Genomic DNA, 72,089 nt, shown 5'->3' with positions numbered 1-72,089 from the left:
CATAGGAGCATTAAGTCCCATTTAACCTTAACCCCTAAAATGGACCTAGATTAAATGTAATTTAAGAGTCTACCATTCCAAAACCTAAAGCAGTCGATGCAAAAGTGAGAAAAATAAACTTTCCAAAGCCTAATCTTCTGAAACCCCCTAAAATTTTAAAATGGACCTAGGGTTAGGGACGAGATCAACCTTGCCCTAGGTTAGGGTCAAGGTTTTGCTTGACCTAGGTCAGGGTCAAAGTCGACCTTGACCTAAAAGGTTATCCTTGACCCAAAAAGTCAAAGTCCTTAGTTTCATAGAGAAAGTTGTTAGAAATAGGTTGGAAATAGAGAGAGAAGTAGAACATGGGGGAAAACAACTAGATCCATGCAAAGACCTACTCAAGGCACTTGACATGACCCCAAACCACTTACTAGGAGGGATAAACACTCTTAACATGGAAGTGCTTCCATTTTAAGATGATACAATGTGTATGGAATTGTCCCCATTGCTGCAACCACCATAGGATCTCCATCAAGTACTTGTGCATGGTGGTTTCCATTTATCTCCAATGATATATTCTTGGAGTATAACTTTTATGATATCCATTGATTATTCTCTAGCTCTCTACTTCAAGGATTAGTCTTCTAATTCTGGTGGCAATCTTTATATGTTAAATTGGGAGAATATTGGGAAGTCATTATATTTATCTCAATATTCAATATGCCTATTATTTTTTATAGAGGTCTCATTGTTGTATTCCATATCGTCAACTTATTTTTTGGTCACATGGGTATATTTAGTTGTGATCCATGCCCCCTATATTAGTGGTGGCCATATTCCTACAATATTATTTTCAATTTGTAGTGTGAATGATAGTTGTACTGGTCAAATATTATTTGGATTGTGGCATTCTCCATATCTGTAGTGCATTGATAAATGTTATGTTTGGGCTTGATGCTTTTTTGAAGATTGATAATTATAGTAAGCTTTGTATTAATTTCTTGGAGACTACCCTCATTTTGATTTTGGTTAACATTTGACATTGTTGTTAGGCTCCAATCATATTTGTGCATGAATTACCTTTATAAAAAGTGTATAAATTAGTTTCACGATTGAACTTTTGTAGACTTGTTCATATTTAGTATACCATTGGGTATATTTGTATTTGAATTATTTCTACCTATAGGCAACACTTCCATAGGCTTAAGACCCTAGTTCCCTAATAGTTACCTTGTGACAGTAAGAAGCATGAAATAAAGCCTACCCCTAGAGTTAGTGAAGTAATAAAACAAGAAAATAAATTTTTGTAGAATCATGATTGAACATAAGAATATTGTTTCTTATGGTCAGGTGCTATATGAATTAAATGAATTAGGAATTTAGATTACAATACCTGGTGTAGAACCCGTGGTACTGTGACTTAATTGAAAGTAATTAAAATGCAACAGTAGATGTTTTTGCAAGCCAAAAAGTGATCCATTCATTTTGAAAATAGAGTCTATACAAGGTTGATGGATGCCAAGGGTCACCATTATCCCTTGGAAATTAAAATGAAAAGTCCACAAGATAATTAATTACAAAATAAACTCTAACAACTATGAAAACTACAAAAATCTATATTAAAAATTACGTCTATTTGTAGAAGTCATAACTTTCTACTCGTAGCTCAAAATTATGAACTGTAAGAATTTTTAGAAAGATATTCTAGAGTTCTACATTTAGTAGCCAAATTTTTAAGCATGGCTACAAGTTCATGGCATCGTCGAAGCCCATAAATTCTCCAAAGGCCTCCAAAAATGCAAGCCAAGTACAAATGCAATGCTAAAATGCAATGAAATCTCTCTGCAAATGGAGAAAGAGGGAAAACCTCATGGGAAAAACCCTCCTCCAGAAAGAGAGATATGTAAAATAAAGAAGAGAAGGATCATGTGACCCCCCTAGTGAAAAATCCCTCACCTCCAAGAGATCTCGCAAATGAATATACTTGACTTCCGTGAAGGGCTTGGTGAAGATGTCGAGTACTTGCTGCTCAATAGGACAATACTGTAACGCGATGACCTACTCATGAACCAACTCTCTAATGTAATGCATATGAACCTCAGAATGTTTGGTGCGCTGATGTTGCACTAGATGTTTTGAGATCTCAATAGCACTTTGGTTATCACAATGGATGACTATGGGTCTGGGTAGATCAAAACCAAACTCCTTTAGAATTTGTTGTATCCAAATAGCTTCTATCATCATAGTCACAACTCCTCAATACTCAACCTCAGTCGATGAAAGAACAATGGTGTTTTTCTTTTTACTCTGCCAACAAATGGGGCCAAAACTAAGATGAAACATATATCCTGAAGTAGACTTGTGAGAATCAAGGTCCCTTGCATAGTCTAAGTCTATATAACCCACTAACTGAAGTTCAGTACCAGCTGCATAGTGTATCCCATGTGTATGTGTACCCTAGATATAGTGCAGGATTTGTTTGGTTGCCTTCCAATAAAGTTCATGTGGCTCTTGCATGAAGTGAGAAACCATGCCAACTTCAAATGAGATGTCAGGGCATGTATGTGTCAAGTGGATAAGGCTTCCAACCAACTATCTATACAAAGTTGCATCAACAAGTGGAGTGGAACACTTTGTTTCTAACTTAAGACCTAAAAGAAAGGGAGCAGGTGTAGCCTTGCAATCACTCATGCGAAACTGGGCAAGTAGATCAAGAGCATACTTGGGTTGTGATAAGGTGATCCCTAGTGAAGACTGATGTATCTTGATACCAAGGAAATAGTATAGTAGACCCAAGTCTGTCATCGAAAACCTGTCCTGCAAAGTAGCCTTGACACTATCAATAATGGATGTTGTGCTCCCTATCAACATAAAGCACAAGAAGCAAATGTGAATCATCTCTCTAAAGAATGTAGACATTCAGATTGGAATGACATTTGGTGAACCCTTTAGAGAGAAGGAAAGAATCCATCTTGGCATGCCAAGCTCTTGGAGCTTATTTAAGTCCATAGACAGACTTCTTCAATTTGCAAACCAAGGTAGCATCCTATATGAATCCCTATGGCTACTCCTTATATATCGCCTCATGAAGATCCCCACTCAAGAATGTACTTTTCACATCCATCTGATGAACAACCCAACATTGAGTTGCTGCTATAGCTGGTGTCAAATGAATGGAATTCATTTTTGCCACTAGTGCAAAGATCTCAGTGTAATTAATGCCAGGTACTTGAGAAAAACCTTTTGCAACAAGTTGAGCCTTATGTTTATCAACACTTGCATCCACTATGAATTTGGTCTGATAGATCCACTTACACCAAACCAATTTTCTTCTCTAAGGAAGAGAGACTAAGTCCCATGTAGTGTTTCTCATAAGAAAATTATATTCTTCCTCCATTGCTCTATCCCATTCTAGAATACCTAATGCTTCTTTAAATGATTATAGATCGGAAGCAACTACAATATAAACATGTGGGAGTGAGTTGTGTTGCGATCTTGTCCTCCTATTATCTGAAGGATTCCCTGCCAATGGTCCTACCGCATCCAATGTCTGCTTAGCCCATCTAGGTATATTGGAAGAAGATGTAGTAGGAGTATCCTCAATCTCAACTGGCTAATGCCACTATGTTGGTCGGGGACAAACATCTTCCAAGTCACTGGTTTCACTATCACCCTCTTCAATGAAGGAGGAAGAAGGAGAAGTTGAAGAAGCAAAGCTTGGATAGCTTTCTTCAAAATGTACACTCCTCTTGTAGATATATCATGTGTCTCTGGATCCATTAACTTGTAGGCTTTATGTGAGTCTGCATATCCAACAAAGATGCAAGGTTTGCTTTGAGCTTCTAATGCACTGTGTTTCTGTGGAGGTATTCGTGCCCATGCTGGACAACCAAAGACTTTGAAGTGCTTAACCATAGGTTTCCTACCAGTCCATGCTTCAAAAGGAGTTATACCATCCAAAGCTTTGTGAGGACTCCTATTCGGAATATAGTTAGCACAATTCATTGCTTCAGCCCAAAAGACTTGATCAAGAGACTTGTTTACTAGCATGCAAGCGGTCATCTCTTTGAGAGTTCTATTTTTCCTTTCAGAAACACCATTTTGTTGTGGCATATATGGTAGTGAATGCTGAAGTTCAATTGCCTCTTGAGTGGAAAAGTCTATTAGTCTTGTGTTTACATACTCCCGCCATTATACGTTTGAAGAACTTTTATGGCTTTCCTTGACTACTTTTCCACTTGAGCCTTGAACCTGAGAATTTTTTCAAACACTTCACTCTTATGAGTCATGAAGAAAACCCAAGTAAAGTGAGAGTAGTCATCTATGAAGGTGAGTGCATAGCGAGACTTGCCAAATGATGGCATTGGAAATGAGCCCGCTACATCATTATGAACTAATTCAAGAACACATTGTGCTCTCCAAGAATTCCCCTTTTTGAACATTTTTTTTGGATGTTTTCCAAGTGAGCAACCTAAACAAACACCTTCTGAAAATTGTACTTGAGGTAGACCATTGACCATTTTCTTGCTACTAAGCTGCTGAAGATATCTATAGTTGAGATGTCCAAATCTCTCATGCCACAGTTTGCTTTCTGCATTTGAATGTGATAACAAGGCTTGTGCGTTTGATTTTGGCACAAAGGAGGAGAAAGTGTAAAGCCTTGAATCGTGATTGGTTTCACCTATTGCGATCATAGAGTCATCCTTGATGCTTTTCACTAGCACTGAATCTAGAAGAAATTCAACTTTATTTCCACCTCCATAGTGAGTCATTTGGTAGACTGAAAGAAGGTTGGAGGTAAGATTAGGAACATATAGAACATCCTTGAACGCTCCATTGTTCATCTCAACTTCACCTTTACCTTCAAATTCCACCTTAGTATCATCACCTACAAAGATGTGGGGTACCTTTGAATGTGTCATGGAAGAAAAATCTCTCTTTGACACACCCATATGATGTGTGGCACTTGAATCAATGATCCATTCGCCTTGACTACTAGTGTTTGTGAGTAAAGCATGCCCTTTACCTTTAGAATCTAAGGATGGAGATCCTTTCTCTTTATAAGCATTAGGCAATGGAACATTATGTTTCTTCATGATGTTCTTTAACTCATCAATCTATTTATGATAACATTGATGTTCATCATGACCCATCTTCTTACAATTGGCACACTTTTTCTTCTCCTAATTAGTGTCCCCCTTCTTGTTTGTGTTTGAGGAAGACATGCCTTGTTGTTGATTTGATGTTGGTGTTGATTTTTATGTATCCTCTTGTTTGTTATTCTTCCACTTCTTTTTGCCCTTTCCTTTGTTTGAACTTTGACCAGTTGAATTTTGAGAACCCTCATTATTAGCCACCAATGCCTTAGACTTTGAAGACTTGAGAGTCCCCATTGTTTGCAACTTAGTTTGTTCATCCTCTAACAACTGAGCATAATCGTCAAAAGTGATTTTCTTATAGGCAACAACTAATGTAGTCTTTGTGGTGTTGAAAGAAGAGACAAATGTGGAGTACTTGGATGACAACTTATTATGTATGAGATAGATCAACCTATTATATTTAATAGGACTACCATAATCATCAAGCTTTCTTCTTAATTCATTCACCTTAATGATAAAAATCTTGTATTGAATCAAAGGTCTTAGGATCTACGGAGACAAGCTCATCTTCAATTTTGTAAATATCCTCCTCAAACACTTTACCATATAGGTTTTTGAGGGCATCCCAAACTTCCTTGGATGTATCATACTTCATGGTCTAATAGAGGATCTTGTCTTCAATCCCCATCCTAATATTACTTAAGGGCTTCCTATTCTGCCAGAACCTAAGCATCGATATCACTTTTGGATACTTGATCACCTATTAGTTTAGGAAGGGAACCATCTACATATTGAGAAACTTTATCATGTATCAATTTATATCATATTTTAATAGACCATGTGGAATAGCTATGTGGTGTTAATTTTGGAATGTTAAGATTTTCCATGATGCAAGAAATGAAAGATAATAGTAGGAAAAGAGGAACACAACACCAAGAGACACCCCCTCTTTTCACTTAATCAAGAAATCCCCCCAAATGAAAGATTTTGACACTTAATACTTAGTGTGATTACAATAGCCACTTGCCAATTTTGGCCTTAGTGGACTTCTGATTTACTATTTACAACCTCCTTTTGGAGTCCAAATCTAGAACTAAGAAATGTACAACAATTTTGAAGCAATAGAATGCAAAGAAAGGACCTAATTTTGAAAGTGGTATTTTTGTCCACACAAGCCTATAATCTGATTGCAGATCTAGAAAGTAGACAAAAAATTATTCACTTTTAAAAAAAAGGAACCTGATTTGTAGTCTAGATGACCCCATACGGAGCAATTGAACTTGCAAAATGTAGGATTAGATAGGTACAGTCACCAAAAAATGCAATTTCTGACAAATCAATGCACCAAATCCAGAAAATAATAGCACTACAATTTTTTTTAGGAAATTCTACCCAAAATCAAAAAAATTGCACCTGATTTGGATCCTAGATGATTGAGATATGGCCTCCCAAAGTCAGATTGTTAAATCAAAACTAAATCTGGAGAGGGGTCTGATCAACAAACTACAAGGTTAAATTTGACATCCAAACGACTGTCACAACAATTCAATTTGGCCCGTAGATGATGATAAAATGACTGTCAAATTTAAGATAGTGAAATGCTTACATCAACAAAAAATACCTCCCTTGGTGATGTGGCAGTGATGTCAATGATGACATCAACAATTGTACAAATGTACAGAAAGTGACGTGACATATAACTTTGCCATGTGGCTATTGATGTGTATGCTAACTTGGTGGGTGACAGGGCCTACAAATTGGCAATGAGCTAGTCTCTATGTGTCCTTATGTGGCCTGCGAATGTTGCATGGCATGTTGGCTTATGTGGTTAGGCCACATAGAGGAGTGCAAGGTCTTTGCGGTCATTGTCGACGTGGATGGGCACTCAGGCGTCACGTGGAGATGAAGGACGACTGGTAGTCAGGAACCATTATGTATATCATCATAGCTTTTGTGAGCTTAAGTGCATTCCCCTATGTTGCACTTAAGGGGGGGTGTTAGTGTAAATAATTATTATTTACACTTTACTTAAGTTTACTTAAGATAAATGCATTATTTTATTATTTATTAGGTTAGACACCTAGGAGTTTGAGTACTCGTATGAGTTGTCATGTTGACAGCACAGGAGTAAGCAACTCTAATGTAACACATGGTGTCGACAACATAATTTTATGTGACACACCTTTGTAGGCTTATCCTCTCATCATCGCACTAACTCCTATGCTTAATGGAGGATAATCCACTCTTGGTGGACATGTGCTTAGTTGTGAGGCTTATCATGTTGCTAACTCCTAGACATTCTAGAAGCATTCTAGAGGCCTTTATATTCAGGCACCTCTAGTGTACTATACAATCAATTTGAATATCATATTATTATTCTGATCAACTCTATTGGTTTATTTTGTGCTAGTTATTGTGCTTCTTGTTCTTGGGTGATTTTTTCCTAAGGCAAATTCTTACACATAGAAAATAGCGAAAAAATAAATTTTGGTATTTTCCCATTTTTCCTTATGAAAATAGCCTCAACATCTTCCTGGACTATGTTTTGATCAATGATTATGGCACTGGCTAATCTCCACACAAAATGCATCAAAGACAAGAAAAAATCAAACTTATTTATTTTTCTAGATTCACAAAAACACAAAAAACAAATTCCAAACTTTTTGTTGTTTTCTACCACAAAATACGTAGATCATGCTGAAAAAAATGTTAATTTTTTTGTGAAAATCCATTGTGTTTTCCATTTTTTGAAATTTTCTCAATGACGCATTTATATAGAAGATAGTCATGCCATATGAATATTGGTGGTTTATGGATTTATCTATTCATATCAAGGCACGTGTTTCTAGAGTGGCATTGAAGGAACAATTCATTATCATCATCTCCCATTGACAACTTGTTTTAGTGTGGTCACTATTTCATTTAGCACTTGCAACCCACACCGTGTCATTGGATCTACTAGTGTTTATTTTTATCCTAGTTTATTATTCATTTTGATCAATATTTAGAGGTGTTATGCCTAAGGTTGTGCAATATGGTGAAATTTATTGTTGAATTCTTATAAATAAAGCTGAGAGAATGTGTATTTTGTTTGGAGATAACCATGTACAAACTTTAGTGGCTGACTTTTGTGTCACAAGGTTGCTATGGTGATATTGATGATAGTTGGTAGAAATTTGTCCCTTTTATGACCATATTTCAATATTTCCAAACAAGTCAGAGTTAATCGTAAAGCCTTAGATAGTTACATTCCAATCATGGTCAAATTATCATTATAGACATTGTATGATGTCAAAATGTACTCTTGTAAGTGAAATTATAATTTTGAAAAAAATAATAATTATTGCTTTAGTTAAGCTTGGAATGTATGATTGGTAGTACATAACACTTCTTGTATGAGGCTCATATTGATAGGGAAGCAATCCATAATTGACTTCAAATCCAAATATGCTAAATAAGTAGCAAATTATAACTGGATGTTGGAGGCATAAAATTTTGGAGGACAATCAGTGACCTCTCATCACTCACTAGCGAAAAGGTCACAAATTACATTAGTGATAAGATAACTCATTCCAAAATTGGCTTCTATATAACCACAACAATAATCTCACATTACTTGTGTGTAGAGTTGCACTTATCTAAAATGGTAGTCATACACACAATAATGAAAACTTGGTTTTGTTTCTTTTTATAATGTGGTTGGATGTGTATGTTCCCAATCATAATGCTTGATTGTTTGTGAATGAATGTGTTTGTCCCCATTTATGGGATGGTGAATTGTTTAGAAGTCTTTTCCCCTAATTGCAAGAGGTGGTGATTCTGATTGGATGTGTTTGTCCCCAATCATAATATTGTGAGCAGAAGTATTCAAGTCTCTATCCAAATTTGTTGTAAGACCTTGGATGAATGTCTTAGTCCTCATGGTTTCACGAGTAAATGTGTGTATGCTTACTCATTCCTCATGTTATTTTGTGAGCTACTGTCTGTGATAATTAAGTATTATGATGTAATTTAAACCCATGTTCACACTAAGCGAGGGTGTTGGGAATTAGTGTTTGTATAGGTTGTTATTGTCATGAGAGTTGCACCTAGAATATAGAGTATGAGATCTAGCAACCCTATGAAACATAGAAAGACCTTCAAGTAGGTGGGTGTACCGATCTTGAAACCCAATCTATGGATTGTGGGACAACTTCCCTATTGAAACATATAAAAAACTATTTTTGCTAGGAAAAAGTAAAGGAAGGATATGCGTAATTAAACCTATATCTAATGGGTGATTTACCAAGATGTTTATTTCAAAACTCCCATAACAACATAAACATTCACAATGACTTCTAAATAGTTATCTATGTTCACAACTTATATTTACTAACTCAATTAATATAATATAAGCTACAATTTCTTAGAAAAGGAGAAGATTTCCGTAATCTAAAACCTTGTAACCCAATTAATACAATATGGAATTCAAATATTAATAACAACATATTAAAAGATTGAAAACCTAGATATAACTGATTAGAGGAATTGTCAAAACCACATAAATCAAATATAACCCACAAACCCATTACAAGAAACATACTAAATATGAGAAGGACCAATCTGGACTATATCAATATCAAAGGAATATGCTGCTACAAAAGGTCTAAAAAATATGAGCTACAATTAATATGCAGATTTTGCAATGTGAAAATAAGCAAGAAGAAAGAACTGAGAAAATAAATACTCCTAAGGCATGAACCTTATAAGAAGGTTAGCCTAAAAACAATTGAAAGTGAACTCCATTGGACTGCCACACAAACTACATAAATAGAACTCAAAATCTATAAGCAACCCAAAACCATACATAAAAAGATGCACAATTGGAAGAGTTTTCATGTGAATATGCTCAAAACCATCCTTATGCATGTACACATCATCTGAAAAGTCAAATTGAAGCCCAACTACACTTAAACAGCCAAAAACAACTACTAGATTAGCCACACCACATGTTGAAACAAAATCCTCTCTTTTGCTGAAAAAAGAACTCATGCAAACTTAAAAGCCTCCTTCAACACAAAATGAACTCCAAGATCTAAAATTCCACCACCCATGCATGCAAGGTGACCTCAACTCCTCGTTTGCATAAAATAATTAACAATTAATTATTTCATGGTTTTGAAAGTTAATGGTTATTATTCACAATATGAAACCATGCAAGCTATATCCTTTTTTTAATTTAATTTCATAATAAATATTATTATTTAATAAATATTAGATATATTATTTATAGAATGAGAATATTTAATAATAAAATTAACATAAATCAATTTTTAATTTATTCATGAGTAACACACACATTATGACAAGAAGTCCCATTATTTTGAAGCCACATAAATCATTGCTTATTTTTATAATCTCATTTTGACCTTTGATAAAATGTTTCATGTTGTTTGTTCGTAATATGCCTCTAAAATTTTATTATATCAATGAAGTTCTATGCGCTTAGAAGTTTAAGCTCTTCTCATTTGAGCAAACTTAATTAATTAATTTAGTCAAAGCTATGAACAAGGTAATATGTTTTCCAACTCTAATTATCTATTGTTTTGAATTTTACATACCACAACCATTGATTCTTATGCTGCAAAATACAAAAGGGACAAGCAATATAAACTTGTTCTGATTATGACAAATATATAGAATAGGTCAACCTTATTAGTTATCCACTACTAAACAAAAAGAACATGACGACCCCTTGAAAGTAAACAAGATAAAATAAGTAAAAAGTGAAGCACACTCAATAGGAGAGATTGTTATATAAATGAGGCTACTATCGTGCATTTAAAAACAACAAGATGACTTGGAAAAGAAGGTAGCCAAAGAGTTCACGAAGGTCTAAAAATAACAAATTTGAAGTGAATTGGTGGTAAATGTAGTATCATGAAAATATTTTTCTGCATTCATAAGAACCACTTATAACTCATTTGAAATGAACAAGATAGGTGTGGCTATTTCAAAATGTTTTATTACACAATATATAATCACAAACAAAAAGCCAACAAATAGAAAACAAATTAGATAATATTAAGCACTAGACCTACAAAAATGGCAGTGGTTATAAATTCAAAATTCGTATATGTATAATATAATCATGGAAAAGATAAAATTTGATGTCGTAAAAAAAACAAATAGTATAAAACAATTAAAATAAATGCCCATCGTTTTTAAACCCTATTAATTCAATTTTTAACATATGATATTAGAATATTCATGGATGCTCCAATGTAAATTGGAATCTTGGACAAGCAAAATAGATGAGAAGTGAGAAAGAAAACAAGGACTTAAAATATATATGAACCTATAAGACTAGTTCAAAGTAGAATTACAAGAACCCTGCAATTTCAAATTTTGATTTTAATGTCAAATGATTCAAAAAAGCAAATTTTTTTCCACTACTATTCTTACACATTTGCAAGCCAGAGAACAAATGGAAAATCCCATGCAAAGATATATATAAATTGAGAATTAGATTAGATTTCTTAATGATTAAAAAAGCAAAAGATTTTTTTTTTCACTACTATTCTTATAGATTTGCAAGCCAGAGAAAAAATGGAAAATTCCTTGCAAAAATATATAAATTGAGAATCAGATTAGATTTGTTAGAAGATAACAAAAAAAAAAAAAACAAGCCCACTAAAAACATTTCAATGTTCGTTCAAGACATTAATAGAGTTTGGAACAAGTTCTTGTAGACATTTCGATGAATGAGCAATAACATATACAATATATCAAACACATTGGTAGAAATCATGGTCTTAAACAATACTTTTTTGAAAGGATAACCATGCAAACAAAACTAGAAGATGATACAATCACCAACTTATACATATACACGATACAACCACACTCTTTTAAATATGTTCACCTTAAATGACTGACAAAGACAACTATACCATAAATTGGAGAAAACATAAATGAAGTGGGAAACCAAAACATGCAAGAAAAGTGCCCCGTATAGAAAATACACGATTTTGTTGGTTTTTTTTTGAAAATTCTAGAAACCCTAACTTTGTGAACTATAACCCCTTGTATATCTACAAGGAAGTCTTTGGAGTTAGTGGCTATGGAACCACATTTTTTTCATAAGACAAGTTGCCAAAAAGAAGCCATGCACTAATTTTTTATATGTTGAAGCCCACAATTTAAAAAAGAAAATGTGTCAAATTTTAGGAAACCTCGACATGCAAGTACGAATGATGTAGACACAGAGAGAAAAGAAACCACCAATTTGTTTTTTCAAAATGTCATTCAAGGAACACTAACAAAAAGATTGTAGGATTGAAAGAAGTGACCATGATTTTGCCTTTGCAAAAATTTTCAAAATTAAAAACTCTCAATTTTATCTAAAAGTTGAGCAAAAATTTTACCTATAAAAAAATCATCATATTTTCAAGACAGTAAAACCCATGATTTTGTGTTTAAGCAAGATGGAAATCCATACTTTTTATTTTTATATAAAAATCAACTGAAACTTAAAAACCTACGATTTAACAAAAAATTCTAAAGTAATTTCAAACTAGAGACCTCTTTTGTTTAACAAATAAATGGTTAAACTCTTATGTTGAAGAGTAATTGGAAAAAAATTGGCAATTACATTTAATAAATCTATAATTATGGAGAAAAACCTTAAGCATAAATGATAATAATATTAGAAAATCTAAATGATCAAGCAAATGACAGACTATAATAGCAAATCTCTAAAGGCTATGGCTAATAAGGTGGGCTATCTTCTGAAAAAGTTTGAGCATGACAAAGGTTAGGATTCCCCTTCAGTGGTAGAGAACCAAGGTCCTAGTAAACACACTCCAGCTCAAACTAAGAAGAATGAGGAAGTGAACAAGATGGAAGAGGTGAAGGCCACTGCAGAGAATATACATATTTTGGCAGACCAGGCTACTGACCTGACAAAGACTATTTAGCTGGTCGGGTGCTGGTCTTTTGTTGTCTTTTGGTTGTCCTTCACAACTTGGTTTTTAGTTGGCTTACTATTTGCTCTTCTTGGAGGCTTTTCTTTTGTTGATATGTGTTTTTATTCTTTGTTGTTAGCTTTTTGCTTATCCTTTTAGACTTCTATTTTTTGTATAAGGTTTTGAGTCCTTTAAAACCTATTTTTACTTAATCAAAACATTATAAAATCTAAATTACTAAGAAGAAGTTAATCATAATTGGGATTCATATTAAAAATTCTCAACTATTGAGAAAATCTTATTCAAAATTGGCAGTTATGTAGAAACTTACAAAGCTTGACCGATCCAAAAACACATTCAACACTAGTGTGCCAATTGTTTTTTACATAAGTCTGTTTGAAAATGCTTAATGTCTCTGAAAATAGCAAGAATGTGCAAAAGCAAAAATCACTTGACAAACTTATAGACAATATATAATTTTATTGACTTTTTTCAAATAAATTTTAATTTTCACATTACCTTTTTTAGTTGAAAGCAAATAAAATTGTAAATAAATAATATTATTTAAATATTTAAAATATATTAAAATGATCAAAATTTAAGAAATACAAATAGACTTAAAGATCCTTGGTCTACTAGTAAAGTTAAAAGGTTCACAAAGAGCCTATTAGAGATCCAGTCTTATTGAGTGCAAGACCCCCAACATCTAAAAGAGATGAAGTCGAGATTGTGTCTCAGATGAATTTGGGTAGAATGGATACCCCTCAAATTTGGTTCTCAACCAAAATGACTAAAAAATGCCTAATGTCTCTAAAACTAGCTAGAATGTGCAAAAGCAAAAAATACTTGACAAACTTATAAACAATATATAATTTTATTGACTTTTTTTCAAATAAATTTTAATTTTCTTATTACCTTTTTTAGTTGATAGCAAATACAATTGTAAATAAATAATATTATTTAAATATTTAAAATATATTAAAATTATGAAACATTAAGAAATACGAATAGGTCAAAGGATCTTTGATGTATTGGTGAAGTTAGAAGGTTCAGAGCCATTAGAAATCAAGTCATTCTTGGTGCAAGACCGCAATATCTTAAAAAATGCAGCCTAGATGAATACCCCTCAATTTTTGATTTTTAACCAAATATACAAAATATGAACCTTCAACCAAAAAATAAAAATATAAATAGATTTACAAAATTATGAAATGTCATTTGATCCGTTCAATTTTTTTTTTTAATCGAAAGAAAGCAAATTTACAAAGAATAACAATTTTTTTCCGTTCATATCTGATCCGTTCAATTTTTTTCATCCATCTAATAGAATTATGCAGATTGCATTCTCGTAACCCAGCATTATCTTTATGCTGATTTCATTCTTATTCCCGAACAACAATTCTTATCTTCATTTCGCTGCCTTCAGATATGTTGTAAGAGGACTCGAGTTTATGAAAAAATTCGCTACGTCCGCTAGCTTTTCATACGGCTAAGATGAGGGCAGAGGTTCCATTCCCGCGCTCTGCTCTTAGCCTTCGCCGAACTCCATCCATCTGCGCAGCAAGAAGGTTTCCTCGGATTGCCGTCGGAGCTGATGCATCTCAGACTCTCCCAGAGTCCTCGAGAATTCATGCAAACACTAATGGCATTAATTCATCCGAAATTCTGCGCATTAGAAAGTCTCTTATGTCAAGAGAACAAACGGCCGTTGAAATCACACAAGAATATTTAACTCGCATTCAAGAGACTGAACCTGATGTTAAGAGTTTTCTTCACATATCCGACAGAGTTTTGATGGAGGCGTCACAGATTGACGAGAAACTAGCAAGAAATGAGGAGTTGGGAATGCTGGCGGGCGTTCCGGTTGCAGTCAAGGACAATCTGTGTACAAATGACATGCCGTCGACTGCAGGGTCTAGGATATTAGAGGATTACCGTCCTCCATTTGATGCCACGGCAGTCACGAAATTGCGTCAAAATGGCGCGCTTCTCATTGGCAAAACAAATATGGACGAGTTCGGTATGGGGAGCACTACTGAAGGTTCGGCATACCAGGTGCATTTAGTTTTCAATTTTCTTCTGGAACATCACTTTTTAATAAAAGAAATATTCGAAGGTTCTGCATACCAGTTCATTTGGTTTTCATTTTTCTTCTGGCTTATCATTTTTTAATAAAAGAATTATTCAAGTGTTTCGGATAACAGGTGCATTTATTTTTACATCTTCTTCTTTTATTGATATTTCTTCTGGGTATTTTTTTTGTTTGGCTTTTGAACTATGTTCCCCCAAGTTTCGGGTATGGGGACGGCGGGGGACGGCAGGACGGGTTTCCGGGACAGTAAATTTTTTTGATGATTTTGGGGATGGGAGGGGGGACAGAGACGGCTATATATATAGGAAAATTTTAAAATATAGTATATACATTGGAATTTGTAAATATACATGTCATTCATATGAAACTAAGCACAAAGCATGTCATTTAAACATTATAGAACCATAACATACAACATTTGAATGCCATCTATGAAATAATATCCGATTTTAGTATTTTACTATTTAGTATTTTAGTATCCAATTCTCAAAATGCATATCAATACAATATCAGAGAACACTGAACAATGAATATTAAGTTATTAACCATTGTCAATATCATAAGACTCATAATGATAAGCATGATAAATCATAAATCTGAAAATCAAAATCAAAATATGCCCAAAGCTATAGGCTGCCATAAAGTAATAAGTATCATATAATCAATGTATCATAATCATGTTCATGTTCAACATAAAAACCAAAACATAGAAAATGAAGCAGATTGTTGCTCCTATTCTGCCTCTACTAATCCATGGCATCAAAATCAGAATCCTCCTCACTGTCATCCTCCACAGGAAGCGTAGTCTCATCTAATGGAACCCCAACCAGTCCTGGTGCTATGTCATCCTCATCTATCTGGGCCACATCCTCAGGTTCAACATCCCATCGCAAAGCTGGTGTCTGCCTATACTCTGGAGTCTGGCGATCGGCAAGTCAAAGAGCATGATGCACTGTCACTAGCTTCTCCGCTCTTTTAGAGGTAAGTCTATTCCTCTTGATAGAGTGGATATATGAATATGTGAACTAGTTCCTCTCTGCAGCTGAAGAACTAGCAACCTGTGAAAGGAGGCAACCGGCAAGTATCTTTAACTCAGGTGTATCTCTCCCATGCCAAGTCCACCATCCAATAGGATCCCTCTGTGCCAAAACAACTCTATCCAACCTTGCTTGTGGCTTACCCAAGTTTGGGCCACGAAAGTTGGTGAAGTCAAGGAATTGTGCACGAAGAGTAGAGGCATCTTGAGCTGAATACATCTTATCAATTGCTTTTGTGAAGCCATCCAAAACCTCAGGATCATCACATGGGAGCCCCTTCCACCCAACTGTGCATACCATTTGAGATTTAGAGCAAATGCTGCCATATGAAGCGGGGTATTCATTATGTTCCGCCTCCGCATCACAATAGGCCTAATATGCTCCTCATAAAAGCCCAATGTAGGATCCTTTGCCGCAACAATTCTCTTCATCTTACCCAACATGCTGTCAAATAGTCTCATAGATCTCTCCTAAACTAGGAGCATCAGTATCAACATATCTAATGACATCAACAATGGGTGCTATGACAGAGCAAATGTATCTGCAAGATCAAAATGCCAAAAAAAAAAAAAAATCAGAATTAAAATTTTAAGATTATTAGTAGGAAAATCAGCAAGCAAAAGACTAATAGTAAATTTAAAAACCAACAACTTACTTCATTGTGGACCACCAACTCTCATCAAGAATCCTTTGCCTCACTGCTTTTCCTTCAGTGGACTTAGAATGAGACCATCATCCCCACTCTAGATTCACCACCATCAATTGAAGGGCCTCATACACCTCAATCATCCTCTCCATCAAGATGAAATATGTGCAATACCTATAGCAATAATTAAAAATTAAAAATTTAAACTTAAACATTAATAATTAAAATTTAAAACAAAAAACATCACATGTAAGTAAACTTATAAATAATTTTTAAAAATAACTTAAAGTTAAAACAAACTAAAAGTAAACTATAATTATAATTGACATACCTTGTCTCGGCTGGTTTGAGGAACTCCTTCTTAGAGAAGGACCTAAATAGAGCAAGTGAAGTGTAGTGGTTGCAAATAAACATTTGCACTTCTCTAGCTTCTAGCACCGCTTGCTTCACCCATTCAATCTTCCCTATGTCCTTCAATGCATTGTTGAAGGAATGAACACAACAAGAGGTCCAAAATATGTGCCTATAAGCACCCTCTATCATCAAACCTGCTGATTTGCACACAGGTGCAGAATCTGTGATAACCTGTACAACATTAGAGGGCCCAATCTCCTCTATGGCATCTCGCAAAATGGTGAACTGAAAATCTGCATCCTTCTTCTTTCCTGAGCAATCTATGGCTCTCAAAAAATAAGAGCCAGCAGGGGATGTGACAATGATATTGATGAGTGGCTGATGTCTAATATCGGTCCACCCATCCATCACAATAGAGCAGCCTGTCCTAACCCAAGTGCGTCTCATATCCTCAAATAATAAAGCAACCTTTGAGTACTCTTCATCTAGGATAGTGGTTCGTAGCTTATGCTCACCGGGGGGCACAAATGAGGAATTCATGCTCATAATATCTTTCACCATTTGTTTATAATAAGTGGAACGGGCTGCATTATATGGGATACCATTAGCAATAAAGAATCTACCAATGGATGCCTCACACTTCTCCTTTGCCTGTGCATTAAACATACTTTCCACTGAGCCCTTCTCACTACTACTTATCTTTCTCTTCCCTCTAGACTCACTAGGGCTGCCACTAGTACCAATGGCGGATGAAATATGCCTAGATGATTGTGAGGGAATGGATGGTGATGTCACTGTCAAATTTTGCCCCTCCATTTCAGCCTCTAAGTGCAATATTTAACATTCTAATTTTTGTTCATCGGTTAGGTTAGGACAAGCTTTGACTCCTTGGCATGTAACACCTAAAAAATGTGACTTCACTCTTGTATAGCTGCCCCTAAAATCATCAAGACAAACATGACAATCCCACACCCTAATCCCTCCCGAATTCTTTTTATCTTTTGGCCTAGGTGTGACATATTGGAGAAGAGGTTTTTTCCTATTGAAAGGACCCTTTGCAAAATTCTTCATAATGTCGGAAGGGCATTTAAACAAATCAGCTTTAGGATTGGGTTTTCGCCTAGTGTCACTACTAACAACATCAATCTCTACATTTTCTTCTTCACTACTACTACTTGTACTCCCACTGCTGCTCATTGTGTTTAAATATGCAATTGAATAGATATATGAGCTGAAACAATGAAAAAAAAAAAAAAAATTAGACTTTGCAAGCTACAAATTTATTAAAAAAATGATAGATGAAAGCACAAAGAGTTTTATACTTACTTGGTGGACAAAATAGAAGATCACCCTTGGTCAAGCTCTTGGAAGCAAAACTATTACCTCATCTACTTGCAAAATGAAAACTTCAGCCGGCTGCAACATAAAATGAAAACCAAAGAATGGTTAAAACAATTTAAATGTGTTGAGTTATATACATTTTAGGGTTTTTGGAGGAGTGGGGCCCACTAGCCGACCAAAAAAGACACAACAAATGTTTTTTTTTTAATGTTTTGAGCTTGCAAAAAAGGGGGACGGCCGGCCGTACCCAGTACGGTCAGGGGATGGCTAGAAGTCCCCTTTCCGTATCGGGGACGGCTGGCTGTCCCCCTTTTGTCCCCCCCACGTCCCCAAGTTTCGGGGACATCCCCTGCAAAAAAAGGGAATTTGGGGACGGCTGGGGGACGTCTCATACCCGTCCCCCCGTCCCCGAAACGGGGAGTTTTAGGCCGGGTACGTGTCCTTGGGGAACATAGCTTTTGAATAATTATAATAAGAGCACCTAAATACATTGGTGTTCTAGTTTTATCTTAGCCAACGTCTCAGGTTAGTCCATCTTTTGTAAGGACTGCCCTTGCAAAACCAATGCCACATCAGCCATCTCCATAAATTTCGGAAAAATCAATGAGAGTCGAAGTCTTTTGAATATTGACTAGTCAGCATTAGTTGATTAACTATCATCAAGTTTAATTAAATTGATACATATACATATATATACTCAAATTAAAAAGAACTGTGAATTTGTTACTAGATTACCAAATACCAGACACCAGGTGGTCTAACCATGACAACCAAGTTGAAAAGAGCTCCAGAACCTGTCTAAGAACACAAGGGCGAGAATATTGTAGGAGTGCTTTTTCACCCTACCACGAAGCTGTCAAGTTCCCCGAAATCTTTCCTGACATGAAAGATACCCAGCCCGGCAACGAGATAGTCTAAACAAGTAAAACTTAGAAGAGTAATGGAATCGTGCAACACATAGTCTACATTTAATTATATAGGAAAATTTATAAAGCTCGATAGGTGTCTTCTCATAATCCCATTAGGAAGGCATATCACACCTTGTAAGGAAAACTCTTTCCAAAAATAAAGGACTTCACCTCTAAATATTTCCATATCAACACTTAACTTATCTCTATGTTCAATATCACCAGATATCTAATCCAATGTAGGCAATGCTCTTAATCCAATTATTTATTTCACATGAAACAAGTCAACTAACTAAACATAGAATTACTAGAATGATGAACATTGGAATCCACAAGTTTTAATTGTCAGATAGTTCAATTGATCATAGCAATATTGTTCTTGTAGCAAGGTTTAGTTACTTAAGATATCAAAAGCTCCATAATTTACTTTTCTTAATATATTTATGTATAAAGCCCATTTTGTACTTAGAGCTCTGGAAGGAGCAACTCAGCTCTTTAAGTTTTCATGTTCAATCATGCTACACAAGACAAAACTAGTACAGCAACCCTTAATTAAACTCCCATCAAGTAATTGTGGATCACATTATTACTGCAGTTTATATAAAATAGATTGCCTAATCCTATCACTACTGCAGGTATAATAGATTGAGTTTAAATAAGATTGGCAAAAACAACATTTTCATGTAATTCTCAACAACACAATTACATCAAGTCTTAGGAAGTTTTCTTGCAATAAGGTCCTGGTTCAAAAGTTATAGCGCAATATCAGCATATCACAATACTACTGAAAGGAATTATACAAAATTACACTTCCGATTTCTATGTTATAGATCAGCCCAACTAAACACAAGTCCAGGATTTATCATCTATAAGTAAGATTCAGCCATGGTTTAGTTGCTGAATCTATATATTCAGAAAATAACCATTATGGTTGCCTTAAGCTTAATATATTTATCTGTGTTACATAGCTTGACACGCTGGTAACAGACAAGATAACTTGCAACACCTTAAGGAAAAATAGGGGGTACCAAGAGAATTCAAAATCATAAAGTGGTTTTGAGGTACAGTGAAGTAACATTTTATTCTAAGAAGAGTGAATAGTACAAAACTCTGTGTCCAAATCTCCTATCTCATAACAATTTAATGCCATCCAGTTTATGGTAACAATGTTATAGTAATAGCAATGTACTTTTAGAACCCATTTTATAATTATATCTACAGTGAAATGTCAGTGTGGGTTCTCCACAGGTAAAGACAAAAATCATTTTTAAGATACATCATCAATAGGATTCATTATCTGCCATGACGTTTTAATGTTTACCAAGTGGCAACAAAAAGGTTTGAATGTTAAATAACTTGTGACAACTGTTCAACATAAAAAACAACATAAAGCCTCCAAAGTTAAAACGAAAAGTATCACCATACCATTTTAAAGAACAGCAATTTAATATGAACTGAACGAAATAAGGGTAACAGCGTTGATGTATATAGTAGTTATAGTTCCAGCATAACGTTTCAAGATTAACAGCATTAAGGTTTTCAACAGTACGGCAATAAGATTTCCAATGTAGCAGCATTAACGTTTTTAAGCAGGAACATAGTAGTGACATTCATTGAAAGGTAACTATCTTGTCTTCCTAAGCCTTGACAGTCTCAACACCTTGTTTAAAGCAACGCCAACAATGGAGGCAGACACACCATGTTCAAAAGCATCATCATGTACTGTGACAGTGTAAGGGTTTAAAAACAATGCAAGAATGGTAGTAACATTCCAAGTTAATATTGTTATTTTTAAAAATATTTCCCATTGATCCGTACCCGAGCCCTAGCAAAAATTGGGGTTTCTTCTAAATTTCAAGCCAGACGTTAAATATGTGCAGATTTCCAAAAATGATTTAGGAGAACAGGGCATATAAGTTAAGAAATTGCATTCACTAAGCAATTCTTTCTCAAGAAATTCACAAGCAAATGCAGATATAGACAGAGGAAGACATTAACTAGAAAGAACCTGAAATCTGAGGACTCCTGATTGCCGTCGTTTCCTCCTACTGTCCTCTTTCGTTGAATGCCGCCCTTGTCACTGTGTTTCCCCAACTGCCAATCCCCTCACTTTCACCTTCTTCCCGTTGTCCTTCCTTTGCTCGGCTATGTATATGTGTGTTTCATATTCCCAAACCCTATTTTAATACCACTCTTCCAACAATACGTATGGAACTGACCTATTCTGTTTTGTTAACGGTTCTTTATGGTTAATTTTAGGTGTTATTAACATTATCTTAATTTTTTAATTTAGGAAGTCGATTCATTCTCCCTCCACGTGGAGTGGGGTACTAATTTATTCAGGTAAGGGGAGAGTGGGTTGTGACATCTTCCTTGGAGGGAAGCTTGCATAGCGAGCCCCGAGGATTGAACCCAAGTTTTTAGTCAGTTCAGTCTGCGTCTAGCCTGACAGAACTTAAGAAATTGAGTTCTATTTTATCGGTATATTCTAATTAATTTTTTCTCGATGCTGCATTCCACCTTTCCACGAATAGTAGAGATGTGACTTCACTCAAGTGCATTCCTTTTGACTTGGGGGGGGCAAAGTTCTCGTGAGGCTATGGGTGGCCTTCGATGAATTGTGGTTTTTACCTATAACCATCGATCACATTAGAATGCACCTAATACATTGACACTATAACATGGCAGCTGGAGTAATAGTAGTTAAACTTAAGCAGTATTTTGAATCCCATTGATTTCTATGGTAAATATTTACTCAGTTGGCCTCCATATTGGGGTTGCCGTTGCATTGAAGTCACCTCCACTGAAGGGTTCTTGATCCTTCAGTTGCTCTGCTCCGAGAATTGTTAGAGCTCCTTTTTCTGATTGGACTACTCAGGCCATATACATTTATTACTATTCCACGAGTATTCTCCTTGAAACTGTTGACTTTGCAGCTATCCAGCTGCCTTGCTTATTTACCAAACTGCCTGTGTGGATTCCAAAGAATGCATAATTCTCTGGAGGCCTTAGCAACATTATTTGCAAGCCTGAACTAGGATTTCTAATTGTAGGAAACTATAAGATTGCCTCCTCAATCTTCAAGAGTTTTGTTTTGTTGAGCAACATCATGTTTGTTTGTTGCTGTTTCTGGATTTGCTTGCATAAGTGTTTCATGCATCAACTTTTCGGATCACTTGATCTGAAATTTTGATGCACAAAACACTTACCCAATCGAATCCAGAAACAGCAGCAACAGACACTATGGATAATGGAAAACTGAGATCATTAATCATGTTTAATTGTTCTTTGAAGTTGCAATTGGCGTTGTTTGTTAGAGGTTATTTAGTTCCCTAACATTCTATGAAACGATCCTCATTTCAATGGTGGAGGGACCTCCTTCTTTGCCTTGAGAATGTATTTGTCATAGCTCATTGTGTTCTCTGTACTTTCCATAATTGCTTTAGTGCTTAATACTATAGTATTTCAAATTCAATCCTCCCTCTCCATTTTTTTATAGTAATGAATTCTGTTAGATTTCTTTGGAAGATTTGACAGATTCCCAAATTTTGTTTTAACTTTTGATTCCCTCAGGACGTTTTAAAATTTTTTATCCATTCAGATCTATCCATCCCACCCACAATATCACCAACCTTCTTTCATTTATGTTCCACAGTTTGAATTGATTAGGAATGAAGAGATGAATCCATCCTCATATTTGAATGTTGATTCGAAGTTTAATCTGAAGTCAAAACCTCCTTGTATTGGTTTGTAATGTTTAATAGGTTTTTGATTACATTTCATATGACTTGCATTATCTCAATTTTGAGAGTATAAAGCCTTAATTGGGTACCTTTTGATATAAACTTGCCTTTGTACTTCTGAAATGGTGACACAAATGTTTGAGAGTGATTTAGGTTTATGAAAATTTCATGGGTTCTCTTTTATCTTAATGCCTCTTTTCTCTGTAGATTGAAATTGCGATATAAGATAGCATTTGTAAAAGTAGTGGGCTTCAATAAGGTCTCACGTTGCCATTCTTTCATAGTCCATGCTTGTAGGGTATCAAGTATGGGTCACTGTTTTAAAATTTATGTAATTAGGACAATATGTTCTATTTATTTTTACCCTTGACTCTACCTTCCCCCCTTTAATCATTGCCTTAAGCATTTCATCCACAACTGCTGTTGAATACAAAATGTAAAACCATGAAGAATCTTGGTTTTGTCTTGCTCTAGTTTGTCTTTGTTGAAAGGGATTTTCGTAGTGTTCGTTGCGTGTTTGTTGAGAATGCCTCAGGCTTCATGAGCATTGCTAGTTAATACCTTTTTCCTTTTCTCTTGTTTTGTTGCTCATGTGCTCTAGATGCGTATAATTGTTTTGAGTTTTGTACTTGTTAGTCATTTTAGCTCCTTCATTGGGCTTTCATGCCAAATTTACTATAGAGAATGATGATTAATTGAATAAAAACATATTATTGTCTTTGGTGTCAAATTTCTAGTGTGGTATAGTCTCTGTGCCCATGAATTGTTGGGAAACAAACCGGTTCAATACCAAAGATTGTAAAGATGAATCTCTATCCAATATATCAATGAAAGTATTGGATACAAGGATTGAACAATTATAGAATAAAAATTTAAAACTTGTATGTAAATGTGAAAATTAAGTTGCCTTAAAGTGGAAAGTCATGCTTAGATCCTTCTTTTTATGATGCCAAAAAGCAGCCTATGTGTCATGCTTGATAACCCTATCATAGGTGAACTTGTGGAAGCAAAGAGTAATGAATAATATCACCATAAACCAGCAGCAATGAGGCTTAAACCAGCAAGATAAGAACACTGCATAATATAGGATTTGTGTGGAGAACACCTTGCCAAAAAAACTCCACCAAGAAGTGAGGCCGAGTATACATTATCAAGAAATGTGATGTAATGTCCCTTTTTTTGGGGACATTAGAAAATTACAAGTCCCATTTACAAGACAATTAAAAGTGACTTTGGAGTACATTTAAAACTATTTAAAAGGTCTCTTTTAACTAAAGAATGGGAAAAGGTGACAAAGGAGATAAGATGAAATACGAAATAGGAATCTGAAGAGTCACAGAGCTTTAAAAGAGGGAGTCTCATTCTTTCGCAGCTATGCTTGGTTTATGATTCAGATTTCAGTTTCTCTCTTGCATGAGTTATTTGGAAGCTTTCATCCAGCTTGAGTTTGTAAACCCTCGTGCCGACAGACAATGGACGCAAACCCATTGTCCATGGAGACGTCACACTAGGTGTCTCACATGTTCTTTTCTTAGTATTCCAATCTGACTGTAAAACTGTGTTTAAGATTGGATTTTTGAATGCTACTTATTGTATGGCTGATGTATAACACAATAACATATTCTACGGTATATTATGAGAATCTACTGGTTTGTATTGTTGGTTTATAATGCATCTTCATATGTTTATATTCTGAAAATTATCTTGAGATGAAATCGGGCCAATATCCATTTGGGATATTTCAGTGGTATTAGAGCCTCGATCTTGCCATCTTGTGAAGGTTATTCAGAAAATTTATTCAGAGGAAAGTATTAGGAAAATATCCTTTCGGGACAGTGTTCCTAGAATACTGCTTTGCAATAAGGTTGGTGATTGCAGTATTTGTGGAGCTTCAGTATAAACTCTGGAAACTATTTTTCAGTATTTGTGAACAAATGTAGATGCAAGACTAAGGTTGGATGACAGAAGAACAAAATCAAAGCTTCTGGTGATCAGAAGTTGAAAGCAAACTAGCTTACTACAACAAGAATATTTGTGTGGCCTCCAAATAGGATCAACATTATCTAAGCTCAACTAGTTTTGATATAGTTCGCTCCTAGAATTTCATCAAAGAAGACGTCAGGAACAATTTGCAATTTGGAACAACAACATTCTATTTTCCATAGCACTTTGTGCGTCCACCTCCTTAGCTAGATTTCACATTATAGTTCGATGAAATGTAGCGAGCAACATCATGGTTGAAGAACATGTATTGATGGCGGGGGAGATATAGTTGGAAATAATAATGCCTACTGCCATCTATATATCTAGGTTGGGCCCATCGATAGTTTTTGGCATAAGTCAAGCACATACAAACATTGGTCAAGCAAATGGAAGGATTGCGTGGATTGAAGATAGAGAGGGCCTTCTCTCGTCTTTAAGTTTTATTGAGTAGAGTCCTGCAAGTTGTTGTTTGAGGTGCATGTTGTAGAATGGAAATACACCTCACCGACTACACATGCCCCTGAATATCAAAGGGGAGTCCAAACAACAATATTGAACAAACCGAAACTACTTCTAGTCCAGTAGATGACATTGTTAGTTGCGCGGGCCGTATCTTTACGTAATTGAGATTTGAATTCGTAGTTTGTGAAGGTGTGATGACTAGGGTCAAGCGCTTATGAGAGTAATAGTGATAATCGCAGGATCTCATTCAATTTAAGTTTGTTGTTTCAGAAACATCTCTAGGTTGGTAGTCTGCAAAGGAAACAAGAATAGTTTTGCATAGGAAGCATCACCATTATCGTGAGATGCCTAGGGTGAGATACAAAGCACTTTCTATTGCCAATGTTGATAGATTTGGTGAGACAGTTTTTGGTTAAGACGTTACAAATTCACCAGTCTAACTCAGGCATGGTTCGAACCAAGAGAGATGAGGAAAGAAATAGGTGAGTTGTTGGAGCGTTACAAACAACACCAAGTGATAACTGTGTGAAACAAATTTTTTGGACTTTAGCAAAATTGATCGTCAGTAGTAGAAAGAAAACCGTTACATTCCCCAATTTAATTTGCTCAGAGGCGTTATTCAAAACATTCAAACTTTGAAGATAACCATTTCCATGATGCCGTGAATCCAAACTGTTTGCAGAGAGATCATTTTGATGCAGGAGCTATATGAAGATCACATGATCTGTGAGATATTAGGAAAGATATTATGAAGCTACAACAATAGTTATCCCAGAATTTTGAGCCTGAGATAAGAGTTGAAATACTTGGCATATATGAAGAATATAACAAATTCCCACCTAAGGTTCAAAGACTTACCTTTTATTGATTATGTGGGCTTCCATACAAAGCTTCAAAACAAGACTGATATGGCAAAGAAGAAGTACTATGATTTGGCCCAAGATCTTCTTGCAAAGGATAGGTGCAAAAATTTGCATGAAGAGTTTTCACTTGTCAAAATCCAGGTTATAGGTGGTTTGGACAAAGAACAACCAACTACAAGTTATTTGCAACCTTCACATGATCATGGGATAGATGTTATTAGTGGCACATGTTTGCTGACAGTTTGGATGTACAAGAACCTTACAAGGCTGCTTGCATTAATAGCCCCTGTGTGGAATTTGACTTGTCAGCTAACAACGACGACTCCTCATCTTATGTGAGTGTGGATGCTGATTTTGATTCAGACTTAAATAGTCTATACAGAAGGTATGGATTCCTTGCGTGATGAGTTTTCTTTTGAACATAATCGTGTCCCTAGTTCTTATAAGCAGCTGGGTATGAACAATGACATTGATGATGCGGACATGTATGATGAAACACTTGCTTCCACTTCATATCGTTTGACTTATCTCATACTCTTGTTAGATCACCTTATTTGGAGGGTCAAATGAAAATGATTGAAAGGAAAATTGTCACAACCCTCTCACATTTTGATAACATATATGAGATGGTTGAAAAACAAAATTTGGAGGGACAACTAGCAAGGAGACAAAAGGGATTGAAAGAAGAGTTCTCACATTTGCATGTGATTAAGGAAGGAATGAAAACAATGAAATCAAACTATCTACATCTTTTAGATTGTGATCATCTTCTCAATCTCATAGAGATCTATTCTGAGACACTAAGAAAGAAGGAAGAAGAAGTAGACACCCTTTCTTATGAGCTCACGAATACTAAGGACATCCTAGAGGCTTCCTTGGCGGCTCATGAGGCAGAACATCAGATTGTTGAGATTAATCAAGAATGGAATTTGGCACGCTCTACCTTGGCTCAACATTCAGATGTAGGAGTTGAGGAGATTGACAATGATGATCGTGAGTGGATTGACTAGCATGAAGACAACCATGAGAATGCTGATTTTTATGGTAGCAGTTATGTATCTACACCATGGCATGTGGATAGAGACAAAACAAGTGAAAATGACTCAGATTTCACTTGATGGTGACCATTTCATAGTTGGAGATGTTGATTTGAGTATTGGTATTTATGGTGAAGCTGATAACCCAAGATTATCCATTTTGTATGCTGATAGCTTCTACCAATCATGTAGATACATATCACCTAGTCTCAATGAGATGGCAGCTATATATTTGCTAGCTGGTGATTTTATCTTTATGCACACTCCATTTGTCACTGAGTTTTATGTTTGGCCTTCTACCATTTTTCCTAATGTAGTTCAGCTTCTAGAGGTTAGCAAGTTACGGGTTGATTCGTGGAGATACCTCACCCTATGACACACACCTTATGAGATGGTTACCTTTCTAACACATAGGCACATTGACAGCCACGTCATCTTCTATATTATCGGTCTGGTTTATGATAGCAACTTGTGGTGGACTTTTGAGTCGAACTTCATGCATACTCGCAGTTTTTGGTTGGGTGATCTATTTGTTCAGTTGGTCGATCCAGGATGATAGGCTGATGAACCTCCATTACACTTTCCAGGATCGTGTTGATAGGATGGTTTGGAATCCAAGTGTTGACTGTATGTATATGGGGCATTTTGAGGATTTTGCTGTAGTTCTACACAGTTTGAGATTGGACGCAATTAGGATCAAAGTTACACAACCTACAGATGTTGTCAGCCGACTGGATGGTCCCGGTGGTGTTTCTGTAGCCGACGGGGTGATGTCCGGCGGTGTTTCTGTATTCTGTAGCCGACGTCGTCGGTAAATAGTTTGTAATGGATAGAATATTTGTGGCCGACGGAATCCTTCGGGAAGGTTCGGCGGTAGTATTTATATCCCGTTTGGGATCATTGTAATGCATCGTGTGATATGATATGCTCTGTATGTAATGTCTGGCATATGCGAATATAATTTTGCTATTTTGTTTCATTGTCTGTATGCGTTGATTTCTTTACCTGTACGGTAAACATTTGGCGCCGTTGCCTTATGAATCTGGAAGGTGGGAGGAATGAAGATTAATTCCAAATCAGCTTAACAAAGATCGAAATAAGGTCAAGCAAAAGATGGAACTCGTACCGTGCAAGAGAATTTAATTCTGGCACAGCAAGCCGAACGCTGACGGAGATTTCAGAAGATTGCCGACGGAAACCGGAGCACAAAAGAATTGTTGGAGGAAACTCGGCAGCGGGTGGAATTGGTGGAAGAAGCACGGGATGAGTTCTTGAAATTGTGTTCGCTGAGGGAAGAAAATTTAGACGGAAGAGCATCAACTCGCACAGCTCGCAGTGCCGAGGGAGCACGAGCGTGGATTGACCTCTTCGTCCGGGATAGACTTCCGCGAGAAACAACTTCAGAAGATCCTTCTTCTTCACCAAGGTTCGCAACTGTCGACACCTCTGGTGTGGGAGAGAAATCCGCCGGTGTGGGAGTGCAGTCCGCCGGTGTGGGAGAGCAGTCCGCCGGTGTGGGAGTGCAGACCGCCGGTGTGGCCTTATGAATCTGGAAGGTGGGAGGAATGAAGATTAATGCCAAATCAGCTTAACAAAGATCGAAATAAGGTCAAGCAAAAGATGGAACCCGTACTGTGCAAGAGAATTTAATTCTGGCACAGCAAGCCGAACGCCGACAGAGATTTCAGAAGATTGCCGACGAAAATCGGAGCACAGAAGAATTGTTGGAGGAAACTTGGCAGCGGGTGGAATTGGTGGAAGAAGCACGGGATGAGTTCTTGAAATCATGTTCGCCGAGGGAAGAAAATTCAGATGGAAGAGCATCAATTCGCACGGCTCGTAGTGCCGAGGGAGCACGAGCGTGGATTGACCTCTTTGTCCGGGATAGACTTCTGCGGGAAACAACTTCAGAAGATCCTTCTTCTTCACCAAGGTTCGCAGCTGTCGACACCTCCGGTGTGGGAGAGCAATCCGCCGGTGTGGGAGTGCAGTCCGTCGGTGTGGGAGAGCAGTCTGCCAATGTGGGAGTGCAGACCGCCGGTGTGGGAGTGCAGACCTCCGGTGTGGGAGTGCAGAGCGTCGGTGCGGGAGTGCAGACCTCCGGTGTGACAGTGCAGACCTCCAGTGTTGTGATGGTGAGACTCAAAGAAAAGCTGCTGAAGTTTGAGGGCGATGGTACAGCCGACCCCATCCGACATTGTAAGACATGTGAGACGATCTGGCGGGCAAACGAAATCATAGATGCCAACGAATGGGTCAGGCAATTTCCGACAACCCTATGGTGTGTGGCGATTGATTGGTTTTCGGATACGGATCCACAAAAGCTGAATAGCTGGGATAACATTAAAAAGGAGTTCTTGGCGGAATTTAAACTCTTGCGGGATGATACTGAAATTGTAGCAGAGATTTTCAATACCAAACAGGGGAAGCACGAAATTGTTCGCGTCTACGCTAGGATATTAAAAGACTTAATAAACAAAATGGAAAGCAAGCCAGCGGACGGATTGCAGAAAAGATGGTTTGTGGATGGCCTACGATCGAAGTTGCGGAGGAAAATGAAAATTGTGCCACCGTCGTCATATGTGGACGTGTATAATAGAGCACTGGATCTTGAAAGTGAACAGAAGACAAAGAAAAAGAAAACTAGCTCCTCTGATTTTGATGACGATGAGCCTGCCGGAGACGATTGCAGTGATGACAAAGGTAGCAGCAAGAAGGTTCGTGCCCTACAGAAGGATATGGTTCGCATGATGAAGGAGTTTAAAAACATGCAGAAGGAGCCAAAAGGCAGTGAACTGTGGTGCACAGAGTGTAAGAACAACGGTCATACTAAAGGATCGTGTCCAAAGAACCAATTTTGTGACATCTGTTAGATCATGGGCCATTCGACAAAGGACTGTCCCTTAAACATGAAGACAAGAGGATCTCCGCAGGTGCTTCTTACGCAGCAGGCTTCCTCGTCGGGCAGTAACGGAAATGCAAACATTGATGGTGCCACATCCGGAGGGTACAGGAATAATAGCAGAGGGCAAAATAACAACAATGCAAACAATAACAATAATAATGGGAGCCGAAGTCGAACTCAATATGATGCAAACGGACGGCCAATCGTTCAATGCCGAGCATGTAATTTGTGGGGTCATTTTGCACGAGATTGTACAGCGGAAAACACACCGAAATTATTATGTAGATTGTGCAGAACCGGCGATCACGAAGATTCCAAGTGTCCAAAGTCTGGAGTAAACTTGATCATTGTCGGCACAGATGTAGAGGAGGTTTTGGCAATTACATGGAGGCAAGCGGAGGAAAAAAGAAAATTGGAGGAAATGCAGGCGGAAATTGGAAAGGCATCGTCGGCAGGGACATCTCAGTTGAACGACATCACCGACACCTTGGCAAAGACCTTCGCAGAACAAAACATTGTACAACAGATCTTACAAACGGAGATACTGGTAAAGATAAGTGACCTCCTTCTCACAATGCCCCAGTTATGAACGACCATTTTGAATCATACACTGTTTCCGAAAGTAACGGAGGACACAGGAAGGGACAGTAGGGAAGTGATGACAACAGACCCGATGTTGCTCGCACTCACCTCCGGACGGCATCCGGCAGTCGTTGAGATGGGGATTTTGGGAAATGTTTTGACAGAGACAATTGTTGACGGAGGGTCCGGCGTGAATGTCTTACCAGAGGATACCTGGAAGAAGTTGGGGAAGCCGACGTTGTGGCCACCTACATTCCAGTTGCTCATGGCGAACCAGCACGGGATCAAACCGTTAGGAACCTTGAGGGCACAACCGGTAACCATTGGTACGCAACCATTTTTATTGGATTTCGTAGTCATTCCATTGAAAAGAAAAGGATATGATGCTATTCTGGGACAAGATTGGTTGGTGCAAGCAAAAGTAAAACATGATTGGAAACGAAGTACCCTATCAATGGAGCGCGAAGGCAAAAGATTCATAATTGACCTGCACATGCAAATGGTTGGCGAGGAGGCAGCATCGTCAGATTCTGATAGTGAAGGCGAGAGTGATGACGAAGGAAAGAGGAGAATGGAACCGGATGAAGAAGGAATATTGAGACTTGACGGAGGATTGAATGACGACGACCCGGACTCGGTGAATGGCCTTTACCACTGGCAGATAGAAGACTACGAACTCTTTCCGAGTTGTAATATGCTAAGGGTCGACGAAGGTGAGAAAAAGGAGGAAAACAAATGTGCGGAGGAATGTAGGGAAGCGGAAGAAGGAAAAGCTGCCATGGCTGAAGCTGAGGGGAAGAACATACAGTCTGAACACAGAAAAACAAAAGATCCCACTGTTCGGTACATGGTGAATGGACCGCGTGGAAAGAAAGGGTTACACTGCAGCATAAAATTAGTAGAAGGGCATCGACAGCAAGGAAATAATCCAGTTGCGCGATGACCGCAGGCACAGTGGGCGACGGAGGTGGCACAGAACAGACGTAAGGCGTACGACGGTCGGAATGAAATCAAAGTGGAAAAGTTTAAGGCCAGATGGCTTGGACCATATCAGATCCGGGAGGTCAGCGACAATCGAGTGATAAAGTTGGGAACATTGGACGGGCAAGAGGTACCTCACGCAGTCAACGAATCCTACCATGCCAGGAAGATGTCGTCACTGTCACAGAATGATCAGATGATTCCCTTGTCGTCGTCGTTGCATAATGGCGACGCCTGGAGGCAAATTTGAGGTGCTTTGTATATTTTTTGAAAGAAAAAAAAGAAAAAAATTGAAAGAAAAAAAAAAAAATTGAATTTTTTTTTTTTTTTTTTGCCGCAGAGAGGGTCCCGCGGAGAGGGTTCCGTGGACAACTGTCCGTGGACAGTGTCCCGCGGGCAGCTGTTCGCACCTCCCGCGAAACCTTTCCGCGAAGCTTTTTTTTAATGTTCTTGCGGAAGGCTATTTTTTTTGGCTACCCGTGGATTTTTTATTCTGATTCGCGCGGCCTTCTCCCTGGATTTCTTCTCGGTGTTTGTTCTTGCAGCAGACGCTTGTCTTCTTCGGAGTTTTCTTGTCCTACGGATGGTTTTATGCGGGTTTTTCTTAGTTCTCTCGCGGAGGTGGTTGAGTTCAGCTTGAAGGACAAATTCAACTTGGAGGAATTAATATCATTCTCTTGGTAGGGACCGGCAGGATAGGAAAGAGGCACAGCGGCGAGCGAGCAACAAAAAAAAAAAACGACAGATTCAAGTTGTTCGGAATGAGTAACAGATGATGCCAAAGGGAAGGGGAAGCAGCAGTGGTTACCAGAAAGAGTCTGGAATTGGTAGAAAATGGCAAAAACAGTGCGTTCCGTGCATTTTTATGTGGGTTCCGGAGTGTTAATTTGGTTTTGGCGGCGAGGGGCGCTGCCCCTCGACCTCGCCCTGTACAGCTCACGGGGGCGCTGCCCCTCGACCCCATTGGGGGTGTTGCCCCCTGGACCCCCAGTCGTTGCGGATATCAGTCGTGGGAGTCTGACCAGTTGAGAAGAGTTGAAGTTGCTGCAGGCATGGACTTTCTGTGTACCAGAGGCAGTGGGAGCAGGTGTTGGCTGTGAGGCTGTCTTGGTGGATGTGTAGAGAGCTCGGGAGGAGCTGATCATCCAGTTGGAGGCAGTGCAGCGACACTTGGCTTGGGGTACCGAGGAGTTGGACAGATAATGCAGCGCGGGTGGCTATCAAGGTCAGCTTGAGGAGATAGTATTGTGTTAGCAGAGGCTACAGGCACGGGATGAATGTGGAAGTGATGGGACAGAAGCAGATATTTCTTGTTGCAGTTAGTTCGTTAATGTATTTTGTTTGTTAATTTGTCTCAGATATTTTGTTAGTCGTTAGGAGATGACTGTTTTTTTGAGGGGGATGGTGTCAGCCGACTAAATGGTCCTGGCGGTGTTTCTGTAGCCGACGGGGTGATCTCCGGCGGTGTTTCTGTATTCTGTAGCCAATGTCATCGGTAAATAGTTTGTAACAGATAGAATATTTGTGGTCGACGGAATCCTTCGAGAAGGTTCGGCGGTAGTATTTATATCCCGTCTGGGATCATTGTAATGCATCGTGTGATATGATATGCTCTGTATGTAATGTTTGGCATATGCGAATATAATTCTGCTATTTTGTTTCATTGTCTGTATGCGTTGATTTCTTTACCTGTACGGTAAACAGATGTTGCAATACTTCATAGATTAACATGGGATCCAGGCATTTGGTTGATAGATAGATTGCATTTTGACACCTTGCTCTGCAATGTGATGGGATTGTTTTCAGATTGGGCTACAAAGCTACCCACAATTTCATATGGGATCCTAGTACTGATTCAAGCAATCTCGAGTAGGGAGGCTTGTAATGTCCCTTTTTTTGGGGATATTAGAAAATTACAAGTCCCAGTTACAAGACCATTAAAAGTGACTTTGGAGTACAATTAAAACTATTTAAAAAGTCTCCCCTAACTAAAGAAGGGGAAAAGGTGACAAAGGAGATAAGGCGAAAGACTAAATAGGAATTTGAAGAGTCACAATTGAGCTTTAAAAGAGGGAGTCTTGTTCTTTCGCAGGTATGCTTGGTTTATGATTCAAATTTCAGTTTCTCTCTTGCAAGAGTTACTTGGAAAGCTTCAACTTTCATCCTGCTTGAGGACGTAAACACTTGTGCCGTCCAGGCAGTGGACACAAACCCATTGCCCGTGGAGAGGTCACACCAGGTTCTCACATGTGCTTACAGGTTCTTTTCTTAGTATTTCAATCTGACTGTAAAACTGTGTTTAAGATTGTATTTTTGAATGCTAGTTATTGTATGCCTGATGTATAACGTAATAACATATTCTACGGTATATTATGAGAATCTACTGGTTTATATTGTTGGTTTATAGTGCATCTTCATATGTTTATGTTCTGAAAATTATCTTGAGATGAAATCGGGCCAATATCCATTTGGGATATTTCATCTGATTACAATACACTCACTTCCATTCTCTTCTTTGCCTGCAAAATGATAGAATAGAATCACCCACGAGCAACCTCCTTGTGCCTCCCACCTGCCCTTGTTCTTGCAAAGAAGCTCGACATTTGACTACTCTTCATTGTTCCATTCTACATCCAGAGAGCTTAATTTATTGAATGGAATGAGCTCCAAAACAACAATAAAGTGTTGAACATGCCGAATAACTGAGAGAGGGGGTGAATGAGTTTTTTCCACACAATTATGAGCATTTCCATTAACAACTTCTAATCTATTGGTTAAGCACATTAAGCATCCACAAAAAAATGTAAACTTGAAAAGCACAGGAGCTCACAAAGAGAACACCAACACTTATGTGGAAACCCAAGCTGGGAAAACCATAGAGAAGCTAATTTTCATGAAATGAACACTTGTTAGGTCATACCAATTAAGGTTATTTTTAAAAGAGGCTCAATACCTAGTGTTTCTCTATGTAATTAGAATGTAAATAGCCATTCAACATGAGCACCATCTCATTGCACACGAACACAAGATAAACGAAGAAAAGCACCAAACAAGAAGATACACAAAGAAAAGCACCAAACAAGAAGACACACACATCAAACAAGAGCTTTAGGTTACTAAACCATAGCCAGTTTCTGAATTTTATGAAGATCCATAATTATGAACCTCAAATGTACAGCATAGATCACATTGACAATATCCATGGTTTCCAATCTCAGGAATCTGCAAAACAATATTAACTCATATAAAATTGCCACATAAGCCTTTCAATAACCATTAATTCATTCTAATTTCCTCAAGCTTGCCAAGCTAAGAAACAAAAAAGGAGGAACACCTAGAATGGGAAATAAACAGGCTTAATACCAAGGATAGTGAATATAAATCTCTATCCAATAAATCAATCAGAGAATAGGATAAAAGGCTTGGAAAACTACAACATAAAAATCTGAAACTTATATGCAAATTTGAAAATAAAATTTCCATGATGTGGAAAACCATGCTTAGATGTTTCTTCTATATGATGCCAAAAATTAGCCTACTATCATGTTTAATAACCCTATCCTATGTGAGCTTATAAAAACAAAGAATAAAGAATAACACCACCATAAGATAGCAGCAATGAGGCACAAATCAGCAACATATGAACAACACATAACGTATGATTAGATGGAGAAATCCTTGGCAGGAAAAAAAATCCACTAAGAAGAGAAGCCAAATATGCATTATCAACACTAAATGGGATTATAATACACTCATCTCCATTTTCCTCTCTGCCTTGAAAATGGCACCACTTGTGTACCTATGGATAACCTCCTTATTTCTTCCACCTGTCCTTTTTCATGCATGTACATTTAACTGTTCTTCATTGTTCCTTTCCACATCTAAAGAGATGAATTTATAGTATGGCTAGAAATCCAAAATCACCAATAAATGTGTCCAAAGAAGGTTCTTCATTCCTCATGATCACAAGTCTTGGAATACCTCTACGAAAGTCAAAAAGACATTGGTTTTGGCTTCAATACTTTCCCTTCAACTTGGGCATCCAATCTTTGAATATAAACATAACATTATATATAATAAATGACAGAATATTGAGAGACATGTATTGCCTCTTCCAAACACCCCCTTGGAGAAGCCTAGAGGTCAAAGGTTACTCATGTCATTGATATCCCATTTTAAGCGTCCATAATTGGGAAAAACAATATTAAATAATTTTCACAATCCACTTTTATTGGTGCTAGTGGAACCTATCACCCCTTAAGAATGTGTTACAATAATAATGAGAACAAAGATTACAAAATATTTTCTAATACACCCTAAGCACCTTTGGACACAATATGATTTATAAGATAGATGGCACCTTAATCCTAACATCAATTACATAGATAATATCTTGACTTACTTTTTGGTTCATTTTTGGAGGATAGGATTGAAAGAAGTCAAAAGGCTAGAAAAGACTAGGGTACGGTAAGAAATAGCGAACGAAAAAGAAGCAAAAGCTACAAAGGGGGTTTGGGTGGGTGAATTCTTAGAGTAATATTTTATATTACTTAATAATTTGATTTTCCTTTTAACTAATCTGTTACATGATGATGAGTGTTCAGCTATTGGCTTAGTTCAAATAAATTACTTTTAGGATTGATTTAGTTTTTGAACTAGATCTTTGTCGAGATAAGTTGGCTTCTTTGAGCATCTCCTATTTATATGGTGTGATTACTGTAATACTTATGTTCTACTAATGCGTATTGCCAAATTTTGCAACTTTTGATACCCATATTATGCTCCACTATTCTTGTTTGGAATGATTAAGCAGTTCTTGCCAATGTACAGAATTCTATAGGTATATAGAATCTCATGAACAACCATGTTGCCAAGGGAAGAAAAATAAACAATTGGTGAATCGGCTTTGCAATTACATATTTTTGAGAGAAGTAAGAATCTATACTAAGGAATAATCTGATTCAAAACTTTTAAATGGCATTATCCTTATAAGATGCAGTAACTATTGAATTTGTGAGTGCACACCATAGTCATATTATTTTCTTATTCCCTTTCATTCAATGCATATTACATGTTTATAGGAGTGTTATCATTTAAAAAATAGGATAACTAGTATAACCTCTAACCATTTCTTTCTATGATCAAATTGTTCCAACAACTTGAATATTACAATCCTGTCTAATTATTATCAACTCATGACATTCTAAGATTTAAATTAACAAACCATAAAACATATATATTCCTGGGACGTATGTGAATGCTAACATTAATTCCTAACATTCTCGTTGGCCTCTTAACATCCAGTTTAATAGTTGTCAATGCCACCACAAATTTCTTATGAAGAGTACAAAGGTGGACAATAAGGGGTAGCGATGGATTTATCATTAATACAACCATTAATACTCATGATATTCTAAGATTTAAACTAACAAACCATAAAACATATATATTCCTGGGACGTATGTGAATGCTAACATTAATTCCTAACATTCTCGTTGGCCTCTTAACATCCAGTTTAATAGTTGTCGATGCCACCACAAATTTCTTATGAAGAGTACAAAGATGGACAATAAGGGGTAGCGATGGATTTATCATTAATAAAACCATTTCCTTTCTCCTTTTCCACTTGGGTTTTACCTTCTCGAAGTTGGAATACAAAACATTCATTTCTTGTTGCTTTTGCTCGACTTGGTGTCACAACTTGAAATCTTGACCGAAAATTGAGCAGGGAAGTATTTGAGGCAATCGATACCTCTCATAAAAAACCTGCAATATTTTCAGCTTATTGTGCCCTTGATCCCTCTTGGTGTGCTCTGCTTCCATGTAGTTCTTTTCACCTTGTATAATGCCTTGCCACACATTGTGGATAATCTAGATATTTAAAAAACAAATAAATAAACAAGAAATTAAAATTAAAAACAAAAGCAAATACCCATCAAATTTTGCTCCAATTGTTAATCAAAATTTAAAGACAAAAATAGGAGTCAAAAGTCAATTTGTCAGGTTTAATGGTATCGACTAAGTTCCATTGTCAAACATAGTATCGGTTTAAGGAAGGAAAAATGATAAAAAATCAAAGCAAATACCTATCAACCTGCCTCCAGTTATCAATTAACACTTCCAATTATTAACTTCGCATGGTTGAGACTCAAATTTTGAAAACAAAAATGATGATCAAAGTCAAATTTTCAGGGTTCTATCCATTTTCTTCTGTTTTGGTATTAACAAAATTTCTTTTTCAAACTCATTAGGCCTGCATGAGTCTTTCGTGAGTTTTTTCAGTAGATTTGACTTGTGAATTGAGAGCAATTTACTTGTGTGGCTGAATAACTTGCAAGTAATAGCGAGTTTGGTGAGTTTTCGTTAAGTTTTAGAACCCTGTTACAAAGCTCAACTAGATGGTATGTTGGTGGGTTCAGTTTTTGTGATTGATTAATATAGTTTTGAACTGCTAGTTTGCTCATGGGATACAAATGGGAACCTAGTCTCAAGCACATAATGTTAACATATTTTCTAGGTGCATTAGTCTAATTGAACTTTCTATTGGTTATAGGTGGAATTGAACGAAGGCCAACATAGCAGTAATGCTCCTCTTTATCTCTCAGTCATGTCAATCAGGTTAAATATTAGTTTAGACATCATGCAAAGCTCAAAGAGATCATGAGAGTGGGCTTGGTTCTTCAATATGGTTGCACTTGATTGTGCCTCAAGGTGCCACATGACGACACATTGGGCGTAGGTCCATATATTTTTCATATCTTTATAATATTTACTATTCTACCATTTTAAATTCAAACAACGGACCTCCAATATGGAGTACACACCTCTATCAATCCACTCATGTTGTAGAAAATGTTGGATAGACCTTGGGCTAGAGTTCGTAAAGAACATGGTTATAACGGACCATGCCTCAAGCTGCTCTCATGGAGACTCATAACGTGAGTTTAGGTCATGTATTGCCACAAGTTCAACTACCTTCTCATGATTTCCCCATGCCCCTCAATATGGTTGCACTTGATTTTGTCTCAAGGTTCCCCATGCCGATACATATTAGTGGGCTTAGGTTCATATATTGTTCAAAATTTTCTTAAGATTTTTAATTCTATCACCATCTCAATTTAAACAAGATCCTTCCTATATGGAGTACATATACCTTCATCGCCGATCCCCCTCATTTTGTACTAAATATTCACTAAACATTGGGTGCAGTTCTTAGAGAACATGGTTATATTTTACCATTCCTCAAGGTGCTCTCCTGGTGACTCATAGTATGAATGTAGATACATGCATTGCCATAAGTTTGACTCTTATCTCAAGGTTTCCCCATAGCACTCAATATAGTTGCACTTGATCATGCCTCAAGGTGCCCCATGACGACATATAAATAGTGGTTTAGGACCATTTATTGTTGACAATTTTCTTAATATTTACAATTCTATCAACCTCTCAATTCAAACTAGAGAACTCCAATATGGAGTGGACACACCACCACCAGCAATCTGCCTCACACTGTTCCAACTGTTGGTTAAACATTGGCTGATGTTCATAGAGAAACATGATTATATTTGACAATGCCAAAGGCGTTCTCATGCTGACTGAGAGCATGGGTTAAGATGCGAGCATTGCCAAAATTAGACTCTTACTCAAAATTAGACTCTTACTCAAGGTTTCCCCATGGCCACTTGAAAGTGCATGTTCTTGGTAATGGAATTTGCGATGTAACACAAAATATGCACCATCACTTTCATTTGTATTTTTTATTTTGGCAATGATGGGTTTGAGTTTTATTTCAAGGCAGTTTTAATATTTATTTGACAAACCCCATTGTTTGGGAGAAAAGTAATACATATCATTACTATCACCCTTGAAATTAAATTTATTTATATTTATATAAAATTCTGGTTATTTTCTTTGGAAATTTTGTGAATTGCTTTATACACATTATTGAAAAACAAATGACACATTGTTCAAGGTTTTTTTTCATGTCTTGTATTAAACTCATTCCTGTTTGTACAGGTCACTTCAAATCCTTGGGATTCTTCTCGAGTGCCTGGAGGATCTTCAGGGGGTTCTGCTGCAGCTATTGCAGCAAGGCAGTGTGCAGCATCATTGGGAAGTGATACTGGTGGGAGCATAAGACAACCTGCATCATTTTGTGGGGTTGTGGGATTGAAACCTACATATGGTCGTATTTCTCGCTTTGGTCTAATGGCATATGCATCATCCTTAGATGTGGTTGGATGTCTTGGCTCGTCTGTTATGGATGCTGCTATTCTTCTTGGGGTTATGGCTGGCCATGACATGTTAGATGCAACTAGTTGTAAATCTGTAAGAGTTTTACTGATATAGTGCTTGGCTATAAATCTGCATGCGAATCATAACTTGAATGTTTAATAGTATTGCATTGAGAAATTGAAGTTGACAATGATAACTTCTCAGTTATGATTGAAAAAAAATACTCTCAAAAAATTACTTTCCAATTGTTCGGTGCAGGGGCAGCAATCTCCTGTATTAACAGGAAAGACTTACTGCAGTTTGTTGATTATCTCACTTAAGCAATTAAGAATTCTTGTTGTGCTCCCTGCCGCTTTAGAATAAGTAGTTTTACTCCATACTGTTGGTATTGTTTGTTTTCTTAGGTTGGTCATACAATTTTTCAACGTGCTTAAGTTTCAGCACTTTACTTGGAATTTTTGGTTGCTTTCTTCTAGTTTTTTTCAATAGTTCACCACATGCATGACAGTAGTTCCTTTTCATGGATGCATTCAAAACATTACTTCCTTGACGTTTAGTTCACATTTACAGATATATTAGAAATGTTACCAATTCTTTTTCTTACTTCTTACTTGGATTAACATTTTAAATATGTAAATGATGTAGTTAAACATGAAGTGATTTATCATTGCTCCTCATAAAGTTACCTCTATCAAATCTTATTCCTAAAGGCATTCAATTTGATGATTGAGATTGCATGACAAGGTGGAGAGCTTTGTAATACTTTGAAGGGATTTCAAGCTCGGAGGAGAGTATCAACCATCACAGGACTTTTGGCATTCAGCATTGGAGACTATTCATTTTTTTGGGAACAATTTTGATTTTTCTTCTTTGTATTGTAACTTTAATCTGCCACTTTTCTCTGTCTCTTTTGGGATTTCTTGCCATCATTCAGTACAATTTACCATTTTTCAGTTGACTCCTTTCCTTGGTAATTTAATTTTGTTTCTTTTGTGACATTCAACTTGATTTTACTTTTGTGCTGTTTTGTTGATAGAGTGATTCCAAATCTCTTGATGAGCTCCACTCCCTCTACCAAAATAAGATTTACAGATCATGCCAGTTTCCGAGATGATGTGCCTGAGGAGCTTTCCCCTTGGTAACCCCAAATGAACACTTCTTGGGATTGAGGGATATGCCGTATTTCTTGCATTGTTTGAGTACTTTCTTCAGGTATGCAATGTGACTACTTCTATCTTTGGAGAAAACTATAGTATCTTCCATGTAGATGACGATGCATTTGTTTACCAATCCTTTGAATGCTTCATCTACGGCCCATTGAAATGTGGCTCCCGCATTAATAAGCCCAAAGGGCATCTGTCTGTGTGCAAATGTTCCCCACTTCGTAGTGAATGTTGTCTTCAGTTTATCTTCATCTACAATCACTTAGTTATATCTTGAGTATCCATCTAATAATGACACCATCTTGGAACCATTCACTATCTGTAGTACCTAGTCAATCGAGGGCAATGGATCATTGTCCTTTTAAGATGCCTGGTTTAGGTTTTTGAAGTCAACACAAAGGCGGATTTTTCCACTTTTCTTTCTTATTGTTACGAGGTTGGCTACCTAGGTAGAGTGCCGGATAGGGAAGATAATCTTAGCATTCGACATCTTTTGAACTTCTTTCATGATTAATGGCTCAATGATTGGGTTCATCGGTCTTTACCTCTGTTGAAAAGGTTTAGCATTTGGCTTCAATGGGATATTATGAGTGATGATGTTCAGGTCATAAGTTTTAAGTTCCTCATAACTCTAAGCGATGACATCTCTGTACTCGGTGAGTAGGCATAGCATTTCATCTCTTTCTTAAGCGGTGCACGCCTTCACAATGTTGATCATCTTGGGATCATCTTCAGTACCCAAGTCATAGGAATCACACTTATTGTTTCCCTTTTCTTCAGGGTATCTCTTGTGGTGTGTAGACTTGTCGCGAATGAAGATGCGTTTCAATTCCACCATCCTCTTAAGGGATAGTGTTGGTTTTGAGGTTTAGGATGTCGTCCTCATCTTCATCTTCTTGATCTTCTGATTTTGCTTCGGGCTTGTCATCAATCATTATTCCTTCGAACAAACCATTGCACATGATGAATTCTAAGATCTGCCAATCATCTTGAAAAACTTGGAAGTTCGTGATTTTTTTTGGGATTGATGGGGCAGCTACAAGTTCAATAAAAAATCTTTTTTGTCCTTTGAACGGGTTGCAGTGTAGTGGCCAAGATATCTAATGCATTGACAACTGTATTCTTTCTTTTGGGAATGGATTTGACGTTCAACGCCTCAAAGTCTTCCATCAAGTCCCATACTCGCTTGCGATAGGCCATTAACCTCTTGTTGTTACAAGAGTAGATTGCCTTGACTTGCCGAATCACCAATTGAGAATCTCCTTCCACCACTAGGGCCTTCACATTCTTTTTCAGTGTGAAGAGGAGTCCCTGCACTAGAGCTTCGTATTTTACTATGTTGTTGGAGCATATGAACTGCAAGTGGTGGGCTGCATAGAAAGATTTACCCTTGGGGTTAACTAGCACAGTCCTAGCTCCGGCTCCTTGCTTACGCTTGGAACCATTGAACATTAGAGTCCAAATTACTTCTTGCTTAGGTGCCTTCGACTTATGTTTATCTGTTCTGACCTTTTCTTTCATTTGATCCTTAAAAGACTTCTTAGGAATCCACTACATCTTTCCTTGCATTGGTCTGTTGCTAGTAGTCACTTCCGACATAGGAACAACTTGATGTCTTTGCTTCTCTTGAATTTCCTTGATTAAGTCAGTGACCTTGGAAGTCTGGGGTTTGAGATGTACAACCATCAAGACCCAACCTTGACTTTTTACAAAGTGTCTCCTACGTATGGTGACTACCCCTTTGGAAGGAGAGGACAAAGTCCCTCCATCTGAAGATGTGTTGTTGTATGATGCATTAAGGTCCGGTTCGCTTTCTTCTATTAAAATTGCCTTCCTTAGTGCGAGCCCTTTCTAAGGGGGCATTTAAAGGATCCGCATGAATGTCATCTGTAGCTTGATTATCTGGTATAGAGGTTGGCTACCTTTGTACTTGGGACGGAGATAGCCGGGTCAACACCTAGGCAACGACATCCTGACAACTCAAACATTCAAACTCAGAATGGCTCATGCGATGCAACCTGTAGAATCCAGGGAGGAGCAAGATGTTTGGGTTTGCGCCTTCTCCAAGGTATTGCAAGTTGTTAACCATTTTGTCTATGAATTGAGTGATGAGGTCTTGCAAGGGGGGCTTTTGCTAGCTTGTGGTATGATTTTTATTGGATTTCCCATTTTGGAAGGTATTGAGTTCCGTCACTTTGTAAGACCCTAAGTCGGATTGGAGGAACAACACTTTGTTAGGCGCATTGTATTCTGTGATCATTTTCTTTAGCTTAGGCTCAATATCGATCTTAATTTGGTTATTGAGTCCCTTCCATGGTAGCCATAGCTGGGTGAAATTTGTGGAAAGCCATCCTCTAAGGCACCTAGTCCACTCCCTACTTAGGGGTATGCCATACATCTTGGGAATGTCTACTACATGAATGTTGATGACGTCTTGGATTTGGGCATCTATAGTCAGTTGAATGCGTACATCTTTTAGTACTCCGATGACTTTCATGTCCGTCTTATCAAGCTGAATCACTACCCGATTGGTGGGCTACGGAGTGACTCCTAGCCTGTGAGATATCGAGACTAGCATGATGTTGCATGAGATGCCTGAATCAACCGGGCAATTATGGAGATTCTTCTCAAAGATTCGAATACTTAGCAGAAAAGGAGGCATTTCCGTTTTGTCCTTGAACATAGTCATGAGGCGCCTGAATCAACTGGGCAATTATGGAGATTCTTCTCGAAGATTCAAATACTTAGCAAAAAAGGAGGCACTTCCGTCTAGTCCTTGAACATAGTTGACATAGCTTCAACAATATTGACTTGAGGAGCATTCACCTTTTGAGTGTTGATGCCAGTGGGTGCCTTAGTGTGATCTAGTGTTTTCAAAAGTGCTTCTCGTTGGGTGGGACAACTTCGTAACATGTCATACATAGAGATGTTTGTCTTGGTCCTTTTGAATTCTTTGATGGCACTGTATTTCTCTGTGGACCAGGTAAGATTCTTAACAAGGTGGGCACAACTCCTTGTGCTTGAGACTATTGTGCCTGGAAAGGTGCATGGATAGGCGCAGGATTGTTACTTGCTCATGGATCAGGAGGAGTGGGTTGTAATCCAGGGGGAATTCCATCAATTAGCAGTTCCTTCCGGTTGTAAATTTGTATGTATTCCAGTTGGCATTGCGGAAAGCAAACATTTCTGCAGGTTCAGGTTCTGTTTCTTGGCTGAAAGGGAACATGAATTCCTCATCGGCGAAATCTTCTGCATCAGTACACAGTGATGCGTCATAGGACTCTAACAACATTGTGTTGAATTGGAGAGGGAGCATATCGCCAATATCTTGTGAGCTTTGGCTATGTCCTAACTTCCTCCGCAAAACATATCGTCATTGGATGCACTTTGGTTCATGTCCACCTAATTGACTTCGACAAATTGAATGTTGTTATTGTTGTCAATGGGTATGCTTCCATTCTTCAGGTGAGTGTTCCACTTTCAGTTTTGTGTAGGAAATCCGTTGTTGTGATCTGGTGGATTGAAGGTGTTTCCATAAGAATTGAAGTTCTTTGACTAGTTTTGCTCATAACTTTTGTTGTTCGAGTTTCCATTGGATCGCTAGAAATTGTTATTTTGCCCTTGTGACAATTGTAAATGTGTGAGCTCATTTGTGATTCGGGACATGGTTTTCTTCATTTGTTCCAATTTGGATGTTATGTTGCTCTCTGATTCGGTGGCCAACACAACCTAATGTTTGAAAAATGTTGCTTTCGAAGGCTCGTATCCTCGGTATGCTATGGTAGGTGCTGAGATCGCAGGAACCAACTATACTAGTACTGGATTCAATGGGGGGTATTGGTTGGGCATCATCAATACCCTCGTGGGATGCGGTGGCATCATTGTGGCGGCATTAGCTGGGACCATCATACCTCCACCATTAGGATTGGCCTGTTTGGTGGTGACTGCTTCTTCGAAGACTTTTTCAAAGTATCGATATTTGCAGCAGGTAGTCTCCTTACGAAGATAGCGGTGGTCTGATCCACAAAATTAAAGTAAATTTGAATTGTACCTCTAATGGTACCGTGTTGGGTGTCTCCAATCTCCGGTATGTCATGTGAAAACAATGGTTAAATCGAGAGATGGTTTTTGTTGGATCCCTTTTTATCGACAAGAACTTGTGATGGAAGATAGCCAGATTGATAAACGTCTTGAATTGATCTAGGAACAACTTCTCAAAAGCTGCCTAGTCTTGAATGGTTGCTGGTGGTAAATTCACGTACCGGTTGAATGTAGTTTTGCCCAAGGTGTATGGGAAAAGATGGAGGACTACATCTTCATGTTGAATTTGTTTTCTGTTACACATTTTTTTGAAGACTTTGATGTGATCTTTTGTCGTTCACGTCTTACCATAGATAAAATTTGGGCACTAGTTTTCAAGATTCTTGGGGAGGTCATGAAGTGGACTTTGCAAGTTGATGGGCGAATCTTGTGCATTTGCAAAGAAAGCCATGGGTGGAAATGGTGGTGGCTGACTGTGCTGTTGTGAGATGTTTTGTGAAATGGTTGGGTAAAGGTATTGGAGAGTGAGGTGGAAGATGATGATGGAATTTGTGGCATGAATGGGCAGAGCTTTGGTATCCCTTTGTCATTGCGAGGCTTCCGAAAATGGACAAGTTTAAGAACTCATGCTTGCTGGGAGAGGACCTCAATGTTCGCTGAAAGGGAGAAGTTGGGTTAGGATCTTCCAGTTTGCGCACCTTCGAGATGGCGTACCTTAGTGTTCAGCGCCCCTTGATGTCAAGCGCACCTTGTTGATCGACACACCTGCAAACCTAATTCAATGTGAAATTCTAGAGTTAGAAATTCGCAAATCCATGAGATTTCAGACTTAGAAATTTGCAGATCCGTGAGATTTCAGACTTAGAAATTTGTAGAATGTTGCCCTCCTAGTGCCACTTCTGTTGAGAGGTCGTTTTGCTTGATGCCAAGGGCATAAATCCTTACGAATTTCTCTCTTGAAAAGCTGATTAAATTGGCCAACTCCAATTTCCGGATGGTTGTTTTTCAACCTACTAGGTATCTCAATTGGAGATAAATGTGAATGTTCACAAGGAGGCCTTTGTTGGTACTTCAATTTGCAAAACTTCTGAAGAAATAAAATCCACAGAGCAATGTATGTGTATTTTCTGTTTTACGATAAATGCAAATTCTAACAATGCTACTATATGAATTCCTGTTCTAACCACATGTTCAAAAGCAAATAACAGAGTTAGGGTAACAAGAAATTTAATGGAAATTATTGAAAATGAAATTCTTAAGGGACATAAATCATAGCCACAACGCTTTTGCGAATTAAACTTTCGAAAGGAATCAAGAATAAACCAATGAAATTAGGAGCAACGCATCCTCAACTCCACCAATGCAATCATCAAAGGGAATAATGAAAACTGTGGGATGTTTCACAACTCATCAAATCATATAGCCACGAAAGGCACGCTTACATGAGAAATTGTTATGCAAGAACTCGAAGGTGATCCTTTCTCCAATTTGTCACAATAGAGGAATTTGTTAGCAAATGAAAAACACTAGAACTAATAGATCGCACAAGCATTAACATACAATAAAACCATTGGCTCTATCGCTATTCATGAATGTAAAATTCATAAAGGAAATGCACATTCTAGCAAGAAACACTACACATAGAATGAGAGCACCAATAGCATACTTTATTGCATCAAAATACCGGTCTTGAATACAAATAACATCTTTGTATTTATAGGAAACCCCATCTTTAATGCAATTTTCGGATCTAGGGCTTTTTCCTTGCAAAAAGCATGCTAAAATGACTAATTTTAAACAAATAATGTACAAACGGACTCCTAACTAGGTGCTAAGTAGGCTTACACTCTTTATTTTATTAATTACATGGTGCATGGACCTTTATATGACTCAAAAACTCTTAAAGAAGATAAGAAGAGAGAAGTCTGTAGATGATTTGCGAGTCTCTGGTACATCTTTAGATGCAAACTCGAGCTCCATTGTATGTCTCTATTAGTTAAATTGTCGCCAAAATGTGTTTTTAGTGCATGAAATGCTCAAAAAACGGAATTGGCAGTTAACTGTTGGCGCCACCACAAGTGATTCAAAATTGTTGGTGCACATGTGCACCTTGAAAAATGGCGCACCTGCAGAGGTGACAAGACCAAAATTGGCAAAATTTGTCAAGTGTCAAAATTTCAGTTTCCAACATCTGGGTTTTGCAGTGTAACATCAATACTAGGGTACTTCGGGACATTGGGACACTAGGGCGAGTTTCTTGGACACGGGTAAAATGGGCCTCATTTTCAGGACGGCGGGGGGACGACAGGGGATGGCAGCAAGGGGAGGATAGGGCAGGAAGGGGTGTTGTATAGTATACATATAGAATTTGAAATGCTAGTTATGAAATGATGTTTCAGTAGTTTAGTAGAACTTACCAAATTAAAATACTTGAACATAGCAAAATTGCAACATGAACTAGGAACCATTGACATTCAACACAGTAACGTATTGCATACCCAATAGTAACATTCAAAAATCAAAATTTGAATAGAAATTCAAGTACCCATCCCAGCGGCGGCATGACGGAGGTGGGGGTGCTTGGGTACTCAAGTACTCGGTGCGGGTACATCTTGGGGATGAGTACTTCGAGGTTTGGGAGGGGGTGCGAGTTTGCGGGTTATACTGGGGTTTTGTGACCCTTCCACCAAAACGATGTCTGGATGTTTGGAGGTGATTTCCTAGGTTCTTGAACTCATACTTTGTTCTTATCTCTTATCGATATTCACTGAATTCTTGAAGGATTCCTGCAAAATCCTCCAGTTTGGAGTCTAACTCTTTGAGTGCTTCCTCAGTTCTGAAAATGTGCCTGATGCCATCTTTTGAGGATGCAGTTTCAAACAAAGCTTGAAACTGTTGTATCACTGCTTCAACCATGCACAATTGAGTTCTAGAGTTATCTTCGAAAATCTCCAAACTGGCCACACTATAGTATTTATTAGCTTCCAAAATTTGATCGAGGGCCCTCTTCTTTATGTCTTGAATGTCTTCATATAGCCCGATCATGACCCTGTTACTGGCCGCTATCTTCTTTATCCAATCATCTACTTTATCTAACTCCTTTAATAACATTCGATATCGCAGACCCTTAATGGTCTTCAATGCCTCTAGGTCATTGGTCCAAGTGTCTGCTTCATCCATTAGCCCAAAATTTCAGTTCACCACTGTATCCAACCTATCAACATTCTTATGGATATTGTGCAATAGGTTTGTGTTTTCTTCAATTATTTGTACCCCTCTATCTTCAAAACTGTGACGCCATCTTTGCCTGCGTTAAGAAATGAATCACTTTGTTTAGTGGCCGGAGCTCGTTTGTCGAGGGCAGCTGATAGGGTAATCTCGGGATGGTCAGGGTCTAATGGACCAACCTCCTTCACGTACTCCCGTAACAGATCATTCTGCTTTCTTAATTCCAAAATTTCAGCCTCATCTTCATCCAAGTGCCAGAACACTTGCTTAAGGCTTGTAGTGGTCAAAACTTTGGCCGTGTCTCAGGTGGCCTTTCCCAATCTACCTCTTTCACCTGATAATCCTTCGGGGCAATGTCTTCAATATTTGTGTGGGGAGGAGGAATAGCTACATGCGCTATTAGATCATTGCTCTGGTTTCTCATGACGAAGGCCAGTTGCTTAGGATCACCCTAAATGGGTGTTGGTGTCTTCATTGCCTTAGGTCAATGCCTCCAATCCTTCCGCCTCTGTGTACTCCACATATCTCCTTTGAGGATTTAATACTTTTCATTTCAACCATGCTGGAGTAGTGCCCATGGGAGACATGTATTGGCTTGATTATGAGGTTGTTTCTGAAGCTGGCCTCTTTCCTTTGTCACCCCTCTTTAGGGTCTTCTCCGTTTTGGATAGCTCTGCTACTGGAGTAATTTTTATGGTGTTGGGAGGAGAGGTTCCAAACTCCTACACAGGTGGTGTCTGTTCTCTCTCCAACAATTTGGCCCTCCTCTAAAACATCCCCTTTGTGTAGTCGCATGAAGTCGTCTCCTCCTGTTGCTTGGCTTCCAGATGCTGTGACTGGCGAGGAAAGTGGGGTGGCTTCCTTTTTTGATGGTGGAGGAGGAGGTGATGGTGGGTTCCCAAGTGGTGGAGGTGGTATGCTGACTGGTCTTAGCGAAAGTGAAGGCAGTTGGTTCCAGTCTTTGCTCAGTGACTCTCCGTGGAGTATCCTTTATTACTCCGCCCTCCAAATGAGTCCCAGTTGACATAAAATTGAATTCCGAAAGATCGAAGACATTAGATCCATCTCCCTCCACAGACTTAGTCCATCCCTCTTGTTCTTGGTCCGTAGAGCCTTCAAGCTGAAGGGGTTGTTCTTGAATGGAGGGAGGCATCTGGGTTGCACTTCTCTGTCTCCTCTTTTGTGGCCCTTGTTGATCGGATTCTCTTATTAAGTAGGAGATATTCAATATCTTCCCCTTGCTCTTCCTCTTCCCCTTTGCGTATGGTTTCAAGGATTTGAGGAGACAAAGTGCTCTTCTTCTTCTTTAGCTTCCTCCTTGTCTCTCCTACCACCACCATTTCAATTCTAGCCCTCTTTGGTATTGATGGAGAGGCTTCTGTTTGAACCGGGCTTCCTCGGGCCGAGCTTGCACTTCTTTAGATTGATCCTCTTCTAGTTGGGCTTCCTCCTCTTGCACGACCTTCTTCCTTTTCTTCCTCTTGACCCTATCACTATGGAAGTATGCCACTTCCTACTTGTGCTTGTACACGGTCTCCGGTCTCACAAGGGACTTTTCCTAGTATGTCGGAATTGTAACCTTAGTTCCTTTACCCTTCTTGGGCCTCACAGTAGCTTGCAATGTTGGCGTGTTAGGAACTGGCTCCAAGTGGAAATGCTTCCTCACCCAATCCTTAGTCAATTGAATGACATGCCATGCTCGATGTTGTATGTCATCATTCTCTTCTCGACCAATTTGAGCATTCATTATGGGCCTCTCAAAGATTCTGTTCCTGTTGTAGAGTGGGTCCAACACATCTGGGTTGTCCTTGTTCCATACCTTCAAAGGTATATTTAAATTGAGGGCCCTTTTTGCAAGCTGTAGACTCATCCTACAATAGTTCCTAATTCGAACATCGTAGTCATCTACACAATTCATCCAATGATATTCTATCGTAGCATCGGCTATGAACTGCTTCCCTGTGAGATGTTGGACGATCCCAATGTCAGAGTAGGGGCGAGGTATTGGAGAGTCATCCAAGGGATGATACTAATCTCACTTAATTTTATATGTGGTTATATCTTTCTTTTGCTTTACCTCAAAAGCTCCAATGGTAATCAACCATACCCATGTTTCCTTATGCTACTTCCTCACTCTATCATAAGCTGAGGCCAATTGCCTAGTGATCTCCAAAAGTATCAACCTATCCGATGGATAGTGAGGGAGTTTCTTTGGGAATAGGAGGGTCCCTGCTACCCAGATGTAAGTAAAAGTGTTAAATTGGATGAAGTAAGCACCCACTTGTGCTACTTGGGTGACAACTTCTATAGACAACCTCTTTGCATAATCCCCTTCAAGGAACCAGATTATAACAAAGACAACCAGTGTGCGTTTTGGGCTCTTGCGCAGGAGCTTCTTCTGTACCAACTAAAGGTACACTATGTAGGGCTAGGTGTTAGCATCTTGCATGCTCCCTCTCTTGACCAACCCTAGAGAGTTTGTTGGTCTAGTTGCCAAAAGATGCACAATGTAGGAAGTTATGTAGAATTGAGGGTCCAACTTCACTGAAGTGAGTTTCTCATTCAGGTTGTTGCTGATCATTGTAGCCCAATCAATCAGCAAACCCCTCTTCTTGATGGTTTCTATAAAGTGAACCATCCATGTCTCCAGATGATTTGTTGCCAGGAGTCCCATGACTCTTCTTAGAAGGACTATATTGTAGCCGATGTCGTCTCATATATACCCTCGGGTCATGTCAACCTTTTCAGCTCTTTTGTTAGCAGGGGGTCTGGCAAGAAGGTATCTCTCTTGCACCAAGCCTTTTGCTTCTTGTTTGTTTTCCTAATACCACCTATTTGTTATGTCATAGGTTATTTTTTGGAACTGATCTGCAGGAGGTACGTGAAAAATCTTCTCAATGTTGTCGAGGTGTATGTCCAAGACCATCTCCCCAATGACACTTTTCACTACTTTCTTCTCAGGCACATAATGGTGGGCCAGTGCTATGATCAATTTTGAGGATTGTATAGACACTGGATGTGAAGCTACGTTCACCAACCCGCTTAGGTTCAATGACGAGAGCATCTCTAATCTCTCCCTCGGTTTGTTGCATAGGACCAGGAACGCATTCCAATCTGTGTCCCAATTCCCTGTGTCAGACCTCTGAGTGTTTGTCTACAAATCACGACTTCTCTGGTGTACCTTGAAACTTGAACGTCACTAGTTTCAATGTGATCTTTGCTGCCATGGAGGACGATGATGATGCCATTTCAACCTGCACAAGAGATAAATGTCAGTGTATAGGCATTACAATATTGAATAGACGCTAAAAGATTGGTGAAAATCGACAAAAACTGATAACAGAACCCTAAAACCAGTGGCATAGTGCACCTCTTGTCCTTATAGAAGCTCGAAATGCGCACATATGCACATGGGCTTCTTTCTTGGGTGTACGTTACAAAGTTTTAGGGTGCCTTAGAGTTTTAAATGCACACGTGGCGAATATTTTGCACTCTGCACACCTGCGGGGGTGTGCATGTGCGCCCCAAGTTTACCTTGGGTGCTTGAGTGGAGCTGGTAGGTCGATAGGTGCGGTGCTGTGATGATGACTGATGCAAATGAATGGAATAGGGGTTCTGACTTCCTATTTATAGGTGCACCAGGTCTTGAGGTGCGCACCTAGTGAACTCCTGAGGGTGAGCATGTACGCCCTTCAGGCTCATGATATTGGGCACATTGAGTGCACCCCTTGAGGGTGTGCATGTGTGCACCTTTTCCTTACCTCATCAAAATTTGGCTTTTTGGCTTCCTGACCTCGTTTGACGCTGACTAACTGGACATTCTAGACTCATGTAGACCTAGGAGGGATACACCCACCAAGGCACTTGACTAGATGCCTTGTTTTGGAGAGTGGAATCCCTTGCCCTAAAAGCAAAAAAGGGGGTTCTCCATTTTTGAGTCGAAAATGGGGCATGTGTTGTGAAGACACAATAGGTAACATCACAGACTTCCTTTTTTTAAGTCAAATAGTATGTAAGATTAAGTATGATCTCAATATATAATTATAAGTATTTCCTTGTATATTTAAATATATATTCATTACTTATTAATCATAGTTTCAGGGTTCAATAGTTTGACCTGACTGCTGCAAGTACTGCTGTTGGTACTCAGTCTACAATCTCTGTTTTCTTTTCTTTTATTACTTTTTTCCTCTGTATATATACTATAGACTAATTTTCTGTTTTACATGATTGTATTGGATGTTACCTTATAATATCTTCAAAAGACATGCATTTTGTCTCTTCCCATTGTTCCTTTTTATTAATCACATTAGTGTTTGCTGAACAATCATTGTATAATCCTAGTCACTGCCACCATATATTTTCACTGCTCAGTCCCCTATTGCTTGCTGTGTATTATATTTTCTTCTGCTGTGTCCATGTAACGATGTGGTCTTAATCATTTTCTTATTTTTATGATTCCCTTAATATAATATTCTCTTCATTGTTATCTTAGAAATGAAAGAATATTTTTATCTTCCGTAAATCTCTTTCTTTCCCATCCCTCTTTCGTTTTATTCCTCATCTGATGCCTTTTTATATCTTGCTGATAATTCACATTGGCAAGGGCACTCTCATGCCTCTTAATACTCAGCACCCTTCATGACAATGCTAATTTCTTGTTGAGTTATTGATGAAGCTTGTATTCTTAATCAGTCAGGTCACACCCATTCATTATTAATTAATCTCAACAGTAATGGATACTAATCATAATTCTTCATTAATCATGAACCTGTATCTGCAATTTATACTTTATATAGTAGTTATTGGCTTGTGTTTTAGTACTATACTCTGCTTTCTAGTAAACTAGTACTCAATGCCTCTTGGAACTATAAATCATGTATTGATCATAGTTTTCACTTGCACTAGCTTATGATGCTAGTATGCATTTATTTTTTATAGCAGCAACACATTTGCAGAGTGACTCGAATTGTTTAGAGTTATAATTTTTTGTTGTTGTTGATAACAATAGTTTATCAAAATTTCAATCAAAACCCTTTCACAGTGTAATTTGTAATTTGGAATATTATAATTACAGGAAGTACCCGATTATTCTTCCAAGCTTGTCCCAGTCGAGGCTTTCGATTCCAAGCCTTTAAAAGGAATTAAGGTTGGTATTATTCGTGAAACATTGGGAGAGGGTGTAGACACAGGAGTCATATCTAACATTCAAACTGCTGCCTTGCACCTTGAGGAGCTTGGAGCTACTCTAAGAGAGGTTTTATGTTTCTCCCTAATATCTTTGTTATCTTCATTCACATAGAAGAACAAGGGTGCAAATTTTTATCATGACTTAAGCATGGACTAACCTCATCTACCAATGCAATTACTTGAGTGTTACTAAGTTAGTATGTTTTGCTTTATTCATTCTTGCCTAAACATGTTGATGACAATAAATTAGTTTTTATTGTTGGTAGGTATCACTTGCAAGTTTCTGTCTTGGTTTGCCAGCCTATTATGTGCTGGCATCATCTGAGGCTTCTTCCAATTTAGCACGCTATGATAGTGTCAGGTAGAAGTCCTATGGATATAGACACATTTTTCATATTTCCAAATATAAATGAAGGCAAATGACTCCTACTTCAGCAAGTTATAGAGACATTTTCTATATTTCTAAAATTAATTGAAGTAGATGACTGCTATTTCAGCAATATCAATATCATTGTAGTTTTGCAATAGTTTTCCTACTCGCTTTACTTATTCACGAATTTTAATGCAGATATTGCTTATAATGGCCAATAATATGTAGATTGGAGTGGGTTAATAAAAATGAGTTTTTTAACAAGATTAATGTCTGAGATTGGTCATATATTAATTTTAAGCTATATAATTTTTTTTTCCTTCTATTTGGCTTAAAATACCTTTGTGTTTGTTCTTTATCCTTATTCCCTATGGTATAGGTATGGGTGTCAAGTGCCTGCTGATGATTTGGAATCAATGTATGGTGGTTCTCGAGCCAAAGGCTTTGGTCCAGAGGTTTGTACTTAGTATGCTACCTTACAACCATAAGTGTACATTTTGATGGCAGAAGCATTTTGTAGTTGGTAAGCCATCTTACATGCCATAACCATTTTGCAATTTGCAGATCACTCTTAGATAAGTATTGCCGTGAATCTTTTTTATTTTGCTGATTTGTGTTCTTATTTTAGCATAATTATTTCAGAATGTGCATTCCATATTCTCAAGTTTCATCAAACTGAGGTTCATGCAATATATGTTTCTAATTGATTTTGCCTGCAAAATCACTTGTTTGAAATTTAAATATTTAGTCATAATTAACTCATTCACATTTTTGGTGGCCTTGATAGCAATTTAATAATTATACAAGCAATTTTTTGAAAGGGATAGGCTCTAACCAATGTGTGATGGTTGCTTTTCCATCTTCAGGTGAAGAGACGAATTTTGACAGGAACATATGCTCTTTCAGCAGGGTATTATGATGCATACTACAAACGTGCCCAGCAGGTATTTCAATATGTTATTTAATGTTTCCTTTTTCCTCAAATAAAGTTTAATAGAACTAACTGATATTTTAGTTAAATTTTGCTCCTGTTCTCCCCTTATCCTCAATTACTGAAATTGCTCATTTCAGATTGCAGATTACACTCGTTTAATCCTGGATGTGCTTACATGTATTTTACCAAATATTGATATTGGAATGGATACTTAATCAATTCAGTTCAACAAACTGATAATATTTCAGGTTAGGACGCTAATCCAGAAAGACTTTAGTAAGGCTTTGGAGGAAATGGATATCCTGATTTCGCCAGCTGCACCTACAACTGCCTATAAGATTGGTTTGTTTGTAATTTTAAATGCTATGTGATAACATGTTTTCTGCAGGACACTGAACATAGTCATTGATCTTTCCAATTTCAGGTGAGAAAGCAAATGATCCATTGTCAATGTATGCAGGCGATATTATGACGGTAATAAATTCATTCAACAGCTTCCTTCAGATTATGAATCTTTGTGGACTGAAAGACACCCATTTATTGCTATAAAATTGTGAAGCAGCTTTGAAACTTGTTTGCTGAATTCTGTTTACTTGTGGGCACAGATTCATTAGTGGGCTTGTTGGCACTAGCTACAGTAAATAATATCTGGAAATCAAAATATTATATCTAGATATTGTTCTTCAGAGTTAGTGCTATCTATATGTTTCTTTACCATTTGTGGTGAAAAACTTCATACCTCTACATGTTTCTATACAACCTTTGTCCTGAGGAATACAAGACGGGAATCTAATGTCAGTGTCAGCTCGTATTCACTATATTTTGTTTTCCCATAAAGGACAATTTATATTTGATCCACCTCTTAAGGGCCATTGAGTTCTCTTATCAAATTAATGCTGAACACTATCTGATCACCAATAATGTGGCATCACTGAATTATGATGAAAGCATGGCAATAATGATAAGTGACAAGCCACAAATCTGAGCATCTGATCTTATTTGAGAAATGGCTTTGGCTTTGCACATGTTTGAATTGTTGTTTTTAATTAGTTGTCCCTCTTGATTTCATTTTGTTTCTTAATTAGCTAATAGAACAGGATACATAGCATACAAGGACATTCTTCTCTCTAAAGGCTTGCTAATTTCTACACTATTTTTTTATTCTCACACTATGATATATCTTGTTACATGAACCCTTGCAAGAATGTTTTCTCCTCAATGTCTCTTTAATATATCGTGGTCCCAGATGTATTCACTTTGTATCACTGAAGCTGTGGAATGTGAGGACATTATTATCGAAGGATCTCATTATAATATGTGTTGAAGGCCTTATGCTCATTTCTAATCCTCTGCGAAGTAATGTACCTTTTCTGTATACCGTTATTCTCTGAATAGTAGGCTGGGATATCAGAAGCTTTTGCTTGGTTGTAGATGTGATACCTAGTATTGTGAAGTTGCTTGTTTGGGTCTGGATACGGTGGCTTGCGATTTTCTTAACCTGGGTTGAGTGTGTCTGTACAAATTATATATAAAATATAAAAAGTAGTCATGATTTGCACAAAATATACAAAATCAAAATACAGAACACAAAATACAGCAATATTCAATGGTCAAACATGCAACTGCAGGTGCAAAAGCATTACAAATAATCATACTACTCTTCATCAAGAGCATAGAAATTGTAAAGAACTTTGCTCCCAGTCATTGATCAAGATTAGTTTTTATTAGAGTTAGTTTAGGCTTCTCAATTTTTATGTGAGGGAACAGGTTCCACAGGTATTTCTAGGGAAAACTCAAGACCTAATCGAGTCAGGATATACAGCCTGGGTTGTAGATAAGCAGGACCTACAGTTGTGGGATACACACATGCAAGGCATACCTATACCAGCTACAAATCTGGTATTGATACGCCCCAGGTAGACCTAGTAATGTTGAACAACTCTTTACTTGGTTATATGCTACGTTACTGGATATTGATTCTGCCTGGATTCTGGATCGGAATATGGAGGAATCTGCAGGAATCCGGGCATGTGTTGGTTGCTTCAACCTTCAAAGAATAGTGTTTTAATATTTAATGTGCATTTAACTGATTTTCAGTTGTGAATATGAAATATTCACCATGTTGTTTGCCTTGGATGCTTGGAAATTATTTATACTCGAGAGTGCAGATATTAAGAGTACAAGGAGTGTCCAAATTAAAGCTGGTGGCATCCTTCAAATGGGTTTAATCCATCAAATAAATTGTAGTGATTTTCTTTCCTCAAGTGACAACGAAATTGCTAAATGTATCTTGCAACATTGAGGTCTGAAGTTGATCAATTTGTTTTCATTCAATGGACAAGTTCATAGCTGCTATCCCTTCAACACCCAGAAAACAATTATATATTATCTGTTATTGATATATTTAGTTCTCACTCTTCTTCAGCAACAACATAAGAGTGACAAACAAGACTAAACAGTCTGTGCAATTCATTCGCTGGACTTCAATTTCAGAAGGCAGGTCATTAAAATAATGCTGTCTCATTCTTTGAAAAGCTTTTCACCTTGTAAAATAATATGTTAAACATCTTTATCAGTACCTTCTATTGTTCATAGAGCTTAGACATATATTATATAGCTAGCTGCATCATGTGCTGCTTCATATGGATTTCTTTAACTGGCAGACCATTTTTATTGAGCACATGGATTATCCAACTTATGAGCTTTTTAACATAGAAAATGATAGGGTGGGAAAAAATGAACTTTTAAGGATTAGCATCACTCATCTTCTCCTTTTTCTGCTTCTAAATTCTTATTATTATTACATGTTTGAGGTTTTAAGGGAATGATGAATTCCATTGACATGTTACATGCATGACTCTATAAATATATATATATATATATATATCTTTGAAAATGTCTACATATATACCTGCGGTACCAAAATCTGCCCAACCTTTTTTTGCCAAATCTTGGAATCTGAATCCAAATCGAACTAGGATCGGCTACTTAGATTATATGATGTAAAAATTATGTAAAGTTTATACATCAGTTGGCTTAGTATAAGCCTTATCACTATCAGGGTGATCTCAACAGGCTATCAAGGATAACATGTCAGCTTTAGCACCCACATCCAGAAGTCGTTCTTTTTGAAACAAGGTAATACAACCACAATCCAAGTGGCTTTTCAGCTTCAAACAAAAAAAAAAAAAAAGAGAGGAAGAAAGAAGGCTTATATAATATCCATATGTGCCCAAGATTAGTAAATTGGACTGACATCAACAATAAGGAGAGAGGCAAGCATTATAGATAATTTGTTTAACACAAATGACAAGTTTGAATTAAAATTGAAGTTGAAGAGATTATCCAAAAGTAATGAGGGTTCCTAAGTTTGGGGGCATTTAATCCATGTTTGTATCTACAAAGTTAACTACAAACTTTGCTCCATAAAGAAAAAAGTCATCTTTATCACATTTTGGAGCTATATTGAAGAGCAACATCTCATCAATGTTTACAAATCAATGCAGAATGCTTGCGTCTCATATGCAAAAGATGTACTACTCATTGGCTACCCAATGTTGTGGGCCAGAAATAGCAGCTCAATAATGTGCTGCAACAATATGGAGATTTGAAAGAGTCCAATGGCATTCCAACACATTGCTCCATCAAGCACCAAATTATTCTCATTGTGGGATCACTTCTTTTGAAGAGTCCATTTTTGGCAGATCAGTTCGAGGGGATGATGGTATTTGTAGTAGTGCTCCAGAGGGCCGTGTGCGCCCCTCTCCCCCCCCTCCAACAAAATAAAAAAACCAAAAAACAAAAACAAAAAAATCCTGCTTCTATTGTATGGGGACGTTTCCGAGAGTTAGGGTCTTGGGGGAAATGTCTCCCCATAGATCCACCACCTCTGCCTCCTCAACTGGGGATGCTGCTAGGTCACTTGCTATATGGCACATGCCATGACATACTAATCGTAAAAATAAGTTTACATTTCATGGGTCACTAGAGATATCTTACATTGCTGATTTTGCCTTGAAGATTTCAATTCACCTCACCTTGCAGATGAACGCATGCTCTCCCCACGACTGCTCCACTGCCGTCTCCATATCATCCCTTCACTGGCCCCAAATTTAGTCCCCTAATCCTTGAAACTTATCCCCACATCTTCGTATCCATCCCATTAGGAAACTCCATGGAACTATGTTTGGAGGAGCATTCAAGAGCCTATTTCGCAATTAAAGATTCCACCAATTTCTTCACCTTCTTGGATTTCAGTCATCCTTGCAGCTAAAAAGAGTGGTTCATGGCATCTCTCCATTGGACTATCATGCACTCGATAGGGAAATAGGGACATATAAGTGCCCTCTACTTTCGCATTAATGATCTTTTGGACAAGTATTGAGGGGCAAAATATTTTACAAAGATTGATCATTAGTCATCACCAAGGTTCTAGCGATCTGTAATGACATTTGTTGTACTGCATTCAGGATACAAATTGAAGCTGGCCAATATGAGTAGTTTGTAATTCATTTTCTCCTGAGGAATGAATCAGAAACTTCCATTCTGCTCATGAATTATACTTGTGAATCAGCAAGATCTTTGTCAGTGTCTTTTGTAATTACATCATATTTTACAATAAGACTTGGGAAAATCATGTTGCACAACTTCAGAAGGTTCTTGACGCACATGCCACTCGCAAGCTGTAAGCCAACTTATGTGGATTGGGCAAAGATGAAGATTATTTCAAGATTGAACAAATTCTTCACACCTATACAAGATTGTATATTTTTTAGGGTCATAGGGACAAACAAGTGCCCTCTACCTTCGCATTAATGATCTTTTGGACAAGTATTGAGGGGCAAAATATTTTACAAAGATTGGTCATTAGTCATCACCAAGTTCTAGTGATCGGTAATGACATTTGTTATACTACATTCAGGATACAGATGGAAGCCGACCTATATGAGTGGTTTGTAATTCATTTTCTCCTGAGGAACAAATCATAAACTTCCAGTCTGCTCATGAATTATAGTTATGATTCATGAATCAGCGACATCTTTGTCATTGTCTTTTGTAATTACATCATATTTTATAATAAGACTTGGGAATATCATGTTGCACAACTTCAGAAGGTTCTTGACACTCATGCCACTCGCAAGCTGTAAGCCAACTTATGTGGATTGGGAAGAGATGAAGATTATTTCAAGATTGAACAAATTCCTTACGGCTATACAAGATTGTATATTTTTTGTGGAACACAAATTTCTATTGATTATTTACGTGAGTTTCCATAAAATCAAGTGCTTGATGAAATGAAACCCAAATCCTGCTATGAAACAATCTTTCCTATGCCTAGCATTGATTAACTATGTGAAATTGATCAACTAAAGACGGTAAAATCTTGTATTAACAAAATTATCATTTTTCTATCTCCCCATTGTAATTCTAATCAAGAACAATAATTACAAAGATGAATTAGTTTCATACTCATACATCTATACCGTAACTTAAATAAATTCCATTTATATATCACTATTAAATATTTATATAAATCTAATCTCTCTCTCTCTCTCTCTCTCTCTCTATATATATATATATATATATATATATATATGTGCCAAAACATATATCAAATATTATTATTAATCTATGTACTAGATATAATTATTTGATTTATCATATATATATATATATATATATATCACAGTATTGATAAATAAAATCTGTAATATATGGTAAACTAAAATCACATTATAAATAAATGAATAATAAAGACTAATTAAAGTAATGCTAGCTAACAAAAGAGATTAAACATTAGCAACTAAGAAGTTGCAACCAAGGACGATAGGTCACAACCTCTTCAATCCCTTACGTGGGTATACAAGGGAGATGGTCACCAAAGGTAAGCATCATCAAAGGAGAATGTAATATTCCTTGCTGGATTTGTAAAATTTTGGGCTTTGAACCAACAGGAATTTTATCGAATAGTTGTCAAGAAATCCAGTTCTTAAGCTATTACCACCAAGTTCCTACTCTACTGTCTCAGCATACAGATGTGAACTAAAGATATAAATCAATGAAGATTTGACTCCAAATGATTGTAATAATACTTGATGACAGTAAATCAAGATAGTATTCCATGTACTAGAAATAAGGATGTTCTTATTTTCAAACAACTATGCATTGACATACAGAAAGTTAATTAGCAATTCTGGATGAGTTTAGTACAGACCCGATAAAGATGTGGTGATGCCCTTGAAGGAACCCAACTGTGCTGTCTGCAAGTCCTACGTTACTCTCCTAAACCATGTACAGTGAATCCATGGCCGACTTCCTCTATAACTGATTCTGTTTGTACCATCCGTGACTTTCCAATCTTCTGCTGCCCACAGACTATACTGAATGACGGCCAAGGATTTTGTGGAAATATGCTTGCTACCGGTAACAACCTCCAACTCCTATCAACACAAAGTCATCCTGGAATACTTCCAACTCCACGCGCTTATTGTTTCCTGATATTCCATGGGTTCTATATCCCTGTACTCACTCGTAGTTCCTACTGAAAGGAGTAACCAACTGTCCCAGTTCTGCCGTATTCCAGAACTCTGCTCCTGTGCTCAAGCAATATAGACGCAGGCAGTATAAATCCAGACTCAAAGGATGCTGCTTGTGGGTGTCTTACCTCGGCTTAGAATGGAGAACCTCCCTGTTTGCGTCCAACCTTGCTGGTATTCTTGAGTTCTGTCACTCTATCCTTTATCTTTATCCAGCGTACAATATCTCCAGATCGGATTTTCAGTTCTGTAAAAAATGTGAGTTACTAGGATTTCGTCTAGTCTGACTAATCTCCCATAAGGGGTTTCATCCTTTGGGGGAAATCTGGTCACATTGAAGCAACCTGATTTAATATTTGAATCTTAGCATATATTTGTTGTCTTTCCCAAGACTGAGCCTCTTATTTATAACCTCGAAGTGAGGGAAGATTGTTGGAATAAGAGATGTGGGATAAAACACCAATTTTGTCTTCTAGTCACTTAAGTCACTTAATAAAGGGAATATCTCAATAAAACATAAAGTAACTTTATTAAAGTACCTTAATACATTAAATGACGAACTTAAGACAAATCTTCCCTTGTGACTGGCAGGCATCCTTACAGGAAATGCCGTTAATCTATCCGGATGTGAAGATAGATTAACCAGGCGTCAAAAGAACTAGCGCGAAAGAGGGGACATGACAGAAAAATATATCTAATCAGCAAAAGACCAGTCAACAATTGAATATTCTATTTGCAAATAAAATAGCAGGAGCAAGAGATGTCCATTTGTAGAGGAAATAATATATATCAAGTACATCAACATAAGATACAGACTTATATTTTCGTACAGCAATTAAAGAATTGGAGTCATACAGTAGAAAATAGTAAATATTTCTCTTTCCCATCAGCGGTTAAGGAGTCTTGAGGTATAGCAGCCAACCAGCAATTTAGAGGAGTCAGACTAGCAGGACCTGGTCGGTGAGTGATCTGGGCTCTTTTTTAATCACAGAAAGCACCATATAAACATAAGAGAAGCATCAAAAAGCTCTTTGTCTGACGTAGCACTTTGCTGAATCATAAAAGGGAAAACAAAAGGAGTATAAAAATTATTCTAGTCAGCAACTTATATAAATACACTTGACCTATCAGTCTGGGACCCGACAGAGAACAAACATTTGAAAACTAGGAGATAAGAGAATTTGTATGCAGAGAGGACAACATCATTTCGGCATCAACCATTTCCAGAGGACAGAGAAATTCTTAATAGAATTCTCTGTGATCAAAAGAAAATAAGGAAGAGAGCTAAACCTCTCTGAAGGATATTGCAAGGACATTCTCAATTTGAATGTTATAAAGTAAACAAGGCAGAGAATCAGGGAGTCTCTGAAGGAAACAGTATATTGTCAGAATTGTGGACAGGTGCATATGTGAGGATGGATACACCTAGAGTGGTATCCATAGGGCCAGGAGAAATAAATCTCTTTCCTAGAATTACAAGGAGGGATATGCCAAGTATTGGATATCCATAAGGCCTTAAGGAGAGAAGAATCATGAGGAGATAGTTACATAGCTGGAGGACTATTCTAAGTTGATCACGAGACAACTAAAGCCACAAAAAGTCCTCTCGCAGGGTTAAGAATTTGATCACGGACTCTCCCATAAGGATTAGGAAGGGATTAATATGGGAATTAGATGCTCTCTCTCTCTCTCTCTCTGTCTAGAGATTTCGCATGATATTGCACGGCTTTGGTAAAGACATCATCATTCACTTTGATCACAAGCCTCTTTAGTTTCTTCATAGACAAAGTAAGTTGGAGAATGCAAGGAAATAAAGCAGATGACATATCTGCAGTAGTTTCCTCAAGTCTTAAAGCACAAAAAGAAAAGCCAACAAATTAGATTAGTTGCCTGAGCTGACCTTAGGTGCCGTGCTGCTTATCATACTCAACACTTGAGGATGATACCTTGAATTAGGTTTCACAATGCTCTATATGTTCAAAATGAGCACCCAACAATAGCTTGATGATTCTGTTTATAGAACATACTTCTTTACAAACTGGGCCATTTTAGGGCTTCCATGGGCATGCCTCATATTAAGCCCATTTGGGAGATGAACTACTTCGCATCAGCTGGTTATTAAGGAGAACACAATCACTGGCAGCAATTGAGTAATACTTCCATTATTGATGCATTAATAAAGATATTGAGGTTCACATCAAGTATAATGTTCCTTGTAGCATAGTCAAGCCAGCCAACTGCCAATCAGACATGTATAATTCGCTTTGACTTCTGTCTAGAGCAAGTAAATCTCTCAATTTGTTGACAACTCAACATCAGCACAAGTCTGTGTTTCTTGTGGGTTGACAATTTTTCAAAGATGGGGATATGATATATAACAGACAATTATAAATTTTGGGGTTCATTTTTCGGTTGCATCTGATTGAGATCCTAGGTTGGTTAGCTTCTTCTGGCAAGCTTTGTGGAAATACTAGACAGAACTATACAGGTCAACACTATTACATCTCCAGAGTAGAGTGATCAATCAAATATTTTCAATTGTTGTGAATGTATGGTAATGCTCTTCTTGCTGTTAGATGATAGTCTAGCATACATTCAGAATGCACACAATAGGGCTATTCAAAGTTCAGCAGTGCATAATCCATTCCATGCATCTTATGGGTCATACATCATGGCACCTCATAACATCTTTTTGTTCCCATATAGAGCTGAAAACTAGTGCAAAGGCCAAGAAATAGGATAAAGCAAATAAATTCCTCCAAGAATTTTAACAAGTGCATTATCGGGTTGAGAGAATTTCATTAGCTAACAACATAAATACAATGACTATCACTATTCACATCAGACCAATTCCAAGGCCTTCAGTGCAAGCTCAAACCACTGTGCTAGAAATCCTTGTGCCATACATTGCACTAGTGGAGACAATTCATTTGCTGTAGATTTTCTTTTGTAATTGGCATGCATTTTGTATTCAATGTAAGCTTCTCAAAATTATTGGCCATCCCTGCCTGATCCCTCGTAGTTGGACATCATTTTGAGTTAGATCCGACACACTTGAGCTGGAAGAGAGATGAACATACCGACATCATCTAATCTCCCACTTGCCGGGCACATAACATTTATTTCTAGTTGCAAAGAAGGGATTAGATAGGTCAAGCAATGTGGTATAATTTTTTGAAGCTCAAGTTTGGTCTGGAACCAACCACCCACACAATGGGGAGTACCCACACAATGGGGAGTACTATTTTTCACCTTACCAAGGCAGATTTGCATAACTCTCAATCAAATTCATTGCTTTGAAAAACATCAGCTTGTGCTTTGCAAATTGTGCAAGACTACTCTCAGCTTTGTAGCTTGTGCACTTCAAAATGCCAAATCATCAATCCCATGTGCCCTACAAGGCCAAGCTGAATCATCAGGAGAGTTCACATGCTTTGACTGAATGGCACCTCATTGACTGAGCAACACTTGAGAAAGCTGAAGCATTTGGAATATGAATACCTCTGTAAGTGCTGATTCTTGCAAATTGATTGTAATTATATTTTTCTTCATTTCTTCAATTCTGATAATCAGGAGCAGTCAGTTGCAATGACTAATGATAGGATTTCTGTAGTGCATTCCTAATATCATACAATCCGTCTGATGATTTTACCCATGATAATCCCATAATTTGGTACCTAAATCCAACATTCTATGCTTTTGAATCATTTCTAGTTTGCAATAAAGATATCAAGTTCCTAATTTTAATTTAGATCACCCTTCCTCCATTTTAAGAACTAAGTAGCACACGGTTCTTTGTTCTAGTGTTATTTTTTTGTTAATAATAATGCAATTAAGTTTGTTTGAACTTGGTTTAGTTCCAATTATTGAAGTTCTCTACTTAACGGAATTGGAGTGTATAGAAAAAATGGTTAAAACTTAATGCCTTGTATAATAGCTAGAGTAGGCTTTTTGGAGCATTCTGTGGTATACAATGTATTTGCATTTATAGTATGTTACTTTTTGTGAATCTTTCTCGTATTTTAAGTCAAGATTCAATCAGACTACTGAAGTGCAGCTGGCAAGCTTGTGTATAATCGGATTCTTGTTTCCTACAAAATAATATTCTTCCCCAAGATGAATTGACTTCAATTATTTTAGTTCATCTTATTGTGTCTATAATACATATGGCTGCCATTTTGAACAGGTTAATGTGAATATGGCCGGTTTACCCGCATTAGTGGTGCCTTGTGGATTTGTTAAAGATGGTGAGGCAGATCTCCCAGTGGGCCTTCAAATGATCGGTGCAGCTTTTGAAGAGGTATAGTCATAGCTGGTCTTGAAATTTCTTAAGGAGAACTTGATTGCATTGGCAAAATATGTGACATGTTTTGTGACAGGAACGGTTGTTGCAGTTAGGTCATGTCTTCCAACAAACTCTCCAGAATCTCCATTTCTTGACTGTAGCACCATTCAAATGAGTTCTAATGATGGTTCCCTTTTTCCTTTATTTAGTGTGCATCTGGCCTCACGTGGTTCAGATGTGTGCTTGGACATTTTTTTATTTTTTATGTTTTCTGATTTTGCAAAATTCTGTAGACAAGAGAATTCATAAATAAAATAAAATTTAATAGATGTAGCACTCATTCTTGCATAATTGCCCTTTTCTGCTTTTAAAAGAAGGTAGCATTTAGTTGCTTTGCTGATTGATTCTCACCTCACTTGTAATGTTTTTTTGACTCATGACAACACACTCAATTCTGGCGTTGGCACATTGTTCAAATTACAATGAAAATGGCTCATAAGGTAAAAACACTAATCCCTATGTCAAGCTACCATACAGAGTCTTCATAAGGTAGTATGGATCCTAATTCTAAAAGAAACATTTTCAAACCAGTTGGGTTCATATTGTACCTATTTTTCCATTTTCCTGCTCAAGTTATCAAAATCAGTGGTGATAAAAAAATCTCAAGTTCTAGGAACCATGTCTAACTAATCTACAAAAAAATGGACCTGGATGCTATTTTGATTGTTCATTTCATCCACTTTTATGAGCTAGAAATGGTACAGTAGCACAATATTGCCATAAAAATCAGCGGTAATAAAAAAATCAAGTTCTAGGAACCATGTCTAACTAATCTATGAAAAAATGAACCTGGATGCTATTTTGATTGTTCATTTCATCCACTTTTATGATCTAGAAATAGTACACACTAGCACAATATTGTCATTCACTAGGTTTCTGAAAAGTTTTAGAATCACATTTCAGACACAAGGCAAATTTACATTAAAAAAAAAGACATTTGAGCAATCAATAATAATAAAGATATGGATCTCAACAAGCTTAGATTAAGCATGCTTGAGTTGGAGTAGTATGGGTGGGGATGGGTGTCTTTCCAAGAAGTCTTGGTGCTTCATCTTTGTGAGCATCAACGAGATGCAATGAGTGCTAAGTGTTCCACTCATTCTCACGACATATGAGTTCTTGTGAACTACCACTCATAAAACATAGGTCAACAAATTTGATTAAAAGAACTACACAATTGGAATATGCTAGTAATATCACAATTTGACTTGCTTTGTAAAGTATCTCCTTATCAATTGACGAGCTTGGGATTGCAAGCAAAGTGGGTTTAACTTTGGGGGAAACTTTGTGGTTAAGTGAACTTGAGCTGGAGTGATATTGAGATGCGTGATCTCTTGGGAAGTCTAAATGCTTCCTCTTTGTGGGCACCCACTTAGATGCAATGAATGCTAAATGTTCCATTCATTATCATGAGAGATGGGTTCTTGTGAACTACTACTCAAGAAACATGGGTGAATGAGTTTGACTAAAAAAACTACATAGTTGGATCTTGATAGCAATGTCACAATTTGATTTGTAAAAAATATATCCTACTTATCAAGATTGGGTTATGATAATAAATTTTCTTTTCGAGTCGTGCAACATTATAAAAAGAGTTCCATAGAAGAATTCCAATTGGGAATTTGACAAATTTACATAAAACAAGATACACAAATGTTTTAAAAAAGAGTTTCATAGAAAAATTGCATATGAGGATTTGATAAATTTACATAAAGCAAGCTACACAATTGAGCATATTTTAAGGATTCAATTGGTATAATGAGGGTATCTAGCATCTAGAAAGTTAGAATAGGGAAAATCTAAATTTTATCGAATATTGTCAAGTTGGAATATATAGCTATTGTGATTGTGCAAAAAGATCTAATTATTAAATTCTTTCTTTGTTGCGTCAATTGTTATGAACACTTCTTTGATTGGGTAAAGCCTAGAATGGAGGGTTTATATACCCAAGGTGAACTGTTTATGCTACTACATCAACCCATTATCATGGATAGATTTCCTTAGGCTCACAATGTCACATTTGATGATGGTAAGGCTTGAGGCATAATATTATCTCTTATCAATGTTGATTAAATAGTTTTGAAGATTAGATCTTGTGAGGAGAGAGAGAGAGATGGAGGTACCCTAGCTTGGTTGCAGGTTTGCATGCGGTGGTTCTGTGGAAGTGTTTCAGAATTAGAGTAGTTTTTTGTTTATTGTAATGGGTTTTGTTTTTGTTTGGCGTTTGCGAGGACTTTTTTAGTTTGCTTAGCTGTACTAGTTTTTGTTTGTTTTCTTGGCTTCAATCTTTGCATGGCAGAGATTTCTATGGCATCATTTGTGGATCTTTCTCGTATGGACAAGGCTCATAATGGGTCCTCTTCAAGCATGCATGCATAGCAAGCAGATACATTTTATACGAGTGCTGGCCCTAATATGAAGAAGGTCAATGGGTGTCTTCCTAGAACCTAGGATCACCTAGTTTTGGTCATTCCTCTTGATTTGGTGGAAGATGTCTCATATTGGAGTAGACATGCTCTAATCTGTAAGTTTTTTGGTATTCATATTCCTTTGTCTACTCTTGAGGCTTGGATCTGGCATTCCTGGTAGATTGAAGGAGATATGGACATTATGCTTGCGGCAAATAACTATTTTATGGTTATTTTCTCGAATATTGCAGATCGGAACAAAGTTTTTGAAGGTGGCCTATATTTTTATAATCAGGTTGGATTATTTATTAAACCATGGCATGCAGGTTTTAATTTAGCTGAAGAGATGCCTTCTCGAGTTCCTCTTTGGGTTCGTCTATCTCACCTCCCCCTAGAGTTTTGGTGAGAAGACATTTTATATAAAATTGCTAGTCTCTTGGGAAAGCCTACGACAGTTGCTACACAAACCTTTGATAAAAGGGGATTTCTTTTGCTCGGATTTGTGTTTAGATAGATCTAAATAATCCCTTGTTAGATTCGATGGAAATTTGTTTGGGATCTTCATTATGGATTCAACAGTTAGATTATGAATCTCTACCTTTTCGAAGTCGGTTTTGTCATGAGTATGGCCATCTCCTACGACATTGCCCTAAGGTTCATAAGGAAGCTCATTCCCCCTCTTCGACACCTCCTTTGGGTAAAGAGGACAAAGGGAAAGCTCCCATGATGGTTGAACCTCAAGGAAAGGACAAGGAAGGATTTGTACTTGTTAAAACTAAGGCTAAAGGGCGAGGTCAGAAGAGGCCATTTAAGGATAGACAGACAGATGGAAGCTTTAATAGGTGCTGGAGAATTTAGCTTTGGAAGAAGGGGTCCCGCATGTGGTCACTTCTAATAGTGTTGGGGTAATGGAGGTTGTACTAGCTCTTGAACTAGAACTAGTTCAAGCTATTTAGGGACAACAAGTGGCTCAGGTGACATTAAATAATTCCATAGAGGATGACAGTGTTTTGGTAGATTTAGCTAGAGAAGTTTTAGTTTCATCTCGAAATAAGGGTTCATCTCATAGATTGGGAGTTCAATGACAACCCCTTAAGAAAAGTCCTACTGATAGTTCCTCAAAAGGGTGGAAGACAGACCTTGAAAAGATAAATGACTGGAGATTTGTTGGTGGAATATGGGTTTGTTAAACCTATTGATGCTCACTTTTCTCAAACCTTTTAATGATCATTCTCTCTTGGAATGTGAGGGGTTTGAATAGCACCTGTCGTCAAAAAGCTATTCATGATTTGATTGCAATTCATTCTCTGGATGTCTTTTGTGTTCAAGAGACTAAGGTTTTTGTTGAGGTTATGCATCAACGTGCTCCACGCATTCGGTATGTTGGTCACAGTCAAAGTATTGTTTCACAAGGGAATTCTAGAGGTTTGGCTCTATTTTGGGATGCTTGAAAGATTTCTCCCCTTCGGTGGAATCTAGTCATACTCAATCTCTATGGTGGTTATTGCCTTGGATTCTGGTGAGACGATTCTTGTGACAAATGTTTATGCCCCTATTGACATTCGTGGGAAGATTCATCTCTGAGATCCCATTAGGTATGTGCATTCTTGTACTCCTTATTTTCCTTCGATTTTATGAGGTGATTTTAATTATATTTTAAGTCTTGAGGAGAAAAGAGGAGGTTGGCCTAGGCTTGGCCCTGCTTCTAACCTTTTTCAAGCCCAGGTAGATGTTCTTTCTATTATTGATGTTAAGCCTTCAAATGGGGTTTTCACGTGGAACAATAGATAGAGTGGTTAGGAAGCTACCTCAGAACGTTTGGATAGGTTTCTTGTTTCATGTTATTGGGTTGGTGGTGGCCTAATTACGAGTTTTGAAATTCTTGATTGGAGAGGTTTTAATCATTGGCCAATTAGGTTCTCTTCTCGTGTTGCACTCCCTAAGAACCCTTCTTTTAGATTTCAGCTTATGTGGCTCCGAGACTCGTGCCTTTATGATTTGGTGGCTAAGTGGTGGAGAGAGGGTGGCCCAGCTTATGGCACGGCTATGGTTGTCTTTGAGCAGAAACTTAAATATGTCAAATATCATCTTAAGAGATGGAATACTTCTTGCTTTGGGAACCTTCAATCTAGAAAGAGGAATGCTCTAGATCATCTTGCAATGATTACTTTCCAAATCAGGGACTTTGGGATTACAGAGGCTCTTGGCAGGGCTGAATCCTAGGCTATGCGGGATGTGGAAGAATGGGAACTTCGGGAAGAGATTTACTGGAAACAAAAGGCTCACATTGATTAGCTACAGGAAGGGGATAGAAATACTATTTTTTTTCATCATTCTGTTCAGGCTTGTTGTAATAAAAGGGTATATTTCTTCTCTTGTTACTACTGAAGGACTTAAGATTTCTTCTCAGTTTGCTATGACCAAGAAAGCCCTTCAATTTTATTCTAACCTTTTTACTGAGGATTCTCAACCTGCTGCTGAGGAGAACTTAATTCTTTCATGCATTCCTTCTCTTATCACTAATGCTATGAATGATTCTCTTCTTTGTCCAATTTTGATATCTGAACTTGAAGAGGTTGTGTTTGAGATGAATAAAGGTAAAGCTTCAGGCCCAGATGGCTTCCTTGTGGAATTCTTTCAGGAATTTTTGGAAATTATTAATATGGATCTCTTGGAGGGGGTTAAGGAATCCCTTTAGAATAAGCAAATGCTTCATGCATTGAACCGTACTTTATTGACTCTTTATCTTTAAGAAAGAAGGTGTTGACAATCTTGACTCCTTTCGTCCCATTGCTCTTTGTAGTGTTGTGTACAAAATTATCACCAAATTGATTGCTAACAGACTCATGATATGCCTTCCAATTGTGATTTCAGAGGAACAAGGCGGTTTTGTGGCTAGTAAGCAAATTCTTGATGGAATTGTTATTGCTTTTGAAGTTATTCATTCTATGCATACATCAAGAGAGTGAGCTATGTTTCATTAAGTTGGATATGGCTAAGGCTTATGATAGAGTCAAATGGAGTTTTCTCCAAAAGATCCTCTTGGCCTTTGGTTTTTGCCAACAATGGGTGAACTGGATTATGAGTTGTGTTACTTCAACTTCTTTTTCTGTTCTGGTGAATGGTGTTCCTTCAAAGTCCTTTGGTGCCTCTAGAGGACTTCGCCAAGGGGATCCTATTTCACCTTATCTCTTTATCATTCTAGCTGAGGGTTTGGGCCGCTTTCTTAAGCTTTGTGTTCACCAAGGTTTGATTCATGGGTGGAAATGGGGTGCTGGCTTGCCTCCTATTTCACATCTGTAGTTTGTGGATGATACTTTATTTATGGGATATGCTCGTCTTTAGGAAGCTACTTCTGTTAGGCATGCTTTGGATGTGTATCTTTTAGCTTCGGGACAAAAGTTAACGAAAACAAATCCTCCATTTTCTTCTTCAATACTCCCCAGGCTATTCAAAGGCGTATTGCTGCTATTTTGAGGTTTCAAATTGGGTCTCTTCCCTTTGTTTATTTGGGTATTCTTCTTACTGTTGGTAGACATCCGAGATCTTCTTGGCAAGTTTTGCTTGATAAACTACAACAAGAGGTTAATCATTGGACTCATTGATGACTATCAACTACTGCTCGCCTGACTCTATTAAAATCAGTTATTCAAGCCCTTCCTATTTATAGGTGTTTTG

The 72,089-nt window shown here is 37.6% G+C and overlaps 1 protein-coding gene across 4 annotated transcripts; it reads left to right on the top strand.

Annotated features, from left to right (window-relative positions):
* Positions 1 to 14,343: 14,343 nt before the first annotated feature.
* LOC149535773 (Amidase family protein) lies at positions 14,344 to 66,270 on the top strand. 4 transcript variants are annotated; one of them, XM_089807437.1, is made up of 10 exons: positions 14,344 to 15,082; positions 39,978 to 40,289; positions 53,706 to 53,885; positions 54,085 to 54,179; positions 54,568 to 54,643; positions 55,055 to 55,132; positions 55,371 to 55,464; positions 55,547 to 55,596; positions 65,845 to 65,958; positions 66,038 to 66,270. In XM_089807437.1, the coding sequence occupies exons 1-10, from the start codon at positions 14,522 to 14,524 to the stop codon at positions 66,116 to 66,118; spliced, it is 1,641 nt and encodes a 546-aa protein (XP_089663563.1). In that variant the 5' UTR covers positions 14,344 to 14,521; the 3' UTR covers positions 66,119 to 66,270. The 4 variants fall into 4 exon arrangements, 3 of the variants coding, with proteins under 3 accessions (XP_089663563.1, XP_089663564.1, XP_089663565.1); XM_089807438.1 differs by having other exon boundaries at positions 14,345 to 15,082; positions 66,053 to 66,270; XR_016358066.1 differs by lacking the exon at positions 55,371 to 55,464 and adding an exon at positions 55,260 to 55,370 and having other exon boundaries at positions 14,391 to 15,082.
* The last annotated feature ends 5,819 nt before the right edge of the window (positions 66,271 to 72,089 follow it).

This window comes from Cupressus sempervirens, chromosome 10, assembly GCF_028749045.1.
Source record: "Cupressus sempervirens isolate cs-2001-9-10 chromosome 10, ASM2874904v1, whole genome shotgun sequence".
Lineage (NCBI taxonomy): Eukaryota > Viridiplantae > Streptophyta > Pinopsida > Cupressales > Cupressaceae > Cupressus > Cupressus sempervirens.
The sequence above is the reverse complement of the archived record's forward strand: the minus strand, read 5'-3'. Positions and strand labels throughout refer to the sequence as shown.

Coding starts and splice junctions, on each gene's coding strand:
- LOC149535773 (XM_089807437.1), top strand. CDS start 14,522: ATGAGGGCAGAGGTTCCATTCCCGCGCTCTGCTCTTAGCCTTCGCCGA. Junction 15,083..39,977: donor CTGAAGGTTCGGCATACCAG/GTGCATTTAGTT, acceptor CTGTTTGTACAG/GTCACTTCAAATCCTTGGGA. Junction 54,180..54,567: donor GCACGCTATGATAGTGTCAG/GTAGAAGTCCTA, acceptor CCTATGGTATAG/GTATGGGTGTCAAGTGCCTG.